We start from the raw sequence: 72,089 nt of genomic DNA, 5'->3' as shown, positions 1-72,089 counted from the left end.
GGTTGCAGGCACAGAACATTCCATCCCCCTCTATTTTCCAAATAAAAGGTATAATCTATAGAAAGAAGAACAAAAATTGACACCTCAGAGCACTGGTGCAAATGCATCATAGATGGGTTAACGAAACAAAGGGAAAAGTAACAAAACCAGGTACTAACTCTTTAGTTTAATGCAGTACCATTTATTTATTTTTTTCTCTTATTTTCCTTGGCCATGGAAATATATCAGAAAAAAAAAATTGCTAAGAAAAATGTCTGATATTTTATTGCCTGTGTTTTCTTCTATGATTTTTTGCAGCTTTGAGTCTTATATTTGTTTTTAATCCATTTTGAGTTTTTTTCTTGTATATGGTGTAAGAAAATGGTCTAGTTTAATTTTTTTTGCATCTATCTGTCCAATTTTCCCAACACCATTTATTGAATAGACAATCTTTTTTTATGTTCTTGCCTCCTTTATCAAGTATTAATTGGCCATAAAGATATAGGTTATTTCTGGGATCTTATTTTGTTCTGTTGATCTATATCTCTGTTTTTTATGCTAGTACCATGCTGTTTGATTACTAGGGCCTTGTAGTATATTTTGATATGAGGTAGCATGATCCTCCTAACTTTGCTCTCCTTTCTCAAAATTGCTGTGGCTACCCAGGGTCTTCTGTGTTTCCATATAAATTTTTGGAATATGCCATTGGTATTGGGATAGGAATTGTGTTAAATCTACATAGATTGCTTTAGGTATTATGGACATTTTAATGATGTAATTCTTCCTATCCGTGAACACAGTATAGGCTTCCATGTATTTGTATCTTCTTTAATTTCTGTCACCAGTGTCATATTTTTTCAAGTACAGGTATTTTTATACCCTTGATTCAATTTACTACTAGGTATTTTATTACGTTTTGATGCAATTGTAAATAGGATTGTTTTCTTAGTTTCCCTTTCTGATAGTTCATTAATGGTGCATAAATATGCAACTGAATTCTCAGTATTTATTTTGTATCTTGCTACTTTACTAAAATCATTGATCAGTTCTAGTAGTTTTTTGGTGAAAATTTTAGGATTCTCTATATATAGTATCATGGCACCTGCAAATAATAAACCGTTTTACTTCTTCCTTTCCAATCTGGAAGTGTTTTATTTCTTCTTTTCTGATTGTTGTGGCTAGGACTTCCAGTATTATGTGCAATAAGGGTGGTGAAAATGAACATCCCTGTCTTGTCCCTGATCTTAAGGGAAATGCTTTTAGATTTTTCCCATTGAGTGTGATGTTGGCTGTGGGTATGCCCTAGGTGGTTTTTATTATGTTGAAGTATGTTCCCTCTATCTGCACTTTGCTTAGGTTTTTTATCTTAAAGGGGTACTGGATTTTATCAAATACTTTTTTTCTGCATCTTGATATGATTATGTGATTCTCATCCTTTATTTTTAATATGGTGCATTACATTTATTGATTTGTGGTATTGTAGCAACCTTACATTTCTGGAATAAATACCACTTGATCGTGGTATATAATGTTGTTATTGTATTGCTGGATCTGATTAGCTAATGTTGTATTGAGGATTTTAGCTTCTTTGTACATTAGGAATATTGGCTTATAATTTTCTTTCTTTGTAGTGTTTTCCTCTGGTTTTGAAATTAGGATAAAGCTAGCCTTGTAAATTGAGCCTGGAATTCTGTTCCCTTGAATTTTTTGGAATAGATTGAGAAGGATAAGTGTTAGTACTTTGGATGTTTAGTAAAATTTATCTGTGAAACCATGTTATCCAGGACTTTTGTTTGTTGGTAGTTTATTGACAAATGCTTCCATTTCATTAGCTGTAATTTGTCTATTTCAGATTTTCTGATTCTTCCTGATTCAGTTTCGGAAAATTTTATGTTTCTAAGGATTTATTCATTTTTTCCAGATTGTCCAATTTGTAGGCTTATAGTTGTTCACAATATTTACTTAAGATCCCTTGTATTTCTATGGAGTTGGTACTAAAAAGTTTTTACACAACAAAGGAAACCATTGACAAAATGAAAAGACAACCCATTGAATGGGAGAACATATTTACCAGTGAAACATCTGATAAGGTATTAATGTCTAAAATTTATAAAGAACATATAAAACAACACCAAAAAACAAGCAATCTGATTAAAAATGGGCAAATAACCTGAATATACATTTCTCCAAAGAGGACATAGAGATAGCCAATAGACATGAAAAGATGCTCAACATCACTAATCATCAGAAAAATGCAAATGAAGACCACAATGAGATTTCACTTACACCTGTCTGAATGACTATCATCAATAAATTAACAAACAACTATTGGAGAGGTTGTGGAGAAAAAAGGAACCCTCATGCACTACTGGTGGGAATGTAGACTGGTGCAGACACTGTGGAAAGAGGTATGGAGGTACCTCAGAAAACTAAAAATGAAAAGGTCTTATTGAGCCATTGATTTCACTTAAGGGAATATATTTGAAAAAACATGAAACAGATTGTAAAGAATATATGCAAACTTATGTATTTGAAATTAGTCCATGTCCATCATTAGACAAGTGGATAACAATAGTGATTGTGTATATTCACAATGTCATACTACTTGGCCATGAGAAAGAAATATTACCTTTCACACCAATGTGAATGGTTCTAGACAGTACTATGCTAAGTGAAAAATGTCTGAGAAAGACAAATACTATAGGATTTCACTTGGATGTGGAATCTAATAAACAAAATAAGGTAACAAACAAAATAGAAATAGTCTGATTCAAACAGAGAACAAATGGACAGCTGTCAGAGGGTAGGAGATTAGAGGGATGGGTGAAAAAGGTAAGGGATTAAACAAAAAAATTCACATACACAGACAGCAGTATGGTGATTTCTAGGAAAGGGAGGTGGGGGAAGTAGAAGAGGATAAAGGGAAAGAGACAGAAGATAACTTGATTTTGGGCAATGAACACAATAAATAAATTATGCAGATGTATTATAGAATTACATACCTGAAACCTATATAATTTTATTAACAAATGCCACTCCAATAAAAGCAATATATTTTTGTTTTAAAAGGTACTTCCCTGGCTGGGTGGTTCATTTGGTTAAAGCATCATCCACACACCAATTGGTTGCAGGTTTGATTCCTAGTCAGGGCACATAACAAGGTTGTGAGTTCAGTTTCCATTAGGGTATGTATGGGAGGCAACCAATCGATGTTCTTCTCTATTTCTGCCTCTCTGTCTATTCCACTCTCTCTTTCAAATCAGTAAACATATCCTCAGGTGAAGATTAAAAAAAAAAAGGTACTCTCAAAAAGGTACAAAAATACATGCTGAGTTAAGAACTATAGTTTTATAAGGGGTGAAAAAATTAGCTTAGGTTACACCCCACCAAAACTTGAGGACATAGAACCTGCCTGAGACTGAGACTTCATCAGAAAAATAGAAAATGTCCCACTTCTCTGTCCTACCCACCACATAAATACACATCGATCGAAAATGTCATTGTAATAGAAATGAGAGAGCTACGAAAGAGAGAACTTCCCTGGGGGAGAGTACAAAGAAAAGACTGAAATGGAAGGGTGGGCAGACAATGAGGAAATAACCTCTGGTCCTGAGGGCATGCTCACCTAACAAAATTTATCAAAGTTGCAATGTATTAGAGAGCTCACACCTAAAATGAAAATGAAAATAATTGTAAAGGTAAATATTAGCTTCAGTGTGCCACAGTTTGATATAGGCATCAAAAAATTCTATGCAATTCTAGGCTTCTTGAGTGGCAGAAAGGTCCTTATGATATTAAATGGTTATATTTTAAATTTACTCACCCTTGTTATATCATATTTGTATTATCATTGCCCACCTGAAGGGCAATCTTCCAGAAGGAACATCAAGCAAATATTCAAAATGATATAGCCTAATTTGATAGTACTCATTACCATTCAAAATATATTTGAAATATTAAGGGTTGTTTGACCTTGAGAAAGAAAAGTATATGAAATATATACTTGGTGTCCAAAAACTACTTAAAGGATTTTTAAATGGAAAAATTACACATTTTGTACATGGCATTAAAGGAAAGACACAATTAGAACCAAAGTCAATAAATCATTGCTATCTATGCTTTCAATAATGGAAGAAATAACTTCTAATTCTTGAACATAGTATAAAAATAAATATATAAATTTAGAGGTGTAACATTAAAGGTACTCAAGTATATGGTAGATGGTTAAAATTGGGAAATATTTTCAAGGTAACTGACTATTACTAGGTCAAACTATATTTAATACTCCCTGAGTCTATTATTGTATCAGAAGCATGCCCCAAGGTTTTTAATTCAGGTTTATATAGATATCTTTGATCAAAAAACCTCATTATCATATGTAGATTAAAAATTTTACATAATATTAGATACTAGAATTCTCCTAAACTAAGATATTTGGCAGGAGATAGTACTAAATTTATTTCAATGGAAAAAAATCTAAGAAGAGAGTCAAGTTAAACAATTCAGAAAATTATTTTTTCAAAATGGCAAGATATTTTTATATATTTATTAAATGAACTAAAAATACAGGTTGTTTTGTATTATGTATTGCTTACCCTTTAAAAATACACCCTTCTTCTAGCAGAACACAAGCTCAATACATTCCATGAATCATCTTTTAGACAGGACACACTGGGATTTGCCAACATCAGTGCAGGAGTCACCACTCCTTTATAAGTATTCTTTCCTGTTATCTCCATCTTCCACTAGGTTCTTAAATAAATTAAAAATAGTATTTACTACTTAAAGATATATCTTAATTTATATTTAAATGTAAAAAGTCTAAATTTAAAAGAAAGTCTTGATAATGTTTTATAGCTTACGATTATACAGAAGATTTCATGAAACAAAAGATGTAAAACTAAAAATGGCTTTTGAGTTTGCATCTCCAAAAAAAAAAGGAAGTTGTTGCCAAGAATAACAAAATATAAAACAAGATTTGCAATATATGAATGACATTTCTTTTTTTTAAAAACCTGCAACAGAGTTGGTTGAACAGATGTGGAGAGAGGATTTGTCTTCAGGAAGGGAAACGTATTCTAGAGAAACACAAAAGGGCAGAATCCTGAGGGATGCCAATGATAAAAAGGCAACACTTGTAACTCTGCCTTATTCTCCTGAGTCAAAAAAGCACAAAGACATTATCCATCTATGTTCTCCTGTCAGAATTTGTCTGGCAGTAATTTAAGAACAAATACTATGAAAAACAATGTAGCAAACAATATTTTATTTTAATATCAATTATTGAAGAACTCAGATTTTAACTCTGGTAATATAAAATCTAATAAAAAGGCAACTGAGTTTATCTAATCAACATAAATAAAATGCTTTTATTTTATAATAATTTTTAAATATAATTATCTTAAATATTTCATATATTTTATAATTCATTTAATTCATGTAAATACCAACACATCTAAACCTAACATTTTTCAGAAATTTGGTGGAAAATGAACAGACAAATTACATAATCAAATTTGCCTCCTTTGATGTTTCTGTTTTCTATAACTTTTTACCTTCATAAATAATTAGTGAAAGCTTAACCAGCCTATAACATGGACTAGCTCCTCTGTCAATCAATCTCTCAATCACGTGTCTTGTGTCTGAGAAAAAAAAAAAAAACAACCAACCAATCACTCAAACAAACCAGAAAACCCTGGTCACACAACATAATGTACTTGGAAATGGCACATACTCACCATGGCCAATGGCACTTACATTTCAATTAATGAAGCAAGTTTCACTGTTAAGCCTTGTATTGGAGGGGCAGGAGGTTAATCTTGCTATAGGAGGGGGCCCAGGACAAAAGAGGAACAAATATTTTTGACCAGTAACACAATCTAAAATTTATGTACATAAAAATATAATTGCATCTTAACTCTCAGGTAGATATCTTAATTCAATCCTCATCCTCAATTTTTTAAAGATTTTATTTATTTATTTTTTTAGAGAGGGAAGGGAGGGAGAAAGAGAGAGAGAGAGAAACTTCAATGCGTGGTTGCTGAGGGCCATTCCTGCAACCCAGGCATGTGCCCCGACTGGGAATCAAACCTGCGATACTTTGGTTCGCAGCCCGCACTCAATCCACTGAGCTATGTCAACCAGGGCCTCATCCTCAGTTTTGGATGCATTCATTGGAACTTGGTATGAAATTTTAATAGGCTCTGATTGGTGAAACAAGATAGCTCTTCATAGTTATTAATGACTAATATACATGAATGACACACTGATAACTCATAATGAAAAGTATAGAAAATACTGTCCTAAAAATCCTAATTAAAAATTGCACTGAATTGTAACTAAGTGTTTATTAGTCTAAAATGTTGATGAGAAAATATAAATAAATATAATTATGAACACTGGATGATGAATAGAAAATAAAAACTCATCAATGTCTTTAGAAATCAATGACATTGATTTATACTTGCAATAATTTTATAATGCATATGAACTGAATCCCATAATCAATGCATTATAATTCACGTTAAGCTTTTCTTAAAGTATCAATCAGGATTATGGTAGATTTGACTTTTAAGATAAACATGCAAAAAAAAAGAAAAAAGTCTAGATAAAAGAAAGAAGTAACATATTGCATACAAAACACTGAAAGAACTGAAAAAAATTTTAAAAGAAAAGAAAAAAAACTGAATATGTAAAAAAATAATTGGTGGATAGAATGATCTGAATTAAAAACCATCAAAGGCAGCAGTGCCTGGAACAGTTGCCTGGATCTGTCTCTTGCTTCAACAGTGTTTGGATGGAACAGACCCCGGGAATTCCCCTTCTTCCAGGCTTTTACAACCCTCAACCTCTTTTCCAGTCATGACTCTCAAAACCATATCAGTCATCCTCAGTCTTCCAGACCAGGCAACACCATATTTTGAACTTAACTTCTTATTGTCAAACAACCATAAGCTCCCAAATTCATCAGAATTATTGAACCAAGATGGAGGCTGCCATCAACCACCTGGTCAACCTGCATCTGTGAACCTCCTACACCTCTCTTTCTCTGGGCTTCTATTTTGACTGTGTGATATAGCTCAAAAGGGTGTGGGCCACTTCTTCCCAAGTTGGCAGAGGAGAACCGCAAGGGTGCTTAAAGATGTAAAACCAGCATTGTGGCTACACCCTCTTCTAGGACCTGCAGAAGCCAAGGTGAGTGGGGTGAAACTCAGGACACCATGGAAGCTACCATGGTCATGGGGAAGAACCTGAACTAGGACATTTGGAATCTTCATGTCCTGGGTTCTACCCACACAGACCCTCATCTCTGTGACTTCCTGGAGAACGACTTCCTGGATGAGGCTGTGAAACTCATCAAGTAGATGGGCAAAAACCTGGGTATCATTCACAGGCTGGCCAGCCCCCAAGTTGTGCTAGGTGAGTATCTCTTCAAAAGGCTCTCCCTTAAATACCACTAGGAGCCTTCAAATTCCAGAGTCCTTTGAAGGGCCCCTCTGCATCCCCCTGTTGTCTGGCTTTTGCCTGAACCTCTCTCTGAAACTTCTAGGTGAAACCACTAGGATCCTTTTAACCACCCTAAAGCCCTCTTCAATGTTTTGGATCAAATGGAAACAATGAAACGAAAAAAAAACTGTAAAGATAGAGAAAAAAAGGATAGTAACACTATATATAATTGATACCTTTAAGACCAACAGATATCTGAGAAAAACTAGTGGAGAAGATAGGGTCAAGGGGACTAGCTGACCCTTGAACAAGATGCCTTTGAACTGCATGGGTCCACTAATACACAGATTTTTTTTCAGTAAATACAGTCAGCCCATTCTATTGACAGATTTTGTATCTATTAATTTTACAAACCACAGGTCAAAAACAGTATTTTCACATTCCCAACTATAGATTGAAATAGTTTTCCATCTGCGGTTGGTTGAATCCGTGGATGTGAAGGTCATACTATAGAGCCAAAAATTAGAGACAAATTTCCTCCTACAGGGGAGAACAAGGGTAGAGGAGGTTGGAGGGGGGAGGGAGGTGCATCTGAGAGGGAGTGATGAGTACCCCTGACTCCTTAAATCAAGGGTCAGCTGCAGTTCATACATCAGCCAACTCTTCTATCTTTGGTCAAGAAAAGTTAATTTGTTACCTAAAATATGAGTCATGAGGATTAGGAAAATGCAGGGCTTTTATAGGACTATACCAAACAAATAAATTTTAATAACCTATGTTAAATTATATACAACCTATGTACAATTTTTTATAACTAAAATAGGATGATACATTTTAATTGATTGGTAAAACAAACAAAAAATAAAATATTTACACTGTGACTTCGATGGGGTGGAACTTTTTATAAAAAGTTCCATATTACAAAAAGTCAGATGTTATAAAATATGCAAGTGGGAAGTTGCAAAGAGTACCAGAAACAAAAAAAAAAAAAACAAAACCATGATTTGAACAAATTGATTAGTAAATAATAAAAAGAAATTTAGCATTGGAAGGCTTTAAACTTAACTACCAATGCTGAGCTACAAATGTTCTGCGTTCTCAATTCAGATAATTTATTTTGAGCATTATACTCAAAATAAAAGGATCTATATGTTACTTCATTACTTCAAAGAAATAATAAATAGACAACCAAAATCATAGAAAAATCCTTTTAAGCTTAGAAAAATAACTTTTGATTCCCAATCAGGGTACATGCCTGGGTTGCAGGCCATGACCCCCAGCAACTGCACATTGATGTTTCTCTCTCTCTCTATCTCCCTCCCTTCCCTCTCTAAAAATAAATAAATAAAATCTTTTTTTAAAAAAAGAAAAATAACTTTTGAGCTGGAAGGTATTTTGCATCGGTGATGAGCTCTGACTAGTTTTTTTTGTATAGTTTTTGTAAATTTTGTTTGTTTTACCTTTATTTTATTCTTTACCAGAAAATGCAGATATTATTTTTAAAGTATCATTTTAGAAGATTATCAGGGGAGCTGTTGGGTGGCTTACATTCATAATACAAAAACCTAGTGGGGAGTCCTATTTGCAAGTAAATATTTGAAACTCTTCTTTCATTTTGCAAATACAAGAAAAAGTCAAAGTCTCTGATGCTCCTCTGAATCAATCAGAACAATGTTATTAAAAGAAAATAGGATTTAACATGAGATGTGTAGTATTTAACGCTTTACACAGAGTTGAAGCTATGCTTAATATTAGTCCTTCCCCTCAAGAAATATAAATAAAACATTGAATTATGAAAATTCAAAAGAACTGAAGATTTTAAAGAGAGTATAGTAATATAATCTGAGTAATTTTGTTACATTTCTTCAAATCTTTACTTTTATGCTAGTCTTATTTCATATTTGAAAAAATTGCAAATAGAACTTAGAACTGAAAGAATTCATAGCAGCATCTCTTCATCTCTTATTTTGAAGCGAGTAAAAGGAGGTTTGTAATGTCTGGGTGAGGAGTCCAACATCACATAAGCAATTAGTAGGAGACCTGACATTTAATTGTCAGTATTCTTTTTTTCTTTTTTTTCCCTTTAAAACCATGGTAGATTGTAATGCATTATATAATCTGGTCTAGTCTGTGTTTACTCATACACAGCTGGGAGTGGCTTACAATTTATCTAAACTGCACTGAACTGTTGTTTGTCAACCTATCTATGCCTAGTTTTACATTTCCAGGGTGGTAACAAGAAGACAAAATAATAAACTCCAATAACAGTGCCCTTTTTACAAAGTGTCACTTATTAGTAAGTTAAGGAATAGACAACCTGTAATGGGGTAGGTCAGACCTGAGATCCCTGGAGAACAAGGGAGATCCTAGGCTTATGGAAACCCCCCAAATCCAACACACTGCAACAACACTGCTCCCCCTCCTGCCAGAAAATGTAGGGGGGTGGGAAAAGCAGCTGAACCTGAAGATTAATGGCGCCATGCATTCTTCAAGGCAGGGAGCTGTCTTGAAAAATGGGGGATTGTCCAAGGGAAGAGGCTAGAATAAATACAAGGCAGTGGTCAGGAGGAGGGGCAGAGAGTTCCCAGGATTGAAACCAGAACTGGAGTTTAATAGCTGATAGCCTTGAGGCTACTAGCTCTTGATACAGGTTACAGAGTACTTGGGTGAGCTGTGGGGGCTTGACGCCCCACCCAGAGTGACTGAAGACTCCTGCCCATGCCTGGAAAAAAAGGCAAAGATAGTCACGACCATTGGTTAGAAAGCCAGACATTCCCATTGGCTTCCAGAGTATTTGGTTCTGGGTGAGGTCTTTTAAAAATAGGAGCCAGGGAGAAGCTAGGGCTTTTGCTCTCTCTTGCTTTGGAGCTAGGTGTAGGCTCTCTCTCATTCTGGGCTTTTGGAGCTGGGTGCAGGCCCTTGGTTCTGGCTTTTGCATTTGGATGCTCTGGGTCTCTGGTCCTTGCTCCCCACAGGGATGGGAGCACTCATGAGACCAGCATGTACATGACCAACCAGGGGCTTAGGCACACATGTTTGGAAGCCTACTTCTGGAGTCAGTGTCCCAGAGTGGACCCTATGCTCCAGTGCAGCATGGCACATGGGTCCTGGACAGCCACATGGAGACTGAGAACAACATACCCAAGATCCTGAAGGGGAGAGCTGCTGTAAGAGGATGGTGACTCTGAAACCCCCAATTGCAAATTCCAGAGAGGAGGAAGATTTGTTTGCGTGGTTGGCTTAAAATCCAGAAACTACAGATAAGAAGGGGAACTCCTGAGCATATGTTGGACTTCTAGTTGTTTGGGTAGCAAGAGAAGTTCTAAGTCTTGTGGCAGAGAAGGGCTCAGAGTAGGTGTGCTTTCAGCCCGCCCCCCTCCCCAGAGCTGGAATCCTGCTAAAAAAGACCTGATTCCTTCCACATAAATCTTTGGGTCATGTGTGTTAAGGGTAACAAGAAGCCAAACCCCATGCTGCCTGGTTACAAACCCCCCTTTGTAAAAGCACAGCACTGGACTTTAGGTAAATGCACATTCACTTTACCTGGTTGTTACGGGCTACACTGTGTTCCCTCCAAATCTGTATGTTCATTTATGTATTATAAACCTCAGTGCCTCAGAGTGTGGCCATATTTGGAGATGAGAGTGTTTGAAATGGTGACTAAGTTAAAATGAAGTCTTTGGAGGTAGGACTCCTCCAGTATATTGAGTGTCCTTATAGGAAAAGGAAATTGTGACACACAGAAACACCAGTCACATGAGCATGCAGAGGGACAACCATGTGAAGACAGTGAGAAGGTGACCATATGCAAGTCAAGGATAAGGATTTTAGAAGAAACCAATCTTGTTGATACCTTGATCTCAGATATCCAGTCTCAAGAACAGTAAGAAAGTAAATCTCTGTTGTTTAAGTTAGCTAGTCTGTAGTATTTTGGGGGGGCAGCCCCAGAAAACTAATATACTGCCTATTTTATTTTGTGAATACACATCCTGAGTAATCCATTTCTTTTGGCCTTTTGGTTTCTATGATTTATTTATTGTTATAAACATACTTGTCAGGGGTTTGCCTGCAGTGGAATAATTAGTTCAGAAGTAGGAAGCACTAAGAACTTACATATTATGTAGTGTGAAACTTCCAAGAGTCCTGACAAGACTACATAATATGCTTCCAAAAGTAGTAAGCTGTTACAGCGGACAGTTTGTACTTGGGAACATAGCAATAGCTCAAACTCAAGTTGTTAGAACAAATCCATCTTGCCTCAGAGTTCTGCTAATCCCAGTCCCAAGCTTCTAATTTAACCTAAAATATTATTATTCCTGCCCATGTTTCCTAATGTAATCCAATCCTCCATTCCTTTCTGTTTTCGCCATACCTTCCACTACCTTATGATTAACAAAGTTGCCTATATTTGCACCATTTTGTATTGTTCTTCGGTTTTATGGGCAACTGCCTGTCAATTGAACAATAGCTTCCTCTATAACTTCACCAATGTGAGGCTATTTTTGTTGTTTTATATGCCAGTACCAGAAGGCTAAACTCATATGACTTTTGCTTACAATTGCCACTTTTGGATCTTTACTGTCCTAAAAGAAATTGAGTACAAAAACATAAAAAATACAACAAAAATTTCTTCTTCTGTTGTCTATTACATAAAGTTCAACCATTCTCATCCCCTTTTAAAAAAAATGTATTTATTTATTTTTAGAAAGAGGGGAAGGGAGGGAGAAAAACACCGAGAGAAACATCAAAGTGTAGTTGCCTCTCACGTGCCCCCAGCTGGGGGCCTGGCCCACAACTCAGGCATGTGCCCTGACTGGGAATCTAACAGGCAACCCTTCGGCTCACAGGCCAGCACCAAATCCACTGAGCCATACCAGCCAGGGCCTTTTTAAATACCTTAACTTATCTACCTTAGTCTTTCCATTTACAGTCATGGAAGAAATTTAATGTGTTCTTTTTTCTTCTCTTCTACAACTTTTATCATTTTCAGTGATATTGAAATTCACATAAGTAACATTTTATTAATTAAAACTCTCATTTCTCTGCTAGATTCTTAGTGTCTTGAACTAGCCAAGTACTTTTCTATATCGGAGACTTTATGCCTGTTTCCTAAAGTGATTTTAGTCATGATCTATGTCCAAATTTTTAAATGCTAACTATAGCTTAGTAAATATCGATTCTATATCATGCTTTTACTTGATCAAAAATATCTTCCAGTAAAAAAGAAAGAAAGGAAAGAAGGAAGGAAAAGGGGAGGGAAGGGAGGATATAAAGAAAGAACAGGATGGGTGAGGGGAATTAGGACAAAGAAAGATTAATATACAAGTGAAGTGTAGAGCAGGAAATAAAATATAACCTAAGCCATATTTTCCTATCATATTCATAATAAACACACTTAGACATGTTTTTGAATTCCATGTGTTTACACTCTGCTTTTTAAATAAGTAAACCACATTGTCCATACCCTAGATAAAATTCATTTTTAAAAGACTTTACGAAGATGGCGTCGGAGTAGGAAGGAGCAGATTTGGCTTTCCTCTGCTCAGGGGAGAGAGTCCTGACCGACCTTTGGAGTGGAAAGGCAAGCAACCAACATATTTCAGCATTTTTGAGAACGGAGGACCAAGGATTGTGGCAGAACCGAAAGAACAAAGAACAGATCGCTGCATCAAGGTAGGCTCCCGGGACAGGCGTGTGGTACCGGGGCTGCAGCCCCAGGCCTGGGGGCCGCGGCTGGGTTTGCCGTAGGGTTAGTGGGAGAGAGCCAGGTCGGCTGCTCCCTCCCCAGCCGAGCAAGGTCTGGGCGGCTCTGGGAGGAGTCCAGGTGCTGGCGGGCACACCGGGTGGCGAGCAGCTTGGGAGGCAGTGAACGCCAGAGCCAGTCGCGCTGCGGACCCGGACTCCCAGGGTCACCGTTCTGGCTGGAGCTTTGGCGGTGAGAGAAACCGGGCCATTGGAGAGCGGCGGCTCGATCGGGAGGAATTTCCCAAGAGGAAGGAGTGAATGGACACAGACACTGTTTGGGGAATTCTCCTGAAGTGATCAGTGGCTCTGGCCTGTTTGCTCCCCAGCTGTGAGCGCGCAGGCTGCGGACAGGCCGCGCCTGCCCGCCCGCGGGGGCACCGGCATACGGCAGACGGCCGTGCTGGCAGCAGACGGGCCGCGCCCGCTCACCGGAGCGCCGGGAGCGAGGGTCGCGCCGGTCGCGCCTGGCGGCGGATGGGCCGCGGAGCCAGTGCGAACCCCACGGGCCTAGGAAGAAAAGCCAAACAAGTCATCCTTCAGACTGCCTCAGCCAGCAAGAGCAGAAAAACCGGTTTGGCCACTTTGAAATCAAGAGACTTTTTAATTTGATTCTATTTTTTTAACAATTTTTAATTTTTTAAGTTTTATTGTTTTTATTCTCTTTTGATTTCTTTTTCCTCTCTTACCTCATTTCTTGTTTTATTCCTTCCTCCTTCCTGTCCTCCAATTTTATCTCTTCTTCCTGCCTTCGTCTGCCTTTTCTATTTTTTTTCTTTTTTAAATTTTTTCCTAAATACCTACAAGTGAGACAAAATCCTGGAACGGTGAAAAGACCAAAGTTGAACCCAAAGAAGGGGCATCACAACAGCTGGGACAGTGAGATAAATGTCACTCTGCTATTACAGAGAACCTGCAAGTTATTGCAAATTTGTATTATTATTATTTTTCCAGTGTTCCTACATCTTTTTTTTTTTTAACAATATTTTTATATCCCTCTTATTTTTGTATAGCCTGCTTTGCTAGGCTGGTTTTATTGTATGACCTGACAGCTTTCCCCTGATACCTCTTTCTATACCGTATTACTAATCTACTGTCCATTAACTCACCTGTGTCCTATCAGCATACTACTCAATGTTCGGTACTCCATATCCTTATTACCTAGATTTCATAGACTCTGCCATATGAATGTTGCCATAATATTATTGTAAATAACTGCTGTTCCATGCAAGTGTAATTACTTCACAACACCCCCCCCCCCAGATCGTAGCCCATTTCAAAGTTTCCTGAACTCTATTACTGTAGTGGTTAACTCTATTCTCTCACACACTACACCTATTTACTACCCTTTACTCTCACCTTACCCCAGAATCTGACCGCCCACAACCTCTCTGCTTTATAGATCCAACTCACAATCCTTCCTCCCCCAACAAGAGTCTTATCTTCTTTCCATCCTTTCTAAAAATCAGCTAGCTGGGTGGAAGACCACGGTTAACACTATACATAGTGAAAGGATCTCCTATATCTTCCCTACTTGCTACTACTGTAAATAGCATAGAATTCTCGGTTGCTGTCTTAAACCACTTTGCCCTCCCCTCCATCTGATGACAAAAAAGAATAGGTGGAGGAGGTGAACACCAGGATACCCACTGGAAGAGGAAACCCAACAACTAAGGAACCACTAACAGATAACAGCAGAAGGAGGTGAAGGAGGGAGTAGTAACCACACAAACCTCAATCCAGGGCTTATCTGGAAATACAACTAAACAGTAGAGACAGTACCCAATACAAACAACTGAACAAAATTTCTTTAAACCTTGTACACACAGAAGAACCAGCCTCAACACAACCTGCCCTCACCAGCACAACAAAATATAGAAGGTGGTGGACAGAGTGACCCACATTTAACCAGCTGGCGGGAAGGAAACACCAAAGAAAGACTCAACAACAATCAAAACCCAAAGGCAAACACAAAGCCAACTTAAACAACAGCCCAAGACCAGCGAGCTTGGGGGGTCAAGGAAACAGTACCACTGAAACTCACGGCTACTCTACTAAAGAAGTTCACATCATAAACCGAGGGAGCCAGAACAGATCAATATAAGAAGCTGAGGTGAACAAGAAGAGTCTCACAAACAATGGGAAGACAAAGAAATACTCCCCAAATGAAAGGAAAGGAGGAAGCCTCAAAAAGAATGCTAAATGAAACAGAGGCAATTCAACTATCAGATATTGAATTCAAAGCAGTGATTGTCAGGAAGCTCAATGAGCTCACAATGAGCTACGAGAAACTACAGGGAAGCTACAATGAACTCAATGAAAACTACATCAGCATAAAAAAGGAAATAGAAACTCTCAACAAAGGCCAAGAGGAAATGAAGAATACAATCTCTGAAATGAAGAACACAGTAGAAGGAATGAAAAGCAGGATCGATGAAGCAGAAGATCGGATCAGCGAGCTAGAGGACAAAATAGAAGAAAACACCCAGAAAGAGCAAGAAAGGGAAAAGAGGCTCAGAAAGAATGAAGAGGGATTAAGAGAAATGCAAGACAATATGAAACGTAATAATATCCGTATAATAGGGATACCAGAAGGAGAAGAAGAAGAACAAGGGATAGAAAACCTAGTTGAACAAGTGATGATGGAAAACTTCCCTAATTTGATGAGACAAAAAGTCACACAAATACAGGAAACACAGAGAGTCCCAATCAAGAGGAACCCAAGGAGGCCCACCTCAAGACACATCATAATTAAAATGGCAAAATTTCAAGACAAAGAGAGAATCTTAAAGGCAGCAAGGGAGAAGAAGGAAGTAACATACAAGGGGGCCCCAATAAGGCTAACAGCTGACTTCTCAATGGAAACACTCCAAGCCAGAAGAGAATGGCAAGAAATAATCCAAGTAATGAGAACCAGAGGCCTGCAACCACGACTACTTTACCCAGCAAGGCTCTCAATTAAGATAGAAGGCCAAATAAGAAGCTTCTCAGACAAAAGAAGTCTAAAAGAATACACCTCCACTAAACCAACTCTGCAAGAGATGCTGAAGGGACTGCTTTAAGGAAAGAAAGGGAAAGAGAGAGTGAGAGAGGATCACACGTACATAAAAGGCAATGAATAAGTACCTATCAATAATAACCTTAAACGTAAATGGACTAAACGCTCCAATCAAAAGACATAGAATAGCTGATTGGATAAGAAAACATGACCCACACATATGCTGTCTACAAGAGACCCACCTCAGGATAAAAGATCTGCACAGGTTGAAAGTGAAGGGCTGGAAACAAATTTTCCAAGCAAATGGACAGGAGAAAAAAGCCGGGGTAGCAATACTCATATCTGACAAAATAGACTTCCAAAGAAGATCCATAAAGAGAGACCCAGAAGGTCATTTCATAATACTCAAGGGAAGAATTCACCAAGAAGACATAAACATAGTAAATATATATGCACCCAACATAGGAGCACCCAAATACATAAAGAAAATCTTAGAGGACTTCAAGAAAGATATGGACAGCAACACAATTATTGTGGGGGATTTTAACACCCCTCTATCAAAAATGGACAGATCTTCCAAACAAAACATCAACAAAGATATTGTGGCATTGAACAATACCCTAGGCGAGCTGGGCTTTACTGATATTTACAGAACCCTCCATCCCAAAGAAGCTAAATACACATTTTTTTCAAATGTACATGGAACATTTTCAAAGATTGACCACATGATAGGACACAAAACAAGCCTCAACAATTTCAAAAAAATTGAAATCATACCAAGCAATTTCTCGGATTACAAGGGACTGAAACTAGAAACCAACCACAAGGAAAAAAACCCAAAACACTCAAATTCATGGAGATTAAACAGCATGCTATTAAACAATGAATGGGTCAAGAATGATATTAGGGAAGAAATCAAACGGTTTTTGGAAACAAATGAAAACGAACTCACAACAACCCAAAACTTATGGGACACAGCCAAGGCAGTCCTGAGAGGGAAGATCATAGCGATACAGGCCCACCTAAAAAAGTTAGAAACATTTCAAACAAACAACCTAACCCTACGTCTACAAGAACTCGAGGAACAACAACAAAGACAGCCCAGAGCAAGCAGAAGGAAGGAAATAACCAAGATCAGAGCAGAATTAAATGACATAGAGACTAAAAGCACAATTCTAAAGATCAATGAATCCAAGAGTTGGTTCTTTGAAAAGATAAACAAAATCGACAAGCCTTTAAGCAGACTCATCAAGAAAAAAAGAGAGAAAACCCAAATAAACACAATCAGAAATGAAAGAGGAGAGATTACAACAGATACCACAGAAATACAAAGGATTGTAACAAATTACTACAAAGAGCTGTATGCCAAGAAATTTGAAAACCTAGATGAAATGGACAAATTTCTAGAAAAATATAACCTTCCAAAACTCAATAAAATGGAAGCAGAAAGCCTCAACAAACCAATAACAGCAAAAGAAATCGAAGCAGTAATCCAAAAACTCCCAACACACAAAAGCCCTGGACCAGATGGTTTCACAGGAGAATTCTACAAAGCATTTAAGGAAGAACTAACCCCTATCCTTCACAGACTATTTCAAAAAATCCAAAAAGATGGAAGACTACCAAACTCTTTTTATGAGGCCAACATCATCTTAATCCCAAAACCAGATAAAGACACAACAAAGAAAGAAAACTTCAGGCCAATATCACTGATGAACATTGATGCTAAAATCCTCAACGAGATACTGGCAAACCGCATCCAACAGTACATTAAGAAGATCATACACCATGACCAAGTTGGATTCATCCCAGGTATGCAAGGATGGTACAATATACGCAAATCAGTAAATGTAATACATCACATAAACAAAAGCAAAGACAAAAACCACATGATCATATCGATAGATACAGAAAAAGCATTTGATAAGGTACAGCACCCATTTATGATAAAAACACTCAGTAAAGTGGGAATAGAGGGAGCATTCCTCAACATAATAAAGCCCATATATGAGAAACCTACAGCCAACATTATACTCAATGGGCAAAAATTAAAATCTTTTCCACTAAGAACAGGAACAAGACAAGGATGTCCACTTTCACCACTTGTATTCAATATAGTACTGGAGGTTCTAGCCACAGCAATCAGACAAGAAAAAGAAATAAAAGGAATCCAAATCGGAAAGGAGGAAACAAAACTGTCACTGTTTGCAGATGACATGATAGTGTACATAGAAAATCCTATAGACTCCACCAAAAAACTGCTTGACCTAATAAATGAATTTGGTAAAACAGCAGGATACAAAGTCCATATCCAGAAATCAAAGGCATTTCTGTACACCAACAATGAAACAGCAGAAGCAGAAATCAAGAAAAAAATCCCATTTGAAATAGCAAAAAGGAAAATAAAATACCTAGGAATAAACCTAACCAAAGAGGTAAAAGACCTGTATTCAGAAAACTACATAACACTGAGGAGAGAAATCAAGGAGGACACAAACAAATGGAAACATATACCGTGTTCATGGATTGGAAGAATTAATATCATTAAAATGTCCATACTACCAAAAGCAATTTACACATTCAATGCAATACCTATTAAAGTACCAATGGCATATTTCACAGACATAGAACAAACACTTCAACAATTTATATGGAACCATAAACGACCCCGAATAGCTGCTGCAATTTTGAGAAAGAAGAGTAAAGTAGGAGGAATCACAATACCTGACATTAAACTATACTACAAGGCCACTGTAATCAAAACAGCCTGGTACTGGCATAAAAACAGGCACATGGACCAATGGAACAGAACAGAGAGCCCAGAAATAAACCCAAGCCTCTACGGTCAATTAATATTCGACAAAGGAAGCAGCAACATAAAATGGAATAAAAATAGCCTCTTCAACAAATGGTGTTGGGAGAACTGGACAGCTACGTGCAAAAAAATGAAACTCGAGCACCAACTTACACCTTATACAAAAATAGATTCAAGGTGGATAAAAGACTTAAATATAAAGCATGACACCATTAAAGTCCTAGAAGAGAATGTAGGTAGGAAAATCTCAGATATTTCACGCAGAAACTTTTTTACTGACTTGTCTCCTAGAGCAAGGGACATAAAGGAAAGAATAAACAAATGGGACCTCATCAAAATTAAAAGCTTTTGCACAGCTAAGGAAAACAGTATCAAAATAAAAAGAGAACCAACTGTATGGGAAAACATATTTGCTAATGATACCTCAGACAAGGGTTTAATCTCCAAAATATATAAAGAACTTACGCGACTCCACTCTAAGAAGACAAGTAACCCAATTAAAAATTGGGCAAAGGACTTGAACAGACAATTCTCCAAGGAGGACATACAGAAAATCCAAAGACACATGAAGCGATGTTCAATATCGCTAGCCATCAGAGAGATGCAGATTAAAACCACAATGAGATACCACTTCACACCAGTCAGAATGGCCATCATAAACAAAGCAACAAACAACAAGTGTTGGAGAGGTTGTGGAGAAACGGGGTCCCTAGTGCACTGTTGGTGGGACTGCAGACTGGTACAACCATTATGGAAAGCAGTTTGGAACTCCCTCAGAAAACTAAAAATGGATCTGCCTTTTGACCCAGCAATTCCATTGCTGGGACTCTATCCTAAGAACACTAAAACACCAATACAAAAGAACCTTTGCACCCCGATGTTCATAGCAGCACAATTTACAATAGCTAGGTGCTGGAAGCAACCTAGATGCCCATCAGTAAATGAATGGATCAAAAAACTATGGTACATTTACACAATGGAATTCTATACAGCAGAAAGAAAGAAGGAGCTCATACCCTTTGCAACAGCATGGATGGAGCTGGAAAGCATTATGCTAAGTGAAACAAGCCAGGCAGTGAAAGACAAATACCACATGATATCACCTTTAACAGGAATCTAAACAACAAAACAAAACAAAACAAAAAACTAGCAAAATATAACCAAAGACACTGAAATAGGGGATAGTCTGACAGTGGCCAGAGGGGAGAGAAGAGGGAATTTCAGGGGGGAATGGGTAGGGATTACAGGAACAAATTTGGAGGACACATGGACAAAAACTAAGGGTGGGGGGTAATGGGGGGAAGGGGGGAGGGTTGGGTGGAGGGGCTGGAACGGGAGTAGGGGGGAGAAAACTGTACTTGAACAATGATTGAAATAAAAAATAAAAAATAAAAAAATAATAATTTCAAAAAAAAAAAAAGACTTTACACAACTATTGTCTCAGAAAAAAAAATATTAGCTACTGAAATACATACCTTGAAACTTGAAAAATGTGCATAAAAGAACTGAGAATGATGCCCTAGCTGGTATGGCTCAGTGGACTGAGTGTGGGCCAGTGAACCAATTCCCAGTCAGGGCACATGCCTGGGTTGTGGGCCAGGTGCCACTGGGGGCATGCAAGAGGCAACCACACATTGATGCTTCTCTCTGTCTCTTTCTTCCTTCCTTCTCCTTTCTCTAAAAATAAATAAATAAAATATTTTTTAAAGAACTGAGAAGGAAAGTGATGTCACCAAAAATTGATATCTGCCACTTTAATTCAGAAGACAACGTTTAAGGGGAAGAATATATATAAAATTCATTGAAGTAACATGGCAAAGATACCATCATGAACCATTTCCAAAGAATTAAAAGACCAATGTTCATTTTGTGTTATGAAAATGTTTTCATGTTATGCTTCATAATTAGGTCACATGTGAGGCCACACCAGGAGTCAAAGATAATTCAGGAAGTTGATTAGAAAATGCATCTGTCAGCCATCTTGCTCTCGGCTCACCTGAGGCTGACACTTGCAGCAGCCATGCACATGGAGGCAATAGAATGATTTGTGTTAAAATGCAATTAGCGTTGTCAGTCCAATGCCAAAACTTGGTCTTGGCTAAAGTGGACATTTTTCTCCAGAACATTCACCACCCAATTCCATGTCGATTATGTTTGTTTTATGTGAATATTTAGTTTTCTGTTTTCAATTGGAAAATTCTTATGGGAGAAACTTTTTACTACAGAAGGTAATAAAAATACCACACAAACAAAATATATGAATAAAATTTACAGAAATCCCACTTAAACAGCAGCATTATTTTTCCCCGGTAAAATAAAACATCTTTTTTTAAAATCTCAGATATTAGATTGTAGATTTTTCAGTTATTAATGTCCCTGTTTAAATGGCATTTCCAAGTCATGATGTACTCCCCAACATCTTTACCTTCCTGAAATTAACTATTTCCACTCTTTTTTCACTCAAATATAAATATAATCTTTCCTACTTTGCAAAATTTTTCAAGAATATTTTTGTCCATGTATATGAGTTTGTAGAGAAAGTATCCATCCAAGTACTGAGAAAAATAGACATTAAGAAGGTACAAAATACAAGAAACATTGTGCATAGGACAATGGGGCCTCAGGCCCCTTCAAAGTAGGCACTTTGGGACCTCACACAGTTCTCACATTTTCAGTCAGCTCCATTGTCATATTTTCCTGAACCTCATCTACTGTCTGAAATCTCTTCTCTTTCAAAGATGATTTTAGTTTTCAGAAAAGCCAGAAGTCCCAGGGCACCAAATCTAGATTATAGGGTACCTGAGTCACCTGGGTGATTTGATGTTTTACCTAAAAACTCTATAGAAGACATGATGCATGAGCAGATATGCTGCTGTGATAAAGCTGCCAATCACCAGTTGCCCATAGCTGCGACCTCCTGAATCATCTTGATGGTTTCCACAGAAGCATGTTCAAGCTTAATGCAAAATTTGATACAGATTCACTGGTCTACTCAGTCATTTTGAATGTGGCGGCTACTAAGTACACATGCTCACTCAACAGCATCTGTCACCCCTACTGACTCGTACAGTGAAGTTGTCATTGTTCACACCTGCACATTCCAGTCCTTTCTCCTTGGCTGCAGGTTACTTTGATTTCATGTAGAGTTCACGTTATATTAACAATGGCTGGACTCTTTCTGGACAAATCTCGTATAACAATAATAATTAAAGAGAAAATCTGTTTGGGTGTATAATAATTTGACAGTTTCATTTCACTATATTGTCATCGCCATATCCATTGATCTAACCTTATAAGGTTATTAGGAAAGAATTTTTATTAATGAAAAATTTTATTGTATTTTATACCATAGAAAGTTAATACGAAGAAATTATAGGATGTTAAAAGCTTAAAAAACATTAATTTCTTGGCACAAAATAAAAGTAATAAGATGCCACAGTTATGTATGTACACATTCACATACATTGATTGGTTAAAGCTTGGTAGCCAGTAAAAATAAGTGGGGCTATAAAATAAAAGCCATAGGCAACAAATGTAAGCAGAAGAGAATGAGACAAGAAGTATAATAGTTTGCTATAAAATAAAAGGGAAATAAAATTAATGATGAGTTTTTAGTAGTCAAGATACTGAATTAATATTTTAAACTTGTCTTGAATGGAAAAAAAGAGAAAAAGGAATCTAAACATTTGGAGAGTGGAGACCAGAGTAATTGCATTTTAAAAAATCTATTAAGAAAATAGAATATACCTAAAGTTGAATATGTAAAATCATAAAGTTCAGGTATAATTTTTAACAAAGTAGTAAAATAATTATAAGTGCCTAAGAATGTCTTAGAAAGTCATATAGCAAAAGAGTCATAGCTTTAGCTTCAAGGGAGCTAAGTAACTAAACCCAAGAAATTATTGCTTGAATAAATCTAGTCCTAATAGATCCCTCAGAAATTTAAAAATTTATTTAAGAGAAAAAAATAAAACACTTTTGCCTAACTGGAAATAATACAGTGGGAGATTTCTTTGCAGGAAGATATACAATTATTTTGTTTTTTGAAATAAATCTCTTACTATATACTTATAACAAAGCAAACATATGCAAAAATACAATGAAATGCTTTCAACATACAGCCACAGATATTGAAAATCTAGAATGAGAAGTTATTTTATGCAAACATTAAGCATAAAAAACAGAAAAAGTGACTTCAATAAAATAGTATCAGATATAAATAAAATCATTTTATATTAGCAAGAGTCATGTCATCAAAAATATAGTGTGAAATGTACATTAAGAACATAAATAAAAATGGGAAGGTAGAATGTAGGGAAAAAGTTTGAAAAGATTATTTCTGTGCCTCAAGTTTTAAAAATGTCTACTTAATAAAACCCTTAAGTACAAATAATGAGATGAAAAATTGATGATTTTTGTTAAACCAAATTTAAAGGATATTCTTAATAAAGAAAAACATGGACAGAGAAACAGAAAAATGGCAATTTGAAAAGCATTTAGATTATATAAAATAAATACATTAATTAGATTAGAATAAAAAGAAATGTCTACAAATTATATATATAATTATATATATCTAAGTATATATAAAAATCTATAAATATATAAATATTATAAAAATATCTAATACTATATAAATATCTAAAAATATAATTATATATATCTCCTAGTAGAACAGCTGGCAAATACATGAATAGCCCATTCAGAGAAAAGGAAACTCAAAATCTGATCAATAAATAATACTATTCAAATCTATAGTTACAGAGCTGCAATTTGCAAAATAATATGTTAACATGTTACTAGCTTTCAATTAGGAAAAACTGGAATATGCTAAGTTTTGGTATCAGCTGTGTGAAGGGAAGAATGATGAAGAACTACAGTGGAGAATGTAAAGGAATGAAGCCATTGTAGTTAAATAGATTGGTACTCAAGAAAGTATAGGTAACAATCCTGCTTCTTAAATATGTCAATTTACAAAACAATTCTCACACATGTATTGATTGAAGATGTTTACCACAAAATTGCTAGCAGTTATGAGAGGTTGAAGGCCACCCAGAAATCCCTGTTTGGGGAAAGAGGAAAACAGTGGTGGGTACCACCACTGCATGCAATCTAGCAATTAGATGCAAACAGTTTCAAACGTTCACACACAGTTGTGCACATACACACACACAACATAAACACACACACTCCGACATGGATATTCCCTAAAGACATTATTTAAATAAAAAATGTTAGGTTCTATTTAAAAATACTATTTACATAAATTAGAAATAAATGAACATGTACAGAGAGAAGTAGAATTAAAGACTTAGTAGCAGACATTTAAGGTGGCTGCTTCTCACAGAGTTTATTTGTCCTATAAGCAGGAGGCAAGGCCATCTGCTGAGAATTACACAGGTAAAGGAGTGTGGAGAATAGAAAAGTTTGACTACAGAAACTAGACAAAACAAATGTGATAATAAAATTTCCAGCAGTATTGAGGTCCAGCTGAGGTCAGTGACTGTGAATATATATTGCCAACAATCTCCTCGGTATGTGATTTTTGTTTTCTCCCTGACTGTTTTTAGCTGCCCAGTAGGAGGCTTGGAGAAGGCTGATAGTGAATCAGTCATAAGAGGAAAGTAACAAATTCATTCATTTATTCAGGTAAATAGACCAATTTTTTTTGTTAAAATTATCAGGGTGGCATTTACTTCATACTGACATGCTGCTCCTAGTGGACAGCATAAAATGAGCCATGCTTTAAAAATGGCAGAGTTTGGAACAGATGCATTTAAAGAAGGCTAACATACGTTTGGCAATCTGATCAAAAATGTGATTTCAGGTAGTTACCTTGAAAAACTTTGCTTTAAAATGAAAGAATTGCTATGTAAATCAGGAGGGATGGCTTCTAATACTGACACTGTCACTAGTGAACTTTGTGAATTGAGCCACTACTCCTTCGAACATCAGTTCCATCACCTTGCGAAGGAAATGATCAGATTATTGGTCTTCATAAGTCTCCCACTGCAGACCTACTAGAGAAAGTGAATCTAGCTGAGTTCTCTCAAATTATCAACAAATTCTTAGACAGATTCTTAGAAAAATTCTTAAACTCTGCTAAAATCGCTTAATTATTTTATATGAAAACACCATAATGGAATATAAAAATATTTTATTTTCAATAGCAATCTCAAGAGCTATTAAGCCAGAGAATTTAGAATGCATTCTCTGTATCTTCCTTCCTATACTCAGAAGAATTTAAAATTAGATTCTAGTGGTCAGCAGAGGATATAACTGCACCCATTATTGTAAAGAAAATGAAAATGAAAATGAAAATGTTAACAGAGAGTTTACATTTGTTTTCTGATTTCTTTATCTGAATCAGAACTCTATAGAAGTTATGTAGTTAAGAATAGATTCCTTACATGCTATTTGAATGTAAAGGTTGCCTATGGTCTCTCCTGCTGATCCACTTTACCCAAAACATTTTGACCCTGAAAAACAAAAACAACTACAACATTGTTTCAGGAGCTCATTCTCCCAAAAATTAAAGTAGAATTTAAACAAATTATGATTTTTCTTCCTGAAAATAATTCGGAAAGGCATACAATGAAGTAAATAAATGTTTCATGCTCAGCAGTGTGCCTCACATATAAGAGATGCATTTAGGAAGTAACAAATCTAGTGTCTTTACTACCAAAATTTATAGTAACTTCATTTGTTTCTTCCTTACACCACAATTAAGTCATCACAAGAAAGCAACTTTTTCAACCCATGTGCTGCAAGAATTTTAAAACATGCAATACCTGACTATTTAGTCAGAGTCACTGATGTCTTTACCCTTAGACTGTCAAATAAAACAAAGACAACAGCCAACACAACAACAGCTGTCTAGTGTGAATGCCCTGTCTTGAACCACAAACATATAGGCCATGTAATAGAGTTGTATGTTATTGGTTACATGGCATAAGGCTGCATCTGATTGGTAATTCTTGGCACCAAAATTCCTCCCATACAAGTACTGACCAGGCCAGACCCTACTTAACTTCTGAAAGCAGATGAGATCAGATGCATTCAGGGTGGTATGGCCATGGGTGGTACCAGAAATTCTATACACAAGTATGTACACTTGATTTTTTTAAAAAGTCACTTTGGAGTAAAAAGGGTAGGCAATTGCTACTACTATTATTTTTGTAAATCATTCAAAATTATATCTATGTTTTTGTCATATCAACAAAATATATTAGGTAATTTTTGGTGTGCCACAGAATTTTAGTAATTACTTTATGTCTGCCATGAGATTAAAAAGGTTGAAAATCACTACTACAAGATATGAGAAAAGATATAGGTGCTAAATACTCCAATTATTTTAAAAGGATTACAGCCTATACTATTTATTTTTTGTGAAAGATAAAAATAATGTATAATATGAAGAAAAATCTCCTGATAAAAGTGAAATTATGACTTGATTTTTGATTTTTTAAGTGACTTAGGAAACATGGTAACAAAAGATACAAGATGCTAAAATTGTATTTATCAAACTCATCCAGCAGCTGGCAAATGGGTTAATGTCTAATCTTCCTACTAAAGAATATATATATTCACATAAATCATACATATATGTGAATATATACAAGGCTGGTATGGTTTCAGATAACTAAAGAATGCTACATACTCTGATATAATATTTATTCTTATCTTTATAAAGATAATAATCATGATTGTATTGTTTATGGGAAGTTTAAGGTATCATCATTCTGATTACTGGGCAGATCATCTTGACCCTTCAAATTTATTATTATGTGTTGAAAAATTGGTACATATTATTTTGCTTTTGTAACAGCAAATTCAACTTGAGTAAAAGTTGAGATTTTATTGTTCTTACAGTTGTTTCCCCATTTTCTTTTACATAAATCACACATTGTCATTTTATGAACAGAAATGTGTTGTTTTTAATACTTTATTACTTATTTTTTATAGATTTTTAGAGATATTTGTTCAAAATCTGGATGTCAGATTTAATATGCCCATTTATTTTAGTATTCAATTATATTGAAGTTAAATTCTCAGTAGAAGAATTTAGACTGTTTCAACTAGCATGCCACTGATTGCAATACTTTAAAATGCAGAGATTTTCCTGTTTTTTAGGGTAACATATAGTAAGAGAACAGAGCAATACTTAAAAACTCTGTGCCCTTAATGTGTCATCAAATGTTCTGACCAATTTTTAAGAGGCTACTCTTCCATGAACAAATGGTTGGTTATATGTGAACTCATCTAAGATAGCCAGATGTCTGTCTTATAGTAATTCTTTTTAAAAAATACTTTACTGATGATGCTATTAGAGTTGTCCTGATTTCCCCCCTTTGCCCCCCTTGTACTCAGCACCCCTCAATCCCCCAGGCAATCCCTCCACCATTGTTCATGTCCATGGGTCATGCATATATGTTCTTCAGCTACTCCATTTTTTTATACTGTACTTTACATCATCAGGGCTATTCTGTAATTACCTATTTGTGTTTCTTAATCTGCTTACCCCTTCACCCATTCCCTCACACACCCTTCCCATCTGGCAACCATCAAAACACTCTGTATCCATGATTCTGTCTCTGTTCTTCTTGTTTGCTTTTTAGATTCAATTGCTGATAAGATTCATATTTTTTTTGCTATAAAATTGTTCATAGTTGTGATCTTTTTCTTAAATAAGTCCATTTAACATTTCATATAATAATGGTTTGGTGATGATGAACTCTAATTTTTTCTTGTCTGTGAAGCTCTTTACCTGCCCTTCAATTCTAAATGATATCGTTGTTGGGTAGAGCAATCTTGGTTGTAGGTCCCTGCTTTCATGACTTTCAATATTTCTTATCAATCCTTCTAACCTAAAAAGTTTCTTTTGAGATATCAGCTGACAGTCTTATGGGGGTCTTATTACCTCCCCTGTAGGTAATTAACTGCTTTTCTCTTCCTGCCTTTTATTTATTTATCTATTTATCTCTATTTATCTTCAAACTTTGGCATTTTAATGATGTCTTGGAGTGGGTCTCCTTGCACCTCTGTTGTTTGGGACTCTTTGTGCTTACTGGACTTGTATGTCTATTTCCTTCACCAAATTAGGGAAGGTTTCTTTCACTATTTTTTCACATAGGTTTCCAATTGTTTCTTTTTCTCTTCTCCTTCTGGCACCCTTATGATAGGAATGTGGGACCTCTTGAAGTTGCCCCAGAAGCTATTATATCATCCTCATTTTTTGGATTCTTTATTCTTCTTCTTATTGTAATTGTCTGTTTTTTGTTGTTTTTTTTTTTTTTTTTGCTTCTTTATATTCCAAATCATTGGTTTTATTCTCAGCTTCAACTACTCTACTATTGTTCCCCTGTAAATTGTTCTTTATTTCAACTAGTGAATCTTTTGTTTCTGACTGAATCATTTTTACGCTGTTGAGGTCCTCACTAAGTTTGAACATTCTATTAGCAGTATTTTGAACTCTGCCTCTGATGAATTATCTCTATTTCATTTAGCTCTTTTTCTGGAGTTTTGATCTGTTCTTTCATTCAAGCCATGTTTCTTAGTCTCCTTGTTTTGACAGCCACCCTGTGTTTGTTTCTATGTATTATGGAGAGCTGCTTTGACTCTGTGTCTTGGTAGTGTGGCCTAATGTAGTAGGTGTCTTGTAGGGTCCAGAGGCACACTCTCTCTTATCACCAAGCCAAGCTGGGTACTTACTCAAAGTGTACCCTCTATGCGGGCTGAGTACACCTTCCTGTTGTAGTTGAGCCTTGTTTGCTGTTGGCAAATCAATAGGAGGGGTTTACCCAGGTCAGTCAGCTGTGAAGTTTGGCTGTGACCACTTACCATAGACCTTCACCCTCCATGAAGGATCAGCTGTGCAGGGTGCTGGTGCTCTGATGTGCACCAGCCCTGGGTGCACTGGCCCTGGGGTTTCCTGGGCAGTGAAGGCCAAGGTTAGTTCCCACCTGTATTTCACCTGGGGCCACCCTGCCTGAGCTATAAAGCAGGCAGGGTGCTACTATTTGTGCTGGGCTTGGAGATTCCCAGGCAAAGTCAGGCTGTGAGTCTCTGCTGGCTGCTGCTAGTGTCTGGCCTGGGGCTTTCTGAGGCCAGCTATTGCTTATTAGATAGGATTTAGGAAGTTGTGCAGCATGACCCAAGACTAGCCATTCATACAGAAAAGCAGCTTGGGTACACCTGTAAATTTTGTGGGGAGACTCTGGGGATATCCCAGATGGGTCCAACAGTGTTAGCCAGGTTGGTGGAGACTCACATATGGCACCAGTTTACTGGCTCTGTGGAGGGAAAGTCTAGAAAAGGGACAATGGCCTCTGTTAGCCTTAATGCCAGACACTTCAGATCTCCCTATGTGCCATTTGTGCCTTTCAAGTTGCTACCCTGGTGCTAGAGCTAAGAGAGAGCGAATCTGAGTAAGTGAGTCCATGTGCGGGTTCTTTAAGAGGGACTGCTTGGGGTTCCAGCAGTTTCTTCAACCAACTCAAACCTGTTGTTTTTTTGCAACCAGAAGTTCTGGGGATTTATTTCCTGGCACTGGAACCCTGGGCTGGAGGGCCTGTTATGGGGCAGGGACTCCTTGCTCCTGAGATATACCTCCCAAATTTTTATCTACCACACATGGGTGAGGGGTCAGCCTGTTCTGCATCTGTGCCTCTCATACCAACCTTGATGAATGTGGTTTCTTCAATTCCACAGTTGTCAGACTTCATTCAACTCTATTTCTGACAGTTCTGAGTGATTCTTCATCATTACCCTTAACTGTCATAGATTAAATAAGAGGAAAAATATTGAGGTGTTACTTTATATTTCAAAGTCATAATATCAAATTAATGATTTTGATAGTAGTGACAAGAGCAGATACTGATGATGCACCTAGAAAAGTTTATTTGAAAGAGACTGTTTCATAGATTGTTTTGTTATTTGGTCCCCAAAGTTTCCTAATGTGGGAGATGAAAAATGCCAGAGGCTCTAGTACTTTACTCCTCCTATTTTAATTTTTGTAACTTTTGTAGGAAGCTTTATATATTTAAATCTTCCAAAAACAATTTACAATTATATTCAGGTAAGGCTAATGGTTTCTTCTATTTTTATTATGAATGACCAATTATCCCAGATAGTAAAACTGACATACATGTTTTCCTTTCATTTCCTTTTATTTTATTTTTAATTTGACTTTTATTTGTTAATCACATATAAACAGAAATAGCAGTACTTTTGATTCCCTTTAACAACTTTTACTCCTATCCTAGCCCACCCCCCAGCCCTCCCAACCTCCCTCTCATTTCCACCCCCCTAGTTTTAATCCATGTGTCCTTTATACTTGTTCCTGTAAACCCCTCCACTTTTCCCCTGAAATTCCCTCCTCTCTTTCCTCCAGTCACTGTCAGCCTGTTCTCTATTTCAGTGTCCCTTTAACATTTTAAACACAGATAGAAAACCTGGAAGTAATTCATTTTCTTTTCTTTTCTTTTCTTTTCTTTTCTTTTCTTTTCTTTTCTTTTCTTTTTTCTTTTTTCTTGATTGTCTTTTCAAAAGGGATGACCTAAAATTGATGATGCTACTGTTTTCAAAGCTAGAATAAATAGAATAGCCAATTAAAAAAAAACATAGTGCTAAAATATGGTGCATTACTCCTGTCATCTTCTCTGAGAATTTGTCTACATCATGAGCACAGGTATACCCAATGCTTCTGTGAACTATTAAGAACCTTCAGAATGATCTTGAATATGGTGGCAGAGTGCTAAGGAACATACTAGTTTATTTTAATAAATATTTTAAAATTTTCTAAGTATTCTAGAACTCATTATTTCATTTACTTCTAAGTAAAATCATGAGAAATTAACAGGATATATATATATATATATATATGTTATATATATAACATTTCTTTTTAAAGATGACAAAAACAGTCTCAGTAAGGTGAATTGAATTGCTGGCTTCTAATTGACAGGGACTGGGTCAGAAAAGGGTTTTTTTTACAATAATTGCACCCCTTTTCCCATATTTATCAGCATAAAACCATATGCATGGTTTTTAATTTATTTCATATGGCTCCATTCATCTGGTGAATAAAGGTTATTGAAATGTTGGAGATGTGCATTTGCAACAAAGGAAAATAAAGTTTCTTCAACAGAAATGCAAAGGAAAATTGCATTTCTTCATGTTGTTGTCTGATATCCTTTATATTTTGCTCCATTTATTATTAAATACTACCATTGCCTTATATGTAGATCAATTAAGCAATTAATGTGTCAATTCATAATTATTTTATCAATCATCTTCTATATGTTAAGCAAATATATGTGCCATAGTGACTAAGAAAGAAAGACTTTATAAAACCCTCATTCACAATGAACTTGACATAGGCTATTGTATAAGAAATACCACTAAAATTTTACTAAAAAACTAAAATAAATTTTAATGTAAACACATTATATATGTAGTTCTATCAGTGAATACTATAAAAATTCTGATGAAGAAAAAGCTACCATTCCTTGTGGGTAGGTGATGGACTCCTAAAATTTCCACAGAGAGGAGGAAATTAAATTATCATGTGAGTATCAAGAGCATAGATATGTAATTTTTAAGTATCATGTGATTCTTTGACCTATGCAGATGTAATATAATTTTCTTGTTGGGATAGTCTATGAAGACACATTAGGAAAAAGGAACTTCATTTGGAAAGCATTTTGCCTAACAGTTAGAAGAGTCATATTTATTACTATAATAAGTGAAGAAGTGATAGTTAAGACCTCATTAAAATATATATTATTCTAATTATTTAATTTTTAGTCCATACTGATAAATTTGGTTTAGTGTAATTTTGTCTTCTCTGGCCATAGACTTTGACACTTGATAAATATTAATGGAATAAAGGAAAGTTTGTACTTGAAAGAAAAAGATCATCAGAGTGTTAAAGTTGATGCAAGCATTATATTAATTTGTCAAATTGCAGACTTATAAAACAATATTTTAGAAGAAATCACAAAAGACAAATATTTCAAAATTTACTTTTTTAAAGATTTTATTTATTTATTTTTAGAGAGGGAAGGGAGGAAGAAAGAGAGAGAGAGAGAAACATCAATGTGCGGTTGCTGGGGGCCGTGGCCTGCAACCCAAGTATGTGGCCTGATTGGGAATCGAACCTGTGACACTTTGGTTCACAGCCCGCACTCAATCCACTGAGCTACGCAAGCCAGGGAATATTTTTTAAAAAGAAGATATTATATCCAGAAAAGTGAAATTTCTTCCCAAAAATTACACAAAAAAACAAGAATTCCTTTCTAAATTTGAACGTTCATTAAAAATTCAGGAAGATTTTTTTCAAAACCTGAATTTTTAAAACCATGAATTTATTTGCTATTAAACAATGTTAAAGGTGCCAAATACTTGAGACACTTAAAAATTTCAATTCCATTACTTTATATATTCAGAATATCTATTAAGTCAATTATAAATATAAATAGATAAATAGTAAAATCTTTGTAAATTATATCCACAAATATCAACTATTTAATATAAGATACATGAAAATAAATATACACATATAAACACATACACAAATGTGCAATGAAAAATAAGCATGATAGTTATTCCATTTATTTTGAAAATTCTCTTTTAGTAACTATGTACTGAATACACGTTTTCGGAACAGAAGGAGATAACATTCTGTCCCTTAGTATCTAACTTTACTATCTGGGAGTGACTTAGGTACTCAGGTGTCTTGACTTACTATATCTCTGTCAGTGAGAGGCAAAGCCACAAAAAACTCTCACAAATGCACCCTGTTCTCAAGAAGAAAATGAACTGATTTTATTCTTTCACCAGGGATATATGTGCTAGATATGTATAATGGTCACAGGTGGTCTGATCTGATCTTTTCCTATTTTAGCTGAGAAATAGCTTTTCACACTTAGGATAGTTTACTTCTCTTTAGCTCTTAAAATGAAATATCCTTGCATTTGTGACCGAAATGAACTCAACTTCTTTTTATCTTGATAAAATCTCTCCATAGATAGAACTTGGAAAAAAGTTTAATATTTAGAGGATAAGAAATATCCTTTATAATATACACAGAAAAAACTTATGTGCACATGTGGTAATTTTATTATTTTTTTGCTATTAATTTAATTTTTAACTTTTATTTTCACATGAAATATTCTATTTTGTACAAAATTTTCATTGAAGTAAAATTATTTTGATATGCCTTATGTCAAAAATGGTTTTAGTTTTATAATCTTTGGTTGGACTATTAATTCAAACTTATTGTTGGAATATGAATTGAAATGGTCCATAAAAAACAATTAAGGGCATTCCAAGCAAAGGTGAAATACAGAAGACCAGGTCATGGCTCTGGAAACAGAGTAACTAGATGTATGGTCAGACACTTTCTATTTATTAGATAATACTGTTGGATTTAAGAAAAAGTAAAGACTCTTATAAAACCATATTAAATTCAACTGACTTTTTTGTGCCTGAGTAGGAAAACAAAAAAGAAAGCAGTTATCCCTTAGCATTCTGACAAGAATTACAACCATGTTGGGATTAACTGTTTCTTTGAGTCATTGAATCTGCTCTATTGTGGCTTTCCACTACTGATAAACTAATTGCAGGAAAGATATCCTAAGGCTGAACTAAGAGATCACTAACATCTCTGAATCAGTAAGTTTTGAGAAATAAATTTCACTGGGAAAAATTATATTTATTCTTTCTAGTTAGAAGAAAACAATGAAAAAATAGGAGTTTAAAAAAGACACATATTCCAATACTTCTCTCTAACACCTCTTTTATATTTGCTCAATCTCTTTCAACTTGCAGGATTCTTTCAGTCCCCTTGTTTAATTATTTCCAAATCAATCCATAGTAATGCATGTAAAAGGTACATATGGTAATATATACACAGTGTTAGAATGGTAAATTTTGTACATTTTCCTACAAAAATAATAGTTTTTTTAAATGAATGTTTTAAGTACTTCTAAAGTATATTTAGTATTCAAATGAGTTATAGATGAAAAAACAATCTCCACTTGTTTGATGATATTCTAATAAAAAATTTAAATTACACACTGAAATGCATATTATTTAAAAATACCTAGTGATGTTACTGTGAAGATTTTGCTCAGGCAATGTTATTAATTTTTTAAGATTATATTTATCATTTTCTTCTAGAGTTCTGAACCATGCATTTCTCTTAAAGCTGTTTGATGCTGTTCATGTTTCATGATCATAAAAACCTCAGATTTTTAAAATATGTAATTTAGTTCTCACCAGGGACACTTGACATAAAACATAAATGCCTTCTAGAATGACAGACAGGTTGTGAATATTGAGTCACACATATACTGATATTTACTGGTGCCACAGCACAATGCTCACTCATTTAACTTGTAGTTCAGCACCTTTGGAAACATTAATAAATTATATTTTTCCAAATAACCCACCCCACAGCTCATGCCTCTTAGTGTTTTCTTCATAAGCTTTAGTTTATATTTCCATGTGTTCTCCTTCAACTGATTATTTCTTTATTATTTTAAAATATATTGAATAGTTCTTGATTTCTTTACTTTTTCATTTATAATATTAACTTCCACTAAGAATCCCCATTTTATGAATTCTATTAAAGTCTTTCCTGGCTGGTGTAGCTCAGTGGATTGAGCACAAGCCTGTGAACCAAAGCATTGCCAGTTTGATTCCCAATCGAGGCACATGCCTTGGTTGTGGGCCAGGTCCTCGGTAGGGCACGTGCAAGAGGCAACCACACATTGATGTTTCTCTCCTTCTCTTCCCTCTTTCCTCCCCCTCTCTCTAAAAAATTAAAAAATACCTTTAAAAACTATATATAACCTTATTAAAACTCCTCTCATGTTTTCTTTCAGGTCATTAATAACAAAGATATGTATTTGAACCTTGCATCAGGAAGTTGATACTCACTTTGATGTTTATCATATAGATTTTCTTATGGTCTGTTATTTGATAGTCCGTGACAACAGTACAGAAATGGATTTACATTATATTTTTATTTGATATTCATAAATTCATATGGCACAGTTATATAATACATTCTAAAACACTTTGATGAAATTAAAACAAGTGTTAACCTTCTGAATACTGATAACTACTTTAATTTACAAATAAATTTTGTTCTTAAACATATTTGAGTCATTATACATGACTCATTTGCCCTGCTAGGGATTAATTATATGTAGATTGATAACCTATAGTACATCTTGTTTATGTAACTAGACACTGCATGTACTTAGTCTTACATGTACACATGCTGTGAGGCACCTAGTGTCGTAGAAATTTTGGTGTGGAATTTTGATATGGAGCAGACAGACCTGACTCCTGTGCTGCTTTATCGTATCTGAACCATGATAACTTATCTAGCTGTGACTCTTTGATACAAACTCTAACTCAGGGGTAAATGTTTAAAAAATTGACAGCCATGATCATGACAAAACAATGTCCTAGAGTAACTAATAATTTCCCATATTTTCCTATCTATATTTTGTTTTGTTTTATATCTCTCTACTTAACACTGTCATAATTCATGAGAGAAGATAACTTAATAGAAAGTAAATTAAATGACACACTGAGAAATTAATTATAATATTCTTACAGTTGAATAACAAAAAGGATTGATATGTATCCTGTTCAATTTATTGATTTTTTAATACTTAGTGTATGGTCTATGTTGGTGAATATCCCATGTGCAATTGATAAAAATGTGTACTCTCCTGTTGTTGAATGCATTATGTTATGACTATTTGGTCAAATTAATTAATGTTTTATTTTAGTCGTTCTATATTCTTTTACTGAATTTTTATAGATATGTTCTATATTTTACTAAAAGGAAAGTTAATGTCTAGTGATATAATCGTGGATTTGTCTATTTCTTTAAATTTTATTTATTTAATTGTATACTGAAACTTTTTTTTTAAGATTGTGTTTTCAGAGAGTGGGGAAAGGAGGGAGAAAGACAGGGAGAAAAACATCAATATGAGAGAGAAACATAAATCACTTGCCACTCATACTCGCCCTGACAAGGGACTGAATCTGCTTTCTACCCAGGCATGTGCCCTGATAGGGAATCAAATCCACAACGTTTTGCTCTGCAGAATGATGTCCAACCAACTGAACCACACTGGTCCAGGCTGAAACTCTCTTCTTAAGTGCCTGCATATTAGAACTATTATATCTTGTTGGAAAATTAACTCTTTTACCATTATGTAACACCATTTTTTATCCCTGGTAATAGTCCTTATTTTGATGGCTACTTTGACATTCACTGTTTTTTAGTTAGTAGTCCACCCTTCTTCTTTTTTTTTTTTTAAGATTTCATTTATTTTTTTTTTAGGGAGGGAAGGGAGGGAGAGAGAGAGAGAGAGAGAGAGAGAGAGAGAGAGAGAGAGAGAGAGAGAGAGAGAGAGAGAGACATCAGTGTGCGGTTGCTGGGGGTTATGGCCTGCAACCCAGGAATGTACCCTGGCTGGGAATCAAACCTGGGACACTGGTTCCCAGCCTGCACTCAATCCACTGAGCTATGCCAGCCAGGGCTCACCCTTCTTCCTATAACCTATGTTATTATATTTGAAGTGGGTTTCTTGCAGACAGCACAGAATTTGGTCTTGTATTTTTACTCAATCTGACCATCTCTTTTAATTGGTAGGTTCAGAACATTTATATTTATATGATTATTGCTAAGTTGGGATTAAAATATCACGCTAGCACTTTTCTGTGTATTCCATCTATTCTAATTTCTCTTCCCCTCTTCATCTGTCTTACTTAAAATCAAATGATTATATATTATCATCCTACTTATCTCCATGTTGACTTCTTGTTTATACTTCTTGCTTATGGGAATTTAGATAGGATAGAATTAAGAAATATATACCGGCAAAAACAAAACAAAACAAAACAAAACTAGGCCCTGAAAATCTTCCATAGACTCTATTTTTCAGGGAAAGAAATAGAAAGGATTTTGACAGCACTTTTATTTCCAAACCAATTAACAACCAGAGGTAAATTTAAGAGTCATTCAAAACAAAAATACAAACAAAAATCCATAAGTGGATAACACACCATATATGTAAAGCAAACACCTTTTTTTTCTTTAAAAAATGAGAAAGTAAATACTTAAAAAAGTTTTTTGGACCACCTAAGGTCTATTGTGTACATTGTTCTCTTTTTGTTTTCTCAATATTTTAAAATGTAAAACCCACTTTAGGTCATGGGCTGTACAAAACAAGTCATGAACTGGACTGTACACTTGGACCTTGGTTTGCTATCCCCTATTTGCTGCTACAGCATTTTCTAATACTGCATACTTTGAAAATGTAGGTGCAGTGAATGGTGGCTGGATGTGACATGGACCCAGCAAAGGAGGAAAACTCTCCCTTTGCTATTAACCTCTGTTAATAAAGTAAAATGCAGAGTGTGGCCTTGGAATAGTGTGCACACTTCTTATTGGAGCTGTAAACTATCAAGTGGGTCTGGGTGGGTACAATTAGAGCCAGTCCCAACACACTAACCAGGACTTAGCACCTTCGATTTAACACAAGAACTGACATCGTGATTAAATAAAACCCATCAATTTTCTTTTACCCTTTGCTCTTAAGAATTCACTTAGAGCATATTAGTGTTTTATTTGTTTATTTTTACCATTCTTAAATGTGACCAATTAATAGAGAATAATCATGGTTGATGTTGATAACTTAATTTGATGCTGCCTCTATAAGGTTCTTAAACTTAATTGAACTAAAGTTGACTCATTGTTCAGAAATGATAATGTCTTGATATTTTGTGCTATAATATAGAATTTGAAAAAAATGTATGAGATGGAACCAAAAGAGTTAAAAATTTTGTAAAAACATAAGGACAAAAACAAGAATTTTTCCCTAAATTCTGATGAAAATAGATACGAGTTTTACTTAGAGTTATTGGAATCTCCAACAAGAAATGTCCCTGAAGCAGTTTATGATGCAAGTGTGATTTCTGCTGCATTATTTTACCTTATTTCAATAATTGAGTAAAAACAAAATAAATACATTATGATAATTTTTAGAATAATAGTTTGAATTTTCTAAAACATGTATTAATTTGACTGAATTACAAATTACTTGAATTCCATATCCCCTGCCATGTCCAAACACATATTTAGGCTAATGTGAAGCACAAGTCAATCTAGGATTCCGTGCACTTCCTCTTTTCATTGAACTACATAAAAAGATAAGTAAAAAATGTATTAATAAAAAATGGAATTTAAAACAGTAAAGAGCTCAGGACCTCTGCCTCAAAATTTCTATTCTGGCAATGAAGGTAGGTGTTAAGTATTTAGCCAATAGCTTCAGACTTAAAAGCACATATTATCCTGGAATGAAACAAAGTTTAATTAACTGACTCTTAGATTAATAAATCCTAGAAAATGTGTGCAAGAAACAATGTCCATAGTCTATTCAAAATAGATTTTAAAGATTTTTTTTTTTTTTTTAGTTTTAGAGAAAGGGTAACGGAGAAAGAGAGGGAGAGAAACATCAATGTGTGCTTGCCTCTTGTGCACCCTCTACTAGGAACCTGGCCCACAGCCCAGGAATGTACCATAACTGGGAATCAAACCAGCTACCCTTTGATTCTCAGGCTAGCACTCAGTCCACTGAGTCACACCAAACAGGGCTCAAAATATTTTTTTAAATTAAGTATTTTGTTTGAATATCTCACCTAATACTATTGACTCACATTCTCGAGAGTATGTTAAATAGATTTCAGAATTGAGAAAACTGTTCTGGTTGCATAATCATCCTTTCTTTCCTTTTTTTCTTAAGTTTGAGTTCCTTATTTCCAGAATTTGGTATAACATTTTCCAAAACATATTACAAAGTATGTTAGAATATTTGTTCATAAACTATTAATAAAGAACAAGAGACTGGGAAAAGTTAAGGGTTTTGACCTTACAGCCAAACAATTAAAAAGAGATACAGTTGTAGAACATACCTCTTTTCTTTAAATGGTTATCTATTAAAGAATGTTGTATAATTTCTATCACTTTATTAAAAATCTGTATAATGAGAAAAAATTAGGCCCATTACAATTAATTTAAAAACCATAATTTTTTATTTTAAATATATATGAATATTGGGAAGCTTAACTTTTGTATCATGAGACCATTTGCTTTTTTGTTGTAAAAGGTCACTACTATATAGTTGAGTATTCATAAGTAGTGATTATTACTTATTTGCATGATGATATGCATGATTTTTTTCTTTTGAGAGACAGATTTGTATTAAGTCTAGTTTCCATTAAGTTTTAAAATTCTGTTTTAATTACTGCAATTAAATTATTTTTAAAAAGTGTATTCTTAACACACAAAAAAAGACAAGTCTAGGAGTCATGCCTATTGAATGATTTGTCATATTAAGTCTCCTTTGCTGTACATTCCAAACAAGCTCTGGCAACTCATTTTTCATCAGCTGCTTCTTAAAATCATAAGCCAATTGTTCATTTAAGCTAGAGAATGAACCTCAGGGCATGCCCATCTGTCTAAACAAATAAGCACATATTCAAGCTACTTAAGGGGACAGATTGTTCTTTAAACTGAGGTGATGCATGTGAAAGTTTAAGAGACCAAAAAGCACACAGCTTAATGTATTGCTTTCCATTTCTATAATTATGTTTTTGAAATAAATTACTGACTTTGGAGAATTTTTACTATTATTATGAAAATGATGTTATCGTTAAAGTGTTTCTGTATTAACATAGGTAGCTACAAGCATGAAGAAATGCATTAAAAATGGTAATTGAACATTGCAGAAATAAAAACTCCATTATGACTCTTAAAGATCTATACCTATCCCTAGTGAATTAAAACAAAGTTAAAGTACATTAATTCTGCTTTAACTAAAATCTGTGTAAAAATAACAAACAATTCTTAATAAATGTTTGTTGTGATATTTCTTGAAAAATAGGATAACAAGAGCACAGTTATATCCAATTCAATTATATACCGTAATAATACATTTATTCTTACAGATGGATTTTTACCCTTTAGATCATGCTACTATAAACAAACAGACAAATAAACACAAAACCCCTTGCAACATGTGTATATTAAATTTTAAAAGACAACTTACATTTACAACAGTGCAAAATAAATGATCTTTAAAACTTAGTCAAAGGGTTATCATAATTGAAGCAAACATCTCATTTACTGGTGTGGTGAAGGTGAAAACATCGTGGATGTGAGTAGAGTTCATATGAACTAAGCAAGTAAATCATTGGAAGTATAAATTAAATAATTTGCCCTGGATGTGTGTGTGTATGTGTGTGTGTGTGTGTGTGTGTGTGTGTAGGGGCATTTCTCACTACTACTTCCATTTGAAATATAAAGGTTAACATTAGAAATAAGAAGGGGAATTATTAAAGTTGTTTACAAGGTACAAATTAGAGTAGAAATTAGATGGAACAAGCATGATACTGAAAAACCAAAAAGTAGTCTAAGAAGATATGTGAGTGCATGAAGTATTTGTCTTTACTAATCTTTAGAAAAGGTAGTTCATGAAATTAGAGGTAATGATTTCTGTTCATAGAGTGGTACACAAAGACCTGAAATAATTTCCATTCACAGAAAACAATTTATCCACAATTTTGAAAATTATCCTATTTTTGCATGTGTAATTTTGCTCACCCAAAATCTTAATTATGACCTAAAACCTTTGCTCTATTTTTTTCAAATTTTGAAAAGTCAAGTGCTATAGTTACAATTAAAAAATTGATTCAATATTGTTTTAAGAATCCATTTTGCATCATTATAATTCTTTTTACTAGAATAAAGATTTCCAAATTAGTTGGCCTGCTTTTTCATTTTATAGAAATTCAAATGATACAGTTTGTACTTTATGCTAGCTTTTCCCATTAAATAGTATAATTGTGGGATTTATTCATACTATAGTCAATTATTTAAAGTACTAAGTCAATACTTGGCATATAGTAGGTGTTAAAAAATATTAGCTACTGTTAGTAATATTTCTGTTCTTTCTTTTTCTCTTTCAATATCCTTCTCCTCTTTCCTAGTACTTTTCTTTCATGGGGCCACATGTTCCCCTTTTCCATGGTTTATACTTGTTTGGGTGAAAAATATTCACTAGTTGATTTATAAAAATGGATCCATGGAAAATATCATTTTAAAGTTCTTGCTCATTAGAAAATGATTTTATTCTACACCTTCACTTCATTAAGAATCTCTCCTATAAGCTGTTTAAGAATTCTGAAACTGAGCTTTTTTGTTTTATTCTGTTTTCTTATTGACATTTAGATATTTTGTTTATTTCTAATTCTCTCTGTGTTCTTTTTCTTTCACTCTGGAAGGATTTAGAATCTCTATTTTACTCTTGTATTCTGCAGATTCACACTGACATATGTTTTGGACTGGGTCCTTTTTTTAATTCCATTCTCAGGGTTCTTTCTGGACCCCTTTCATTCTTGAAAGGATCACTTACAGTAAAAAAAAATAAAAGTTTTCTTATGTCATTATTTGAATATTTTCATCTTTATTTTATGTTTCTCTCAGAAAATATGTTTAGTTAGATGTCAAGTCTACTAAATTCATCTACTTTTTATTTTCTTTGTCTCAAATTTTCTCCTTTCAATAATACATCTATTTAATTCTTAACACTTCTATTAAAATATTTTGACTGTTGTTTTTGTTTTTTGTATTAAATGTTTTACACAATCTCTTTTTGTTTTAGAAATGCAGTAACTTTTCTCTCTGAGGACATTAATTAGAGTTTACATATTTTGATACTTCATTTCACTGCATTACTTTCTTTTTCTCTCTATTATTTTACTTTTGCTTTGATTAACATTCTGTCTTTACTGTAGTTTGACGCAGACTTTCCAGAAATAATACTGATTTTGGGGGCATTTCATATACAAAAATTAAGTACTAAAAATGACTAAAATTTTTGTAAGATCTAATTTATTTATCTGGTGGAATTAAATAAACATAATCAGAGAGTGAGACTATTTTATGGAGTCATCCTAAGTGTAAAACTAAATTTTTCCAGGAAACTATACTCTAAGTGACTGATTAGTGGAAATCATTCCTGTGGAGTTTCACCATTCATTGAGCTATTTTTTACTTAATATACTGCTTTCTCTCTCACGGTTTAATTCTGTTATTTAATATGCCTGTGCTTCCCAGTTCACATATATTGGCCTCAATTTCTCTAGTTTACATAATTTGTAATTCTTAGATGGACTGGATAGAGAAGACACCAGGGTCTCAAAATTGCAGCTCTCTGTGCAAGTAATTTCTCTTTACTTCACTCTTTGATAACCTCCTGACTTTTATTGCCTATTCCCGCACTATCATCTATGGTATCTCATACAACTGTCAATACTTTCTATTTATTTCAAAAGTTCTTCAGGAAATGTTGTCTTATTTCTATTTGAGATTTTCCTCTGTGAACAGCAAGTATTTCACTGTGGTCATGACATTTTTTAAAGGATTTCACTTATTTACTTTCAGAGAGAGAGGAAGTGAGGAAGAAATATAGGGAAAGAGACGTCAATGTGTGGTTGCCTCTCATGTGCCCCCAACTGGGGACCAGGCCTGCGACCCAAGCATGTGCCCTGACTGGGAATTGAACCAGTGACCCTTTGGTTGCAGGCTCGCACTCAGCCCACTGAGCCACACCAGCCAGGGCAGTAGTCATGACATTTAGCACTCTGTCCACTCCTAACTACTGTGTGGTAAGTTACAGTTATTCCTATTTCATCACAAATGAATTTTTCTCTATTTTTCTCCTTGTTTTCAATGATTTTTAAACGGAGAGGCATACATTTGTTACATTGACATTAAAATTGTTCAAATTGCTTTTTCTCAAATAATGATGTTATGTTTGATAATTTCTAATATTTATAGAAATAACATATAGTCTTTTGTTTCTATTTATTAAATTAGTATTAATAATATGTAGATATTTGGTGGTTGTTAAAGAACCTCAATACAAATGAGAAATTAAAAATGTATTACAAAATAAGTGTAATATTCCCTTAGGTATTTTACACAAACTTTTAATATCTAAATACAGATCTATGTTAAATTTTCTATGTTTCTATTTTTTGTCTACCTGATGATATTTCATTAAATATTATGTTGAAATACATTATTAAAAAGTCAAATCACTAGTGAGTTTAGTGATAATGTGTTAGCTGTTAAATTGTACACCATGTCCCACTGGCCTACAGAATTACAAACATCTACTAGCTATTACAAATCAGAAGCACTTGGCTTAAAAACCCATAAAAAAACATACAAAATATTGGCTGATTGCATTCATGAAAAATTTTTTACCTCTTGATCTACATATGAGGTCTGTCTGGAAGGTATCCAGCCATTTACTATGAAAAATAGACCTGGCTGGCATAGCTCAGTGGATTGAGTGCAGGCTGGGAACCAAAGTGTCCCAGGTTCGATTCCCAGCCAGGGTACATGCCTGGGTTGCAGGCCATAACCCCCAGCAACCGCACACTGATGTTTCTCTGTCTCTCTCTCTCTCTCTCTCTCTCTCTATCTCCCTCCCTTCCCTCTCTAAAAATAAATAAATAAAATATTTAAAAAAAAAGAAAAAAAAGAAAAATAGAGATATTTATTGAAGAAGATACAAGAAACATTGTTCATAAGACAAGGATGCCTCAGTCCCCTCCACAGTAGGCACCTTGAGACCTCACACAGTTCTCCCAGTTTCTATCAGCTGCCCCATCATATTTTCCTGAAAATAATCAATGGTCTGACATTTTTCCTTCAAAGGCAATTTTAGTTGTGAAAAAAAACAGAAGTCACAGGGTGCCAAATCTGGGCTGTAGGGGAGCTGAGTCACCTGACTGACGATGTTTTGCCTAAAAACTGCACCATACATGATTCATGAACCATGGCATCATTATGTTGAAGCTACCAATCACCAGTAGCCCATAGTTGTGGCTTTATGAATCATTTGAATACTTCCCGTGGAAGAATGCTCAAGCTTAATGAAAAATTTGATGCAGATTCATTGCTCTACTTGCCCAGTTATTTTGAAAGTGATGGCCACATAGTACACATACTCTCTCAATGGCAGCTACCATTCCCAGTGATGAGTACAGTAAAGTTTTCATTGTTCACAGATCTGCATTCTAGTATACTCTCCTTGGCTGCCAGGTTACATCAATGTGGCAGAAACCATTCTTGTTATATTAATAATAGTTGGCATTTTCTGGACAGACCTTTTATATTTACCATTTTCTCCTTGCAAATAGTTGATCTATTTGCAAAGCTTTCACATTCAACAGTCTGTCATGATTCTAAGGGTTCCCTCTCTATTCATGACTCATTTTCATGGAACTAAAATTTGCCTTTAATCCATCAGCAAAGAATCCTAGTTTAACAAGTGAAAGATGCATATTTTCCAAGTGTTGCATGCTTAAAACACATAAGACTGTATGTATATATATTTTTGGTATGTGGGTATATCTTTTAAAAAAAATCCTCACCCGAGGATATATTTATGGCTTTTCAAGTAGAGAGAAACATCAGTTGGTTGTCTCCTGTAGGCACCCCAAACCAGGATCAAACACCCAACTTAGGCAAATCCCTGACCAGGAATCGAAACCACAACTTTTGGTGTACAGGACAATGCTCCAACCAACTGAGCCACCTGGCCAGGTTGGTGTGTGAGTATATCTTTATACTGATATGTGTAGATAGTTGTTTCATTCTGTCTACTCTGCTTGTCTTAGTACTAGCCTTTTCCTTACTTCTTCATTAACGAATAAATAAGAAATTCCAAGATAGTCCTATTGGGAGGAGTCCTACTATAGTGAATGGAGCCGGAGATATTTAATCAGCAACCAAGTTGTCCTCTTAACTTTGTTTTTCACACATTGTATATTACTGAACAAGTCACTTTACTCTTCAAAATTGCTTCTTTATAAAAACAGGTAGTGCTTGATATACCTCAGTGAGGCCTGTCCCTCCCACCTCCTTTCATTTTTCTAAGCTCTCTTCTTGTGGAGCCTAGATTTCTAAATTTACCTTAAATATCACTCATTTTTCCCTTTTCAGTATTTGAGGTCTTTGCAGTAAGAAACTTTTACCATAAAGGGTCAGACGGTAAAAAGTTTAGGTTTTGATAGCCATGTCTTTTCCACAGTTCTTTCATCCACCCTTCCTTCCTTCCTGCTTTTTTTTTCCTTTTCTTTCTCTTTTCCTTCCTCCCTTCCTTCTTTTTCTATTTTCTCACTTTTGTTCAGTTCCCTTTCCTTTATATTTTTAAACTATATTGAAAATATGAAAATCTTTTCTAGCTAAACAACCTCCTATAAAAGGAATAAAGAAAAAGGCTTCAGGAGCCATATTAGTCCCACAATGTATTTGCTAGACCCTGACATATAGAAAAAGTACTTCTTTAAAGTGAGAGATATAGGTTTAATTAAATTAAAAAGTTCCTATCTTCTTATTTCTGCTGTTTTGATCAGAGGTTGGCAAATATTTCTAAAGGGCCAAATAATAAATGTTTTAAACTTTCAGGTCATACAATATCTGCTGTAATTATTTAACTCTGCCCCAGAGAGATTTGAAATATGCAATCTGTCCTAGACAGCTTAATAGGTAAATTAATGACTGTGACTATCTTTGAATAAAAGTTTGTGCTTTTTTTTTTTTTTTACGAAAAAGATGGCCATTGTTTGGACCAAAACATTACATGAGTGTTTATACCAGCTTTATTTGTAACATCCCCAAACTGAAAATGCCCCAGGTATCTTTCAATAGACAAATGGGTAAACAAATTGCAATAAATCAACACTATGTAATACTATACAGAAATAAAAAAAGAACCAACTATTGATACACACAACTTGGATAAATCTGAAGGGAACTAAGTTGGGTGAAGTAAGGCCAATTTCAAAACATCACATATTGCATGATTCAATTTCTGTAACATTCTTCAAGTGACAAAATTATACATATGGAGAACAGTTTAGAGGTTTCCAGGGGCCAGGGATTGGGGAGGACTGTAATCTGTCAGGCTACAAAAAGGTAGTATTAAGAATATATTATAATATTTAAATAATAATTTAAAAATAATATAGAGGGCTCAAATTTTATTAATAGAAGAACAGAAAGCAAAAATCAAACATAGACTTAGTCAGTCATATGTATATTATTGAAGAAATATCTGAAATAATAAGATATTTTTTATATTCACCTTTACATGTATTTAATTCTTTGTTATTCAGGCTTCACTTTTCTACAATTCTTATTTTACAGTTAACATTTTGTAAAAAATTTGATCATATATTTCAAATAAAAAAAAATCCCAGGAGCATTTACTACCGAAAATAATCAACTCTTTTTAAGTCGGCCCCCAAAGTTTGTAATTTAGCATCTATGAATAGTATTTACCTTCACTCTTTGAGTAAAAAGATTCTTTGATTATTTTTTATTATAAGCAAACAAAAAGCTAGGATAATAAAAGTATATATAATGATATGTATTAATATAATTATATAATAATAGATAATAAGTTATGTATAATAATAATATATTGATTTTTATCTGCCTCAAAACTTTCTTTTTTTGTGTGTTTTGGTTTTTTGCTGTTGTTGTTGTTTTTAAATCCAATACAGGACAAAATACTACTTTTGACAATATTTCCATCCTGTGGTCAAAAAAGGAATTTGTCAATTGATTGAATAGTTTAACCAGCAAAGCAGGAGAAACCAGATTGTCAATGGCGGCACAAAATAAGGGATTATTTTGCAGTCTAGAATCAAAATTCTCCAAGTAAAACAAGACATCTGTTGCTATATCCAGCAAACTTTTCTTTCAAATATGAAAACTAAGTAAATAAAATCTCAGTAGAAAAAAATAGTGAGAAAATGCATCACTATAGCATTTTCCCTGAAAGAAATGTGAACTGATTTTCTTCAGGAAGAAGAAATTACACAGGTTAGAAGTGTGATTCTACATAAAAAAGAAGAGTTTCAGAAAAGGAATAAAAATGTTGTATTTGTCATTATCGAAGAAATAACTGTTTAAAGTTATAATAGTTGTAATGTATTAGGTAGTTATAGCACATAGATAAGTGAACTTAATGACAACAACGTCACAAAAACTGGAGGAAGGAATCGGAAACATTAAACGGATGCTTCTCCAAAGAGGGCATACAGATAGCGAATAGACATGTGAAAAGATGCTCAACATCACTAATCACCAGAAAACTATTCAACTGCTAGAAAAGAGCATAAAAGAAAATTATATGACCTTAGTTTTGGTGATGAGGTTTAAAATATAACACCAAAAGCAACATCCATGAAAAAACAGACCTTATTAAAATTAAAAATTTATTCTCTATAAAAGGTACTATTGATAGAATAAAAATATGAATCACCAATTGGTAGAAAACATTTGCAAAATACATATTTGATAAAGGACTTGTATCCAAAATATATATTTTAAAATCTTAAAATTCAACAATAAGAAAACAAAAACTCCATGTAAAATAGACAAATATTTGAGCAGACACCTCATTAACAAAAACATACAGGTGGCAAAAATAAGCATATGTAAAAATGTTCTAAATCATTGGTGTTCCAGGAATTGCAAGTTAAACAACAATAATTTTTCCAAACTGGAACATTTTATAATAGCTAAAATTTAAACAAGCAAACAAAAAATACCTGATGATATATACTAGTGATATGGAGCAATAGGAACTCTGTTCAGGTGCTGGTGGGAATAAAAATTGATACAGCCACTTTGGATGACGGTTTGGCAGTTTTTACAAAATTACACATCATCTTACCATATGTCAGCAATTTCTCTCTTAGAAATTTATACACCAGCTTGGAAACCAATTTAAAAACAAGTACTGGATGCAACCTAAGTGTTCACCAGTAAATGAGTTGATTAAGAAACTGTGGTACATTTACACAATGGAATACTATGCGGCAGAAAGAAAGGAGGATCTCCTACCTTTTGAAACAGCATGGATAGAACCAGAGAGCATTATGCTAAGTGAAATAAGCCAGGCAGTGAAGGACAAATACCATAGGATCTCACCTATAAGTGGAACCTAATCAACAAAACAAACAAGCAAGCAAAAAGTAACCAGAGACATTGAAATAATGAACAAACTAACAGTAACCAGAGAAGGGAGGGAAGAGGGATGATGGGGGAAAATAGTAGAAGGGCCATCAGTGAGCTTATATAAAGCACACATGGACAAAGCCAAAGGGGGTAGGTTTAAGGGTGGGAGGTAGGGATGGATGGTGTGGGGGTGTGTGGTGGGGTGAAAATGGAGAAAACTGTGCTTGAAGAACAACAAAAATTAATTAATTAGTTAATTAATTAAAACTATGTCCCCTCCCCAAAAAACAAACCAAGGAATTCACTACACATGAAATTTTATAGAAGCTTTATTCATAATCAGAAGGCAAAAATGAATAAATAAAAGCATAAAGATACTCTTCCTTAGGCTAATAAATGAACTGTACTTTATCTATACAAAGGAAATAATATTCAATGTTAAAAATGAAATAAACTACGAAGCCATGAAAATACATGGGTGAATCTTAAATTCTTATTCATAAATGAAAGAATCCAGCCTCATAAAGCAACATATTGTATGATTCCAATTATATTCTGGGAAAGGCAAAACTACAGAGTCAGTTAACAAATCAGTAATTGCCAGGGACTGATAAAGAGTTCATAGGTTAAACACAGAAAGTATTTTAGGGCATTTAAACTATTATCTATGGTACCATAAATGTGAATATAAAACATAAAGTATTTCTCAATACTCATAAAAATTTATAACACAAAAATTAACTTTATTATATATAATATTTTAGTATATCTGGGATTCCTGGGTAGAATGTTACAAACAATATAAATATATAATGAATGTATAAAACAACTTCAACAAACAGAGTTGGGTCTTTAAAGGGGCTAACCTAAGTTATTTTGGAAATAAGTGGATCCTATAAGACTAAACTCAAAAGAAGTTGTATGTATAGACTGTACTCTAGTTGATAAAGTAGTTCTGCCTAATGGTATAGATAGTATATAAAGGTTACTCAGATGGTGGATTTTTAAAGTTCTTGCTATACACACACTAAAAAAAAATGTAACTATATGAGGTGATGAATGTCTTAACAGACCTTATTGTGGTAATTATTTAGGAATATAAAAAAATCACTGTGTTGTATACCTTAAACAGATAGAATATCATATGTCAATTATATCTAAAAAAATTGGAACAGGAAATAACTTTTAAAAATTCTGAAACCATTTTATAAGCATACTGCAACCAAATGATGAAGTAAAGAAAGGTAGAATGTTGAATCAAGGTTCCCCACGGTTGAAATGGGAATTTACAGATAAATAAGGAGAGAAAGATAGAATGATCTATATGGTAATGAATCACAGTTGGAGATTTCAGTATAAATTCAGGTTTCATTTGGTATAGATACCAATGGTTATATATAGAAATATTAATAAATGTGTTATATACATGTATCTCTTTGCTCCATCAGCTAAAAGAGCCTAGATGCAAAAGCATCTTAGGAACAATTATACTAAGTATCCAGATATTGGTTTCTAATAGGATTTCTAACATAATTATAAAACAAAATAAACCAGAGAGTTTATAGAAATGATTGATTGTAGAAATGGGACAGGAAATAAACTCAACATATAGTATCATGTATTGCCAGGTGGGAAGAAAGTGATGGGGGGAAACATAGAAAGCTGTAAGGAAACCCCAAATGACTGGGGGTATGTAACAGGGACATAGGAATAAACTGAAAAATTTTCAATGAACAAATTTGCAATAGTTTAGTTACAAAATAAATAAATATCTATGAACCCATACTAGTATAAATAAGTTAACTAAATAAATGATTAATTAAATAAATAAATCTCTTATGCCCCCCCAAAATCCAAATAATGTATGAAGATATTCTACTCTTAAGGGTTGGCTCATAACTGCACTTCCTTAGGTGTGGGTATGTGTAGTAATTTCCTTTCAAATACAAAGTAGAAAAGGTAAAATAAAAAAAGTAACTTTATAGTGGAGAAATTTGACAAACATGACCTCAAACCAGGTGAATATTGTTAAAATAAACCGTAAATCATATTTCTAGCATTACTCTTGACTAATGTGATGAGAGTAGCAATTTATTTTGTGATCCTTCTTCAAAAACATATTAACTCATTGTAATCATGAGAAAAACATCAAACAAATTGCAGTGAGTGACAGTCCATAAAATATTTTATCAGTATCCAAGGCCATCAAAGTGAGAAAAGTCTGAAAAACTAAATGTAATGTGGTATCATGGATGGAATCCTAGAATAGAATAATATATTCATCTTTAAAAATGTAAAGACATTTAAATATATATGGGCACTAGTTAATTAATGGCATGTCAATGTTTTCATTAATTTTGACAAAGGTACCTTACAAATGCAAAATGTTAATAGAGGGAAAACACAGTAGGGGAATAAAGGTACTCTTCATACTATTTTTCTTTTTCTTAACAGTTCTATTGAAATATAAGTCATATTTCATACTAGCTAGAAACTGAAAGTATACAATTAATAATTATTAGTATTTCACAAACATGTACAACCATAACCAGTCAATTTTAGAATATTCTCATCACCTTAAAAAGAAAGCAATCACCCACCACTATCACCCACTACTCCCCATCCCACTTCCCTCGCCACCAGCAATCACTAGTTTACTTTCTCTCTCTTACATTTCCTGTTCTGGATTATTCCATTTGCATGGAACAGTATGTTTGGTATTTTGCAGCTGGTTTCTTTTGCTTAGAATGTTTTCAAGCTTCATTCAGTTGTAGCCTGTCAGTTCTCTATTCCTTTTGATAGTTAAATAATATTCTATTCTATGGATGTATGACACTTTTATTCATTTATCACGTGATGGACATTTGGGTTGTTTCCACATTTTGGTAATAATGAATAGTATTGCTATATACATTTTTATGCTATTTTCTGTGTGGACATAATTTTCAGTAATTTTTCTAGTTTGTTTTCTTCTTCTTAGTCTCTTTATTGTGCTTCTTTTGATAATGAATTCATCATATAAGCTGTATATATATTTTATTACATAAAACATTATAGATTAATAGACCACTATATCCAAGTCTTAGTTTTATACCTTGATTAATATTTGGAAATATTAACTTGCATTATGGCATATGTTACTTTGTATCGCAATGAATGTGTAGAATGTGACATAATTGTGCTAGCTAGAGCTGAGAAACCCCAGAGATGCATGATTGATTAGATATCTGCATCCAAATGAGATTCACAAATTTTAAAGCAGTGCTTTTAGAAGTATCTGTCATATCTACTTCCTTCTACTGTTATTTTAATTATAAGTATTTGAAATAAAGATATTATGTGATGATTCATATCCTCACCAGAATTGTTTCCTTTTTCATGATTCTGCAACATATGTGACATAAAGTTTAGAACATTTCTGATGAAAATGTTAAAACTGTATAAATTCCTATCTCTCTCCTCTTTTTTTAAAATCATACCACTGGGAACATTATACTAAGTGAAATAAGCCAGTTAGAGAAAGACAACTACCATATGATTGTACTCATATGCGGAAGCTAATGAACAAACTGAACTAACAAGCAGTAAAAGACACACTGATAGAGAACAGACTGATAACTGTAGGTGGGTGGTTGGGAGTGGAGGAAACCAGCAAACAGAAAAAAGGACTTATGACAGTGGAGTAGTGATTAAGGGGGCTGGATGGAAGATGGTGTATACAACATAAATGGTAATAGAAAAATACGATGAGAGTTCATCATCACCAAATCCTTATTATATGAAATATTAAAGGGACTTATCTAAGAAAAAGAAGATCAAAAATATAAACAGTAAAATGACAACAAACTCACAACTATCAACAACTGAACTTAAAAACATGAAAACAAAAACAAACTAAGCAAACAACTGGAAGAGGGACAGAATCATGGAAATGGAGATCATATGGAGGGTTACCAGCAGGTAGAGGGAGGAGGGAGAATGGGGAAAAAATACAAGGAATAAGAAGAATAAACAGTAGGTACAAAATAGAGAGGGGGAGGTTAAGAATAGTATGGGAAATGGAGAAGCCAAAGAACTTATATGTATGACCCATGGACTTGTATTAAGGGAGGGGGTAATGTGGGTGGGAGGTGGTGTGCAGGGTGGAGGGGAATAAAGGGGGAGAATAGGACAACTATAATAGCATAATCAATACAATATGTTTAAAAGGAAAAAAAACAATGAAATGGTTTACAAAGAAGAAAAATTAATAAAATAACGCCACTGAAATTTTATAATGTTTAATAGACAAAGGTTTCCATTTAAGTCCATTATTAGTCTTTAGTCTCATAAGAAACAGCATTCATTACAACTTTGACAATTACTTCAGTTAACCAAGATGCCTAGCCTCCAGTTAATATTGTGTCTAAACATCTTAAATAAGTAGAGAGTTGCCATCCTACAGACTACAAATTCTTGAAAATAAATTGAAAGACACTATTTCATAAGTTTCCTCACCTACTAGTCACTATGTATTATATTCATATATTCCCTGAAATCAATGCTTTATTATTGACTTCCCTCAATCAATGGAGCTGAATGTTTGTATAATTAGAAACACAACAAATTAAAAAATCAGTCTTTCTTTTCCATTGTAAGTAAAAAAGGCTGCTATTAAATATCCATGTCAATGAACAGTAGAAATTTAAATTGAAGATAGCTATAATATTATTTAGACCAAAGAAAGCTTGATAGAAAATGAGCTAAATATTTTAACTTATGGCCACAATTGTTATACAGGAGCAGGAAAAAGTAGTTTTACAGTTGTGAGTACACAAAACACAGTTTATTATTATATTATCATTTATTAATTGTGTTATTCCTATTCAAACAGCTATAGACCTACTTTCCCAATCCCTTTATAGTCCATTGAGTCTTAACAGGCAACATACACATAAGTAAGGATGTTCTCTTCTTCTGAGTATAATTCTCATTAAATTTGGAAAGAAAAGCAATGTTATTCTGCTAGTCTCCTTACACTCCTCAATCTTGAGCTCTTCTTTTCTGTTTGTTATAATGGCCATGAATTAGCAGCTAGCTCCTTTAATTTAGAAATCCATTCATTTATTAATTCATACTATATGTGAAATATCTGTTATGTAGCAGACATTCAGTTTTATTAGTTAAACCATTTTTTAAATCATGAAAAAAGAAGGCACGTAACATAGACTGATGCCCTTGATGCACCTAGGAGTTTATCCTGTCAACCCTTTATTTTACCATTTTAACAAAAAATAAAAAAGGAAAAATTACAACATAAAACGTTTTATAAAGTATACAGGAGATAGAATTACTTATAATGTAAAATATTCAAGATAATAAATAATACACAGAGGAAGATGGCGACGATGCAGGTGGGAACTGATCCCACTTGCTCAGGCACTCAACTGGGACACTTATCCAGTCTTCTGAAAAACAAAGTGAACAGTCAACAGAATTTCAGCCAATATGAAGTTTGGAAGCCAAAGTTTGCAGAGGACCCTTTAAAACAGGTGGTAAGGAGGTTTTATAGACCGACCAGCAAGTCTCCGGGTCTGATACCAGAGACTGGCTGTTGCATATTCATTGGAAGAGAGCATGGCCAGTGATAGCAACCTAGTGGCTCTCTCTCCTCCCAGGGCACAGGAGTCCCAGACCCACCCAAGGAGAAAATTGGAGGCATAAATTTGCTGGGGAAAAATGAAAAAGCAGCAACAAATACACAGCCAGGAGATCACCCAGGCTGGGGTGGTGGTTGCTTGCCAGGACATTGCCAGAAAATTTGGGGGTTCCTGGTGACACTTGGAGCTACAAGAGGAGGTAGGCCATGACTGACCATGACCCAGATAGACTCTGGACTTGCCAGAGGGTTGGACTATGTGGAAAGTCAGGCAGTGGCTCAGAGTGGCAGCAGTGCCCAAAGAGACTTTTTTCAAAAGGGGAACTGAGGTGTTCAGCATAGGGACTGTTGGGAACAAGGAAATTAAGAACTAAATTTAACCTTAATAGACAAGAACCACATTATAGCTAAAAAGAAATGATAAAAGAGATAAAGTACAGTTAAACAAACATCCTGTGTCTAGCAGATGCTCTCCCCTGAGTAGGCTAGATAAGCAGTGCTTTGTAGTTTTTAATGAGAAAATAGAAAACTAGCTAGCTAGAGCCAGGAGATTACTAGGTTAATGAACAAACAGCCTGTCTTCCCGCCTTATGCAAGGACACTTGGTTTGAAATTCCCACGCATGGTCTTTGTAAGCGAATTGCTAACTGCCACGTCTGCTTCTGTATAACGCTTGCTTGCCTGCCCCTATATAAGAACGTAGTTGTAAGTGCTCGTGGCGTCTCTCATTTGCAGCTCCTTGCGGGCACTGTGTCGCTGGATACTTTGAGAGTTCGCCCCTGCGCAGGTTAAACTTGGCCAATAAAGTAACATCTTTGATACCCTGAAAGTCTCCGATATTTGTCCTCGTGTTTGCTGGATGCTACAGGGACCTTGTGTGTGCAGCATCCTGGCAGAAAAAAGGAGGAGCGGGGACTTGATTTAAGTACCTCATGGTGTGATCAAAAGCGTGCAAATCGAGCTGGCTAATGGGCACTATCAGGGCACAAATACTCAGAGTGGAGAGTGTAGCTTCACAATTCTCTGAGGGCCTTGGCTGGCAACTGGGCACCTATGATAATTGTAGACCAGACTGAGCCCCATCCTTGCAGAACTATAAGAAAGGAAAAACAGAGCCCAGTCCCAAAGTGCCTGCAGGAATCTGAAAGATCTGCAAAATCAGCTAAGCAGATTTTTTTTTTTTCTCAAGAGTAAGAAGTAAGATCTGGAACTTAGAGAAACCCAGAGACAGATCCAGAAAGTAGTCAGAAGGCAAAAACCAACAGTTGAGACAAATTTCGCTTTGCTCTTCAACAGAATTTACGTGATTTTGTTTATTTCTCTTTCTCCTTTTGTTTTTTTAGGTTTTCGTTGTTTGTTTTTATTGTTTGTTTTATTTTTTAACCTCCCTTTCATATTGCATTTTAATTTTTCTTCTTTCACTACACTTGTATTCCAAATAACTCACTACTCTCTGTCATTTACTTGCAATTATTTTTATTCAGATTATATATTTCTTATCATACTATTATTCCCAATCCCTCACAGCACCCTTTCCTGGTCTTAATCCATTTTGCCATCTTCCTGAGCTTTAATACTGTTGTGTAAAGTTTATTTTCTCTCACACTATGCCAGGTTCTAGCTATTATTCTCACTATTTCTCATCCATCTAACCTCACATAGTCACTCTTCTTTCTTTCTTTCTTTCTTTCTTTCTTTCTTTCTTTCTTTCTTTCTTTCTTTCTTTTTTTATTGTTGTTTAAGTACAGTTTTCTGCCTTCCTCCCTACCCTTTCCCACTACTCCAGCCATCCCTACCTCCCTCCCCTGACTCCACCCAACTTATTGTCCAAGTGTCTTTTATAGTTGTTCCTGTAAACACTTCACCCTATTCTCCCATTATCCCCCTTCTTTTCCTCTCTGGTCACTGCCAGCCTGTTCTCAATTTCAATGTCTTTGGCTATACTTTGCTTGCTTGTTCCTTTTGTTGATTAGGTTCCTGATAAAGGTGAGATCATATGGTATTTGTCTTTTACCGCCTGGCTTATTTCACTTAGCACTCTTCTTTCTTAAGTTCACTCACATTCTTTTTCCCCTCTAATAAGAGTCTTGTTTCTTTTCTATTTTTTATAAATAGTGGCTAGTTGGGTGAAATACTATGGCTATTGCTGTACTTCTCCAAAGGAACCCTTTTTTGTTCATTATTTCTTTGTACTTTCAATCCCATAGAATACTTTCCCCACTCTCTTACTTCATTTCCCCTTCCCCCTGCCCCTGATCAGTTGAATGAGGAATTTATTTCACCATTTTCTCTCTCCTCTTCTTTTTCCTCCTCTCTCAACCTGGGTTTTACTCCTTACTCGTAATAGGTTCTTCACCCATCCTCTCAAAATAATTTTTCTTTACTCTGGACATCTTATATTCCCTTTTTGTTTTTCTATGATATGTTTATTCCCATTCCATCTTTATTACACTTCATTCTGCTGTTGTTGTTATAGACCCAGCTGTTTTTTTTTCTGTAATTTACTCCCATTGGTCCGGTACCTTTTCAATTTTTAAAAAAGATTTTATGCATTTATTTTCAGAGAGGGGGGAGGGAGAAAGAAAGGAAGAGAAAAGTCAATGTGTGCTTTCTCTCACGTGGCCCCCACTGGGGACCTGGCCCACAATCCAGGCATGTACCCTGACTGGGAATTGAACTGATCGCCCTTTGATTTACAGCCCGTGCCCAATCGACTGAGCTACAATAGCCAGGGCACCTTTTCAAGTTTACTTCTGACCTCATAGCATACTCTTCCCTTTTCTTACCCTGATGTTCCCATCACACTTTTGTGTTTACTTATGTTGTAAATTGTGTTCTCTCCCTTTCTTTGCCTCAGTTATATTCTAATTCTTATCTGTTCTACTCCCTCTTACCACATAATAGTATTTCCCCTATTTTAGTCATCTCAGATTCCCTTTGATATATCTTATAATATCTGCAATCTCTCTCCAACTTTATTAATCTTAGTGCAGTTGCAGTTCAGTTGCTGATGTGGTAGGGGGGTTCCTTTTGCTTGTGTAATTTTGGGTATTTGGTAACACTGTTTTGTTAACCAACACCTGTACAATACCATAAAGAAAAGGTGGGAGCTTTGACTTCCAGTAAGTCCACTGGAGAGAAGAACCCACCAACAAAGTAGCCAACAATAGGTAAAGCCCAATTACAACAAGAGAACCCACACAAAAGGAAGAGATGGCAACCCTAGAGCATCTAGACAAGGAGATCAATGAGACCACTCCACTGAGTCCCACAGAACCCCTACCATAGAAGTTCACTCCATAATGACAGCTGGCAAAGCAGAACATCCTGAGATAAAGAAACAAAAAGAGTCACTTAAAATGGAGAGACAAGGAAAGAACTAACAATTGAAATGAATGGAAGAAACTCCGGTAAAAGAGCTAAATGAAATGGATGCAAACAAACTATCTGACATAGAATTCAAATGAATGGTTATAAGGATGCTCAAGAAACTCAGTGAAAACTAGAAGGAAATGAGTGGGAACTATGACAACATAAAAAAGAAAATAGAAACTATAAACAGGAACCAGAAGGAAATGAAGAGCATAATATCTGAAATAAAAAAATATACATAAAGGGATTACAAACATGCTAGATAAATCAGAGGACCAAATGAGTGAGCTGGAAAAGAAGGTAGAAAGAAATACACAGGTAAGGGAGCAACATAGAAACAGACTAAAAAATTATCAGGATAACTTAAAAGAACTTCAGGATAACTTGAAACCTAACAACATTCAAATCATAGGAATACCAGAAGAAGAAGAAAAGGAACAAGGAATAGAAAACATATTTAAAAAAATAATGACAGAAAACTTCCCTAACCTGGATATGGGAAAAGCCATGCAAATTCACTAAGCACAAAAGGTCCTATCAAGATGAACCCTAAGAATCCTATAACAAGACATATAATAATTAAACTGTCAACTTTTAAAGACAAAGAGAGAATCTTAAAGGCAACAAGGGAGAAAGAGGAAGTAACATACAAGGGATCTCCAATAAGTCTAACATCTGATTTCTCAACAGAAATACTGCAAACCAGAAGAGAAAGGCAAAAAAATATTCTAAGTAATGAAAAACAAAGGCCTGCAATCAAGACTACTCTATCCAGCAAAGCTCTTGATTAAAATTGAAGGTGAAATAAGGAGTTTCCCATGCAAAAGAAAGCTGAAAGGAAATTCCTCCACCATACTAGCATTGCAACAAATATTAAAGGGAAAGCTTTAAGAAATAGAAGAAAAAGAGTGAGAGAGGAACAGAGGTACAGAGAGGAAAAATAGTAATGAATAAGTACATGTTAAGTATAAACTTAAATGCAAATGGAATGAATGGTCCAGTAAAAATACATAGGGTAGCTGAATGGACAAGAAAACATGACCCACACATAAGCTGCCTACAAGAGACCCAACTCAGAACAAATAAGCTACACAGAGTAAAAGTGAAGGACTGGAAAAATATCCCAAGCAAATGGAGAGGGGGAAAAAAAGCTGGGGTAGCAATACTGATATCAGATGAAATAGGTTTCAAAACAAAGGACATAAAAAGAAACACAAAAGGACAGTTCATAATACTCAAGAGAAGAATTAATCAAGAAGATATAAACATTGTAAACATATATGTACCCAATATAAGGGCACACAAATATATAAAGACAATTATGTAGGACTTCAAGAAAGATATAGACAGCAACACAACTATAGTAGGGGATTTTAACACCTAAATGCCAACAATGGATAGATCTTCCAAACAAAATATCAATAAGGATATTGTAGCATTGAACAACACCATAGTTAAAAAGGACTTAACTGATATATATAGAAGGTTTCATCCCAAAGAGGCAATATACATATTCTTTTGAAATGCACATGGAACATTTTCAAAGATAGGCCATATGATAAGACACAAAACAAAATTCAACAAATTCAAGAAAATCGAAATCATATCAAGCATTTTCTCAAACCACAAAGACCTGAAAGTAGAAACCAACCTCAAGGAAAAAACTTAAAAACATTCAAACTCATGGAGATTGAATAGCATGCTATTAAACAATACATTAAGAATGAGGACAAGGAAAAAATCAAGAGTTTCTGGAAAATGAAAATGAACACAAAACAGCCCAAAACTATGGGACACAGAAAAGGCAGTCTTGAGAGAGAAGTTCATAGCAATATAGTCCTACCTAAAAAAGGTAGAAACACTTTAAATAAACAACCTAACCCTACATCTACAAGAACAGGAGGAACAACAAAACACAAAACCTAGATTGAGTAAAAGGAAGAAAATAATTGAGATCAAAGAAGAATTAAATGACATAAAGACTAAGAGAACAAAGAATCAATAATCCAGGAGCTGGTTCTTTGATGAGATACACAAAATTGACAAATTTTAACCAGATTCATCAAGAAGAGAAGAGAGAGGACCAAAATAAATAAAATCAGTAATGAGAGAGGAGAAATTACAGTTGATACCACAGAAATACAAAGGATTGTAAGAAATTACTGTGAACAACTATATGCTTAGAAATTTGAAAACCTGGGTGAAATGAACAAATTTATAGAAACATATAATCTTCCAAAACTGAATCAGGAAGAAGCAGAAAGCTGAATAGACCAATAACAGTTGGTGAAGTGGAAACAGTAATCAAAAAAACTCCCAGGACACAAAAGCCCTAGATTAGACAGTTTAACAAGAGAATTTTGCAAAACATTTAAAGAAGAGCTAACTCCTATCCTTCTCAAACTATTCCAAGAAATTCAAGAAAAAGGAAGACTCCCAAACTCTTTTGATGAGCCAGCATCATCCTGTTCCCCAAACCAGGTAAAACACAACAAAGAGAAAACCACAAGCCGATATCACTGATGAACATAGATGCTAAAATCCTCAATAAAATATTGGCAAATGACATTCAGTAATACATTAAAAAGATTGCAGACCATGATCAAGTGGGGCTTACTCCAGTGGTGCAAGAATGGTACAATATTCACAAATCAATAAACATAATATACAACATAAACAAAAGGAAAGATGAAAATCACATGATCATATCAATGGATACAGAAAAAGATCATTTGATAAGGTACAGCAACCATTTATGATAACACTCAGCAATGTGGGAGTAGACAGGGCATACCTCAACATAATAAAGGCCATTTATGAGAACTGTACAGACAACATCATACTCAATAGTCAAACACTAAAAACTTTCTCGTTAATATCAGGAACAAAACAAGGATGTCTGCTTTCACCACTTTGATTCAAGATAGTACTGGAAGTTCTAGCCACAGTGATCAGACAAGAAAAAGAAATAAAAGGCATCCAAATAGGAAAGGAGGAAGCAAAACTGTCATTGTTTGCAGATGACATGATTGTGTATGTAGAAAGTCCTATAAAGTGCACCAAAAAACTACTCAACCTAATAAATTTGGCACAACAGTGGGATACAAAGTCAATATTCATAAATTCAAGGCATTTTGTACATCAACAATTAAATATCAGAAACAGAAATCGGGAAAAAATACCATTTGATATAGCAACAAGAAAAATAAAGTGCCTAGGAATAAACCTAATCAAGGAGGTAAAATACCTGTATGCAGAAACTACACAACACTGGAGAAAGAAATTAAGGAAGACACAAACAAATGGAAGCATGTGCCATGCTCATAGATTGGAAGAATTAACATCATCGAAATGTCCATACTACCCAAAGCAATTTATAGATTCAATGCAATTCCTATTAAAGTACCAATGACATATTTCACAGATATACAACAAACATTTTAGAAATGTATATGGAACCATAAATGACCCTGAATAGCTGCAGAAATTTTGAGAGAAAAAACGAAATTGGAGGAATCACAATACCTGACATCAACTATTTTACAGGGCACCTGTAAATCCATACAGGCTAGTACTGGCATAAGAACAGACACATGGATCAATGAACAGAATAGAGTCTAGAAATAAACCCATATTTCTATGGTCAATTAATATTCAACAAAGTGGGCAAGAGCATACAATGGAGAAAAAATAGCCTCTTTAATACAAATGGTATTGGGAGATCTGGAGAGCTACATGCAAAAAAATGGAACTCGACTACCAACTTACATCACAAACAAATATAAACTTAAGATCAATAAAACACTTACATATAAGTCACACCACCCTACAAGTCCTAAAGGAGAACATAGGCAGGAAAATTTCAGATTCCACACAACAATATTTTCACCAATATGTCCCCCAGAAGTCTATGGAAACAAAGCAAGTTTTAATAGGGTACAGTCAGAGAGACCAAGTATTTCACTCTGTTACAAAAATACTCCCAGATCCCACTGATGCAAAAACTTTTTGATATAAAGAGTTTCATCCAAAAAAACTCCTCTTACTTATTTTTTATATAAATTATATAAGACAATTTACATTTATTAATACTGAGACCGCAGCTTAACTTAAAGATAATCTCCCTTTTATAAATGGGTAGGAATAATTTTGAATTCTTAACAAGTGTTTTTCTTTCTTAATTTTTCTTTCTCTTTTTTAATAAACAAGTAAAGAAACTAATGCTTATCAGCAATCACAAAAATATAATTTAAAAAACATTTTACAGTACTACATTAGCCAAAAATGTAGTAAGTACATAATGTTGATAATCAGGGTACTACAGCAAGATAACTGACATATTGTTGGTAAGATGGTAAATTGGCATAAATTTTCTTGAAAGAAATTTTATCTTACATATTGGGATGTTTAAATAATGCTAAATATTAAACTGTTAATTCTCATTCTAAGAATCTATTGTGAAGAAATAAGAAATATGAAAAAAGACTATGATCATAAATGTTCACCATAACATCACTCACAATTAAAAAATCTTTAGAAATAAATGCTTACAAAGTAGAAACTGATTAACTAGGTGAAAGCATATTTAGATCATGTAATAAACACCAATTACAATTATGTTTATGAAGAACATTTAATGACATAAAATACGCTATGTCATACTTTGGCTAAGTGAAAAGAGTGAATTAAATATATATATATTTAATATATATACAATGGTTTTAATTTTATAATGAAAATATGTTTAGAATTTTTTTTAAATTCTGAAGTTTTGACAGTAGACCATAAATTGTTTTAAACTGTCATTTAGCAACGTTATAGACAATTTTGTTAATAATTTTTTTTAGACTTTTGCATTGTTTTTGCTATCACAGTTGTCCCAAATTTTCCTCCTTTGTACCCCCCACCTCAGCATACCCCTATTCCCATAGTTAATCCCCACACTATTGTTCATGCCCATGAGTCATGCATATATGTACTTTCTCTAATCCCTTCACTATCTTTCAACTAGTCCCAACCTCCTCCCTCCCTTCCTATAACTGTCAGTCTATTCCATGTTTCTGTGCTTCTGATTATATATTACTCATTCAATTATTTTGTTTTTTAAATTCTAGTTATAAGTGAGATCATATCATATTTGTCTTTCATTGACTGGCTTATTTCACTTAGCATAATAGTCTAAAAATTTCTTCTTTTTTCTTGCTTCTGTAGCATTCCATTGGGTAGATGTACCACAGGTTTTTATCCACTCATTTAATGATGGGCACTTAGGCAGTTTCCAAATCTTGTCTATTATAAATAATGTTGCTATGAATGTAGGGGTGCATAGGTTCTTTAGGATTGGTGTTTGGCAACCTTTGGATATATTCCCAGAAGTGGAGTCTCTGGGTCAAAAGACAGTTCCATTTTTAATTTTGTGAAGAAACTCTGTACCATTTTCCAGAGTGGTTGCACCAGTCTGCAATCCCACCAACAGTGCCCTAAGGTTCCCTTTTCTCAACATACTCATCAGCACTTGTTTGTCGATTTATTAATGACTGACATTTGTAGGTATGGAGTAGTATCTAATTATAATCATGATTTTTATTAACATATCTCTGATGGCTACTGATGTGGAGCATTTTTTTCATATGTCTATGGACCCTTTGTATGTCCTCCTTGGAGAAAAGTCTATTCAGGTCTTTTGCCCATTTTTTAATTGGATTGTTTGTCCTCCTAGTGTTGAGTTGTGTGAGCACTTTATATATTTTTGAGCTTAATGTTTTGGCAAATATGTTCTCTAATACAGTGGGTTCTATTTTTATTTTGATGATGGTTTCTTTAGCTGTGCAGATGCTTTTAAATTTGATATAAATCCTATTTGTTAATTTTCTCCTTTGTTTCCAGTGCCTTGAGATATATATTGGAAACAAATATTGCTATGTGAGATAACCGAAATTTTATTGCCTATGTTTTCCTCTAGAATTTTTATGGTATTATGACTTATACTTAACTCTTTTATCCATTTTGAGATTATCCTAGTGTGTAGTGTAAATTGGTAGTCCAGTTTCACTTTTTTTTCAAGTACTCCCTATATAATAAATATATTGAAGAAACTGTCTTTACTCCATTGTATGCTCTTGCCTCTTTTGTCAAATACTAATTCACCAAAATTGTGTGGGTTTATTTCTGGGCTCTCTATTCTGTTCCATTGATCTATGTGTCTGTTTTTATGTCATCACCAGACTATTTTGATTACAGTGGCTTTGAAATGTAGTTTGGTATAAAGTAATGTGATCCCTCCAACTTCATTCTTCTTTCTCAAAATTTCTGAGGCTATTTGGGTTTTTTTTTTTTGGTTCCATATAAGTTTATGGAATATTTGTTCTGTATGTGTGAAATATGCCATTGGTATTTTAGTAGGAATTACATTGAATCTATAGATTGCTTTAGAAGGAAATAATCAAGTCCAGAGTGGAAATAAATGACATAGAGAGTAAAAAAGCAATTCAAAAGATCAATCTAGGAGACTGTTCTATGAAAAGATAAGCAAAATTGATGACTTTTTAATCAGACTCATCAAGAAAAAAGGGAGAACTCTAATTATTAAAATCAGAAATGAAAGAGGGGAAATAACAATAGATAATACAGAAATAAAAAGGATTACAACAAAATACTATGAACAACTATATGGCAAGAAGTTAGACAATCTGGGTGAAATGGGTAAATTTCTAGAGTCATACAATCTCACAAAAACTAAATCACAAAGAAGCAGCACACCTGAATAGACCCATAACAACTAATAAAATTGACACTGTAAAAAACAAAAAACAACAACAACCAAAAAATTCCCAGCAAGCAAAAGTCCTGGACCAGCTTGCTTCACAGGCAAATTTTACCAGTCATTCAAAGAAGAATTAACACCTATTTTTCTCACACTATTCCAAAAATTTCAAGAATAGAGAAGGCTCTTGTTTACGAGGCCAGTATTATCCTAATTCCAAAACCAGGTAAAGACACGAGGAAGAAAGAAAACTATAGGTCAATATATCTGATGAAGATAGATGTTAAAATTCTCAACAAAATATTGGCAAGCCAGACCCAAAAATACATTACAAAGATCATGCTTAAGTGGGATTTATCTGGGGATGGAAGTTTGGTACAATATTTTCAAATCAATAAATGTGATATTTCACATAGATAAAATAAAAGGTAAAAAATCACATAATCATATCAATAGACACAGAAAAAGCATTTGATAAAATCCAGCACCCATGTGTTATAAAAACTCTAAGTAAAATGAGAATAGAGGGATCATAGCTCAAAATAACAAAGACCATATACAAAAAATGTACATCGAACATCATATTCAAGGGCAAAAACTAAAAGTATTTCCTCTAATATCAGGAATAAGACAGAGATGTCTGCTTTCACCACTCTTACTCAATGTAGTACTGGAAATCTTAGCCACAGTGATCAGATTAGAAGAAGAAATTTAAGGCACCCAAATTGGAAAGGAATAAGTAAAACTGTCATTATTTGCTGATGAGATGATATTGTACATTGACCCTATAGGCTCCACCAAAAAACCTTTCTAAATTTTCAACATTATTTTTGTGCTTAAAAGTTGTTTGTGGCACATTATCCAAAGAAAAATTCACTTTTATTTTCATATTTCCTTTTTAAGTTTTTCCCTAAGTCGCAAAATGAGAAAACCCATAAAAGTTAGTTTCAAATTTCAATGGACATTCAATAAATGGTGTCTGGCTTGTATTGAAAACAATATTGACAAATTAGTCCAATATTGGTGTTGATTTCCTCACTGATTGGCAGTTATGGAACTGAGACTAAGAAAAATTATCTGAGAAACTTTAACTTGGATTATCTCTACAGGCTATTTCAACATGTGGACACCCTAATGTTTGCCTTTGCACTTACAAGTGCTGGCACAAACAGTAAATGAGGAAGGCTCAGCTCAATTACCCTTTATTCTGTAATACTGAGAATGTTTATTCTCAGTGGATGTCATTCAACCAAGAAGCCCAAACAGGTTACTAGGGACAATTAATGTGTTTACTCAAACAGGTTACTAGGGACAATTCTGCTAGAAATTTGTAGGCTAAGTAGTTTAAATTTATCAAGTAATATGCAAGATAAGGTAAGAAATTTGATAGTTTATGACCCTATTTATGTAATACAATGTTGACATTTACAATCAGAATAAAGAGAAGCTTCACACTGAATCAACATCTGGATGTATACATATTCCCTAACTCTTCACTTAAGGATGAAAGATCTCATTTTCTCTCCTAATTTCCTAATATAAAACCAGAAATAGCATCAAGATCTACTTACCTCTATATTCACAGCTATTGTAGCACCATGACAAGGCACTATTTATTGGCTCCTGACAGGAAGAATATCTTCCCTTTTTCTTTCAAAATGACAATAAAAAATTGATGGGTTCTCACTAGTTTTGTTCACTGACACTGGCTAATTATTTGCTCTGCAGGAAAAATTAAATTTGAATTTGAATGTCACTGTAAAATGGCAGGATCTTTTTCAGCATGATGAGATATCATAAAGTTTTAAGTTGTTTTGGTAAGTTGACCACCTGTTCAAATGTTAAAAATGTACACAGCCTTTCCAGCCTCACATAATTTATACTGATATATTGTACCATGGTCATTATGTTAACATAGTTTAACACAGTCCCACTTTAAGAGGTCTGCTGAGCACATACAGTAACCCCTAAGCTGTAATTAAATTAACATTCAACAGACAAAACAACTGCAGGCAGAGCATACTGTCAATAACTGCATGCCTCATATTAAACTTTTGAAAAGTTATTCTGTGAATTTATTTTACCTAATGGTTGCCATAAAGAAACAATGTCTAGTTGAAAAGTTTAAGAGTACTCTAAGTAACAATTATTTTAATAAAACAATTATATTTTATAAAAACAATCATATCTAAAATCAAATGTATTGTCTTAGCATTAAAGATTCCCCATATTTAATTGAACTAGAAGAAAAAGATTATAGCTACAAATTTCCTTTTAATTAATATGCTTATTGAGATATGAATAGATGTTATTGCAAGTTATGAAATTGAGACTAGTTCAAAGATAGAGGCACTTTTCTTAGGAGAGAATGTTTCATAGAGGACCACAGAATAGTATTTTTTTAAATGAGAGACAAGTCCTTTGATCTCAAGTAGTTCATAATTTGGATGAGGTTTTATATTTATATGTATAAGAAATTAGTCCATAACATTTGTTATGAAAACAAACCCACTTCAAAAATATTTGTTATTTTATACAAAGTGAGCCATGTTAAGAAATGCTGAGTAGAGTCTGGTGATGAGATGGAGAAGAATCTCCTAGGATTAGGAGGAGGATAACAGGACAAAGGCTTTGTGTTAGATTAAAACATTAATTCATTATTTAACCAGCAAATATTTATCAAAAGTCATCCATGTTTCAGTTTTCTTCACATACAACCATGAACATGACAGAAGTAAACTATACCCTTATTAAATTTAAAGTAATAAGCTGTCATTAATGCAGTGTTAGAAGTACCAGTTGCTATGCAAACTCCTACCCAGGATAAATTTTCCAAGCCAGACAGTGATAGAAACTTTTAGGAATAGTGATGATAATATAAAATAAAGCTTCAGCACAACCTTCTGGTAAAGAGTACGGTAGAGACTCCAGAGAGCTGGCGGGGTGCCCATAGGCAGCAACACAGGAGGGATAATTAAGCAGCAGGTCAGATGTCCCTGAGAAGAATGGGGTCTGAAGCCTAAGCTAGGATTCCCAGCCTAGAGCACCAGAGTCCCAGAAAGTACAAAGAAAACATCCAGTGTCGAAAAGTTGCAGGGCTGCAGAGACAGACAGCTGGAGACACAAGAGCTATTTAAAGGACCAACACAAATTTTCATTTGCAGTCACTTACCCTGGGCTCTGGCAAAGGTGGAGACACAGTAGTCTTGAGACACCTGAGGAGAGAATGAAAGACATAAGATTTGGGGATAGAACTGTGAGAGTAGAAGCTGGGATCCAATGTAAGTCATCCCCAGTGCAGTAGCAGTTATCATTGCTCAGGTAGACCACTCGCCTCCAAGTGGCAGCAGCCTGAGGGGAAACAATAGCTCCAACCCCAGAAGGGTCTCTGCCCTGGCCCTGTGGTGCTTAAGCCTGACTGTTGAGTGCAGAGTTACTAGATTAACAACTAAAGGAGACAGCCATAGAAGGTAGATACCTGGCAAAGGGAGGGGTGGCAGAATGAACTTGAGAGACTTGTGGAGAGACTGGGAACAGAGGCTTTGGGAGATAACAGAGAGAGTAGCGGCCTAGATCCCAGTGCTGAGCCAACCCCCATAGGGCAGCAGCCATCCTGCTCAGGCAAAACACTCCCCTCTGAGCAGCTGCAGCCTGAGAGGAAACAATAGTCCCCATACCTGGAGGGATTTGGTTCTGCCCCACCCATGGTGCTTAAACCTAACTGCTGAGTGCAGAGTGACTAGATTAACAACTGAAGGAGATAGCCAGGGACCTAAGATCCCGGGAAGTCTCCAATAGGCTGCGTAAGGTCAGAGGGGGTCAACGTCTGACATCACCAGAGGCAGATTCAGAAAGAAAAAAAATACAGTGGTAAATATGAGAAGCTCCTGAGATGAAAGCCACTATGGTCTTCTCCACGATTTGTGATATTTTCTTTCCTGCATAGCTTTTAACATTCATTTCTTGTCCAGCAAATTTGTATATATTGTCACTATATTTTACACTATAGTGTATTTCAACTCATATATTTTCCCCTCCCTTCTCTTATCCCATATTACCTTGCTCTTTCCTCAAATTATTTTCATTTCACATTTTGATTTCTCTCTTGCTACAAGTTGTTTCCATTCTGTACTTTTACTATTTCTCCCCAGTTCAAACACATATAATCAATTTTCTTGTCAAAGGTAATCTCATATCCTTTTTCCCCCTCTCTTAAAATACCTGTGATCTTTCTTCACATTCAGCAACCTTTGCTAGCTGGCTGTGGGTACAGTAGTTGTTATTGTATTTTTTTTCAATTTTATCCCTAGAGCTTTACCAATTTTATATTTTAAAAATCAAATTTTACTTGACCCCTCTCCAACAACTTTTTGTCTCAAGTTTTTAATTTTGCCATCTTAACCTGTTTTTTTTCTTTTTTGTCTTCTATTTCTTTGATCCTATCCTTTTATTTTTCTTTATTCTCTATTTTTGTTTCTTTTTTCTTTTCCTTTACATCCCAAATTTAAATTTTCCCCTGTTTTAGCCTTAGTTTTGTTCCTCACTCTTAGTATTCCCTCTTTGTCTATCATTTCAAAATCACATCTCATTCCTCTACACATCTCTACACTTTTATTCATTTCTCTTTTCCATTTTATTTCCATACCACCTATGTAATTTTAGCTGAGTTGTTGTTGATAGTACTTTGGTGGATCTTTCTCTCCAATTTGACTCATATATTTTTATTAATTATTTACTATTTGTACTTCCTTTTTCTTTCTCTTTCTCACTTTATTTTATTTTATATTATTTTAATTTCTGTTTAAAACTAATACTATACGCTTCCCTTTTCGTACCCCATTCCATTCTTCATTCCTTTTTTATTCATAATGCAAATTTTACTTTCTCTCTTCACATTGCTCCAACTCCCAACTCTTATTAGTGCTCCTCCCTCTACCCACTAAAATCACTTTTCTTTCAGTAGGTTGTCTCATATCTGCTCTACTTTCTTATAATAGTCTTAATCTCTTTACACCATTATTAATAGTTGTTCATTTGCTGCTGATAATGGGATTGTGGGGGCAGTTATTTCTCCAGATGTGGGATTGTTCCCTGGGCTTGGTGGTTTTGTTCTGGCAGCACCTGCACAATAGCACACAAAATATGGTGACTCTCAGTCAACCAGCTGGAGGGAAAGAACTACCAAAGAAAGACCCAACAACAATCAAAACCAAATTACACCCAGAGAGACAACATAAATGGCATAAAGGGCACCCCAAGAGCATCTAGTTCGGGCAATCAAGGAAACTGCACCACTGAATCTCACAGGCCTCAAACCATAGAAGTTCACACCACAAAGTCATGAAGTCAAAACAGATCAATTTAAGAAGCAGAAGCAAACAAGGAGAGTCTCACAAGCAATGAGAAGACAAAGAAACAACCCCCAATCAAAAAAAAAAAAAAAGAGGAATCCTCAGAAAGAATGCTAAATGAAATAGAAGCAAGTCAACTATCAGATATCAAGTTCAAAACAATGGTTATAAGGAATCTCAATGAGCTCAGTGGGAATTACCAAAAAATTATGGGGAAACTACAAGGAAGGTACTACAAACTATATCAGCATAATAAATGACATAGAAACAATCAACAAGGGCCAAGAGGAAATGAATAATACAATTTCTGAATTGAAGAACACAATAGAAAGAATCAAAATCAGGCTGGAAGAAGCAGAGGATAGAATCAGTGAACTGAAATACAAGGCAGAAAAAAATTCCAGAAAGAGCAAGAAAGGAAAAAAAGAGTCAAAAAGAATGAAGTGTAGTTAAGGGAACTTCAGGATAACATGGAAAGTAATAATGTTCATATAATAGGAATACCAGAAGAAGAAGAAAAGGAACAGGGACTAGAAAACCTGTTTGAAAAAGTAATGATGGAAAAATTCCCTAATTTGATGAGAAAAAAAGCTACACATGTCCAGAAAGCACAGAAGTTCTCAATCAAGAGGAACCCAAAGAGGCCCACTCCAAGACACATTATAATAAAATGGCAAATTTTAAAGACAAAGAAAGAATCCTAAATGAAGCAAGGGAGACATAGGAAGTAACATACAATGGAGCTCCAATAAGGGTAGCAGCTGATTTCTCAACAGAATCACTGCAAGCCAGAAGGGAATGGCAAAAAAATATTCTAAGTAATGAAAAACAAAGGTCTGCAACTGAGACTACTTTACCAAGCAAGGCTCTCAATTAAAATGGACGGTGAAATAAGGAGTTTCCCACACAAAAGAAAGCTAAAAGAATGTGCATCCACCAAAAAAAGCATTGCAAGAAATGTTAAAGGGACTGCTTTAAGAAGATGAAGTGAGAGAGAGAGAGGAACCTAGGTACAAAGGGTGAAAATAGCAATGAATAAGTACCTGTCAAGAATAACATTAAGTGTACTTGAACAATTAAAATAAAAATTAAAAAAAATATTTGCAGATAATAAAAAAGAATAAACTTAAATATGAATAGATTAAATGTTCCAGTCAAAATACATAAGGTAGCTGAATGGACAGGAAAATATGACCAGCACATATGCTGCCTACAACAGACCCACTCAGAACAAAAGACCTACACAGACTGAAAGTGAAGGATTGGAAAAAAATGCTCCAAGAAGATGGTCAGGAAACAAAAAACTGGGGTAGCAATACTTATATCAGACAAAATAGACTTAAAAAAAGACCATAAAAAGAGACAGAATGACACTTCATAATACTCAAGGGAAGAATCCATGAAAAATACATAAATAATATAAACATGCATCCAGCTTAGGAACAACCAAATATATTAGGAAATTCTTGGAGGACTTCAAGAAAGATATAGACAATGATACGAATACAGTAGGGAATTTCAAAACCTCACTGTCAACAAATGATAGATCTTCCAAACAAAATATCAACAAGGGTATTGTGGCATTGAACAATGCCATAGATCAGAAGGACTTAACTGATTTCATCCCAAAGAGGCAGTATACACATTCTTTTCAAATGCACATGGAATGTTTTCAAAGATAGGCCACATGATAAGACACAAAACAAGACTCAACTAATTCAAGAAAAATGAAACCATATCAAGCACTTTCTCAGACTACAAGATCTTGAAACTAGAAACCAACCTAAAAGAAAAAACTCAAAAATATTCCAACTCATGGAGACTGAATAGCATGCTATTAAACAATGAATGGGTTAATAATGAGATCAAGGAAGAAATCAAAAAGGTTCTGGGAGCAAATAAAAATGAACATACAACAATCCAAAACCTATGGGACGCAGCAAAGGCAAACCTCAGAGGGAAGTTCATAGCAATACATGCTTAGCTAAAAAAGATAGAAACATTTCAAATAAAGAGCCTAGCCCTACATCTACAAGAGCTGGAGGAACAACAACAAATAAAGTGTAGAGTGAGTAAAAGGAAGGAAATAATCAAGATCAGAACAGAATTAAATGACATAGAAAAACAAAGAACAATTGAAAGGATCAATAATAAAGGAGCTGGTTCTATGAAAACATAAAATTGGCAAGACTTTATCCAGATTCATCATGAAAAAAAAAAGAGGGGACCCAAATAAATAAAATCAGAAATGAAAGAGGAAAAATTACAACTGATATCACAAAAATAAAAAGGATTATAAGAAATTACTATGAAGAACTATATGCCAAGAAATTTGAAAACCAGGGTGAAATAAACAAATTTGTAGAAAAATATAATCTCCAAAAACTGAATGAAGAAGAAGTAGAAAGTCTAAACAGACCAGTAACAGCTGGTGAGATTGAAGCAGTAATCAAAAATCCCCTGTCATACAAAAGCCCTGGACTGGATGGTTTCACAGGAGAAATTTATGAAACATTTAAGGAGGAGCTCATCCCTATCTTTCTCACTATTCCAATAAATCTAAGAAGAGGGAAGACTCCCAAACTCTTTTCATGAGGCCAGCATCATCCTAATTTTAGTGCCAGAGAACAACACAACAAAGAAAGAAAACTACAGGCCAATATTACTGATGAACATGGACACTAAAACCTTCAACAAAATATTGGCAAACCACATCCAGCAATACATCAAAAACATCATACACCGTGATCAGGTGGGATTCATCCCAGGGATGCAAGGATAGTACAATATTTGGAAATCAATAAATGTAATACATCATGTAAACAAAAGAAAATATAAAAATCACATG

Source organism: Phyllostomus discolor, chromosome 11, assembly GCF_004126475.2.
Source record: "Phyllostomus discolor isolate MPI-MPIP mPhyDis1 chromosome 11, mPhyDis1.pri.v3, whole genome shotgun sequence".
Taxonomy (NCBI): domain Eukaryota; kingdom Metazoa; phylum Chordata; class Mammalia; order Chiroptera; family Phyllostomidae; genus Phyllostomus; species Phyllostomus discolor.
This window is presented reverse-complemented; position numbering follows the sequence as displayed.